The sequence below is a fragment of the Acanthochromis polyacanthus genome, chromosome 3 (genome assembly GCF_021347895.1).
Source record: "Acanthochromis polyacanthus isolate Apoly-LR-REF ecotype Palm Island chromosome 3, KAUST_Apoly_ChrSc, whole genome shotgun sequence".
NCBI lineage: Eukaryota > Metazoa > Chordata > Actinopteri > Pomacentridae > Acanthochromis > Acanthochromis polyacanthus.
This window is the reverse complement of record NC_067115.1, coordinates 41,651,714-41,712,661: the sequence shown is the minus strand read 5'-3', so window position 1 is coordinate 41,712,661 and position 60,948 is coordinate 41,651,714. Positions and strand designations below refer to the sequence as shown.

General features: G+C 40.2%; 2 protein-coding genes across 12 annotated transcripts in view; one reads left to right on the top strand and one right to left on the bottom strand.

Moving 5' to 3' along the window:
* The first annotated feature begins 706 nt into the window (after positions 1-706).
* dctd (dCMP deaminase) lies at positions 707-33,780 on the top strand. 2 transcript variants are annotated; one of them, XM_051945695.1, is made up of 6 exons: positions 707-866; positions 10,487-10,586; positions 15,521-15,656; positions 17,749-17,865; positions 22,081-22,177; positions 32,430-33,780. In XM_051945695.1, the coding sequence occupies exons 1-6, from the start codon at positions 832-834 to the stop codon at positions 32,512-32,514; spliced, it is 570 nt and encodes a 189-aa protein (XP_051801655.1). In that variant the 5' UTR covers positions 707-831; the 3' UTR covers positions 32,515-33,780. The 2 variants fall into 2 exon arrangements, with proteins under 2 accessions (XP_051801655.1, XP_051801656.1); XM_051945696.1 differs by having other exon boundaries at positions 715-866; positions 10,490-10,586.
* A 24,143-nt stretch (positions 33,781-57,923) lies between these two features.
* The window catches only part of LOC110955016 (teneurin-3), a 753,086-nt gene continuing 750,061 nt past the window's right edge, over positions 57,924-60,948 (bottom strand). For all 10 annotated transcript variants that reach the window (XM_051945606.1, XM_051945604.1, XM_051945607.1 and 7 more), the window contains one exon: positions 57,924-60,471. In XM_051945606.1, the coding sequence (XP_051801566.1) occupies positions 59,716-60,471 (756 nt within the window). In that variant the 3' untranslated portion in view covers positions 57,924-59,715. The remainder of the gene's footprint in view (positions 60,472-60,948) is intronic.

Sequence of the window (60,948 nt, the reverse complement as noted above, 5' to 3'; positions counted from 1 at the left end):
AAAATGCTCCAAAGCCGTTTCTCAACATGCGTTCTTGTCCGTCCTTGCGATCATCAGTCAGAGACCGAGTACTGTTCCAATTCTGGAGTCTTGCCAGTCTTTTCTTCAGGAGGAAATGACATCATATGGAGCAGGTCATGTGATCTGGAATTAAAACACCTCCTTGAGAGGTGTTTTTGTAATGGGGAAGTTGGTTAAAAGTGACTTGTTGGACACAGATACAATTTGTTATTCTCCATATGAATTTGATATACTGACAAAAAAGAAATATATGTCATGATTTTCTCCACTTAATAAAAAGAACACAGTCAAAACAATCAGCTCATTTTATTATTGTTTAGCTAATTAAAAGTTACATTTGGACGGTTATTTATTTATTGTTGACATTTTAATGATTTCATGATGACATTTTTTAATAATAAGTGATTGTTTCCATCAAAATAATTATGGAATTTGTAAAGACATGATCATAATGAACATAAAAAAAACTTTTTTTTTTTTTTTAACTTTCAGTGAATATATATATGCAAGCTATTTTCATGGACTTCAAAAGTCCCTCAATTACATATTGACCCCTCTGTAATTTTACCACTTTGCAAAGTCGGACTGGACCCTCTGGAGGCCCGGTTTTGGCCCGTGGGCCGTATGTTTGCACCCCTGGGGGCGGGACGGTGGTTGTGGTAAACAGCGCCATAGACAGCGCAGACTGAGCTGGTCCTGTCAGGCGGAGACCAGGGATTACTGGCACAGCGGACTTTAGCGCGGGAGATCTCTTCCTGCTTCCTGTGTGCGGCGTTCAGGCTGAGAGCACCACGGACTGGTGGTGAAACCATGGAGGAGGTTCAGCAGCCTCGTCTTCCCAACAGGTAAGTGGTTCTTTACATTCTACCTGACAGACAAACAGACAGACAGACAGACAGACAGGCAGCAACATGACCGGACTGAGGCACATGTCGAGCAGCTGCCGCGTCAACACTCGCTTTTCAGTTTTTAGTCTGAAAGACAAGCTGAGCGAATATCTGCCATTTACCAGTCGCTGCCTGTAAACCGGTTAGTTCACTGACTGCTATTTCTGTGTCTTCGCCTTATGTCTTTACGTACGACATTTTACAAAGAATCCTTCATTATAAACGAGTACAACTGGAAACATATCAGCACAACACAAGTGACCTTATCACAGAAATGGATCCAGGTGACCTTCTATCTTCAGCTATGAATGATTGTAATTATTTTACACATGAACAGTTTGAAAGCCTGATTAAATCTGATGGTAAACTGTCTCTAATACATTTAAACAGTCGAAGTATGTATAAACATTTTGATTCAGTCAAAGATTACTTGCAATCCTTTAATCATCCCTTCAGTGTTATTGCCATCTCAGAAACATGGTTTGATATTGGGAGAGGTATAAATTTTTGTTTGGATGGATATGAGCTAATATATAATAATAGAATCAACAAAACTCTGGTGGAGTTGCTTTATATATTTACAAATCACTCAAATTTAATGTTGTTCCAAACATGACTACTGGAATTGATGGGATAATGGAATGTCTAACAGTTGAAATCTTTTTTGAACAAATGAGTAATGTTATTGTGAGCTGTGTTTATTGGACACATGGGTCAAATGTAGAAATGTTTAACAAATGTATGGAAAAATTGTTTTCTACTTTAAACCAAAAGCCATCATTTATTTGTGGTGACTTTAACATTGATCTGTTGAATCCTGATAAACTTAAATCATTTTACGACTTTGCTGATCCTATGTATAGTTTATCCCTGTATCCAATGATAACTAGACCAAGCAGAATAACATCTCATAGTGCTACAATTGTTGACAACATGTATACTGTTTTGGGAAATCTAACTATCAATGGACTGCTTATATCTGATATTTCTGACCATCTACCTGTTTTTACTTTATTTGACTGTGAACTTAAAAAGATAGGAAATTCCACAAAAATGTTTTACAAAAAAAATGAGGACTCAATTAACACCCTGAATATTAGTCTGTCTCTCCAGGATTGGAGTCCTGTGTACAATGAAGTGGACGTCGATAAATCATATAATATATTTTTAGACATATTCATGTCATTGTATGACAAACTTTGCCCTGTAAAAGAACACCTTATGAAGAGCAAGTGCTATGGCTCACAAAAGGAATAATTAATGCTTGCAAGAAAAAAAAAATCTTTACAAGTTGTTTATCAAGTCAAAAACTGTAGAAGCAGAATTAAGGTATAAAATATATAAAAATAAACTAACCGATATTATAAGAACTAGCAAAAAGTTATATTATAGAAAATTGTTATATGAAAACAAAAACAATATTAAAAGAACTTGGGATACATTAAATAGCTTGATTAAAAATGGATGCTCAAAATCAATGTATCCAGAATATTTTATTGACAAAAATAATGAACATCATAATATAAATGAGATGGTGAATAGTTTCAACAATTATTTTGTGAACATTGGTCCACAGTTAGCTGCTGAAATTCCAAATCAAATAGCTGATACAAGCATAAATCGCAATCGATCATCACATTTCCTCTCAGCCATAACTGAGCAGGAAGTGGTAAATGTTGTTCTCAAATTCAAAAGTAAGTCATCCAATGACTGTCATGATATTGATATGACATTGGTCAAAAAAGTTATTTTGTATATTGCTAAACCACTAACTCACATCTGCAGTCTCTCATTCCAGTCCGGTTGCTTTCCTGATAAAATGAAAGTAGCAAAGGTATTACCTCTGTTCAAAAATGGTAACAAACATTATTTTACAAATTACAGGCCAATCTCTCTTTTGTCTCAATTTTCAAAAATTATAGAAAAACTTTTTAACTCCCGTCTTGAAAGATTTCTTGATAAATATCACATAATAAATGAAGGACAATATGGTTTTCGTAAACAACGAACTACCTCAGTGGCAATACTTGATGCAATTGAAGGAATTACTACGAATCTAAATGAGAAACAATTTGTAGCCGGTGTCTTTATTGATCTTAAAAAAGCATTTGATACAATTAATCATTCAATTTTGCTTGATAAACTTGACCGTTATGGAATCCGTGGAGTTTCTGGTGACTGGTTAAAAAGTTATTTAACGAATAGAAAGCAGTATGTGGAAATGGGGCAGTATACATCTGAACAACTTGATATTGCTTGTGGTGTACCCCAGGGGTCTGTTTTGGGGCCAACATTGTTTAATATTTATATAAATGATATTTTTGATGTGTCTGAGTCCTTGAAACTCATTCTCTTTGCAGATGATCCAATATTCTATAGTAGAGACAACTATGATGACCTTGTAAAGACACTAAATGAGAAAATGAACAGAGAAAAAAATTGGTTGGATGTAAATAAACTATCTTTAAATTTAAATAAAACCAAAATAATGATGTTTGGCAGTTCTAACAGTCATTTAGAATTAGATCTAATTATTTATGGTGTCCAAATCGATACTGTAAATGAGAATGCATTTCTAGGAGTTATGATTGATAGCAATATATCAAGGAAAGCTCACATCAGACACATAAAAACAAAAATTTCCAAAAGTATTTCAATTATAAATAGGGTGAAGTTTTACCTTGATGAGAATGCTCTCCGCTCTTTGTACTGCATGATGGTACTCCCATACTTCATGTATTGTGTTGAAATATGGGGAAACACTTACCAGTGCACAATTGATCCACTAGTTAAATTACAGAAACGAGCCGTGCGGATCATTCATAAGGTGAGATTTCGTGAACACACTCATAATCTGTTTATCAATTCAAGGTTGCTTAAATTTACTGATCTAGTTAAATATAGTACCGTCATAGTTTTCTATAAAGCATTTAATAAATCGTTGCCATCTAACTTACAACAATTGTTTATTCAAAGAGTAAATGCTCATAATTTGAGAGGTTATGGAAAATTTAAACAGCCTCGTGCCAAAAATAATCGTAAACGTTTTTGTGTGTCTGTATGTGGAGTGCAACTTTGGAACAATTTGAAAACCCAGCACAAGCAATGCCATAATATTCACAGATTCAAATTATTATATAAAAACATGGTGTGGTCACAGTATAAAGAAAGTGGTTCTTAAATTGATATCAGTATTTTGTTGTACTTGTGTTATTGTGTGCTTGTTTCCTTACCTTTGTTGGTATATTGTTCATTACAATTGCTGGTATTTTGTCCATCACCCTTACTGAGACAGTTCTTCTTTACCATTGTTGGTATTACATTTCTTACCATTGTTGGTTTGTAATAGTTGTTGCAATGTATCTGTTGCCTATGGTAACAAAAAAATATTCTAATACTTCTGTCACACACTTTCCTAATATTTATCTGTACTTGTATTCATGTTGTTTTGAGTTTGTTATGTTACAGAAATGAACAAGAAGCGACATTGATATTATGTCTATAATTTATGTAAAAGGGGGTGGGATTAAATAAGTTCGCTTCTTTCCACTCCCTTTCAGGCTTTCTATATGGGCTATGTGAGCACATGTATTACCTGTCCAGTTACTGTTGTGTAAATGATACCTGCATTGAAATCATGTTGTCTGAAAGTCATTGCCTGAAATAAACTATTAACTAACTAACTAACTAACTACTTTTTGCAGAAGCTGAAGAAGATTACTGAGTAAGATACTAATTCTACTTTTCTAAGTATTTTAATTTAGGAGATAAGTCACCTCAGTCTGACCAGCAAGTGTCCTACATGTACTCATCTTAAGTTACTTAAATAGTAAATGTCTTATCAGCTTTATCAGCAGTTGGATCAATATATAATTGAAGGACTTTTGAAGTCCATGGGATATATCTTGCTGCATGCGTTTTTATTATCCATATATATATATATACTAGGGATGGGAATTTCGACTAATTTCCGAACCGACTAGTCGCTAATTTTATTGGCGACTAGTCGGTTCGGAAAACTTGCAATTTAACCCTTTAAGCGCCAAAGTCGCAATATTGCGACAAGCAACATTGCTGAACATAACAAGCCATAGCTTCAAATATACTGCTCCGTGTGCCTCATGTACTGTACACCAGGAGATGGCAGACATCTGGAACTTCAATCTGAGCATCAGTTGTGGGCGTGTTTTCATTCAAAGTTTTGGAGTTTACAGAGTTTGAAAACCGAGGAGACGAGACTCGCCGTCGGAGTGTATCAGAGCGCAAGACGGCACATTTTAGAGTGAGAAAACTCACAGTACCGAGAGGTCTGGTCAACACTGACAAAGTACTTTGTCAAGTAATGGCTTACTCATATTCTGAAGAGGAATATTTACCCTCTGATAAAGATGTTCAGTCGTCCACTGAGACAGAAAGTGCCGCTGCGTCTGTGCGTAACGGCAGCGGGTCGGTGCGCCATGACAGTCCACGAGCAGCACATACTGGAGCCGATGCTTTTCTTCGGGGTGGCAGGAAGGGACGTGGTGGGTGTAGCTGGAGTGGTCAAAACACCGCTAATGATGAGGGGGATAGCGGGGGTTGATAAAAGAGACAAGCATATGCTACTGGCAGGATCAACCAGGTAGCCCAGACGGGACGAGCGTGCGGCGCACGGCCGAGCGTAGAGCTGCATGGCGGCGCCCGGTCGGGGACAAGGTGAATGATGCTTAATGCAGCGTTTAACCGACTAGTAAAATACTAAACATTTAATAAATGAGTAGGCGGTTAAACGATTAAACGACTAGTCGCGCACATCCCTAATATATACACACACAATGATATTCTTTCATGTCTTGAAAATTCCATAATTATTGTAGTTATTACCTCCGCCAAGGAGGTTATGTGACACCCGGCGTCTGTCTGTCTGTCTGTTTGTCTGTTTGTCTGTTAGCAAGATAACTCAAAAACGGCTGGGCAGATTCACATGAAATTTTGAGGGGATGTAGACTATGGTGAGAGGAAGAGCTGATTTAATTTTGGTGGCAATCCGGAAAGGATCCTGGATTCTGGATCACTTTGAATTTTTTAGTATTGTAGCGGCCGGGGGGGGGGGGGCTGAGTGCTGTGACTGTGTTCTGGGTAGGGGGGCCGCTAGGCATCATGGGGGGAATTATGTGTTCTTTGGGAATTGTTTTACGGGGTTGTTTGTTTGTTCAAGATGTGCTTTAATTACTGGTTGCATTTAGTTAGTTCAGTTCTGCGTTCTGAGTTCGTTTGTGTCTTCGTTGTTTTCATGTGTACCGTAGCTCAGGGGGGTTACGGGAGGAGTGACCTCGGCCTGCGAGCCGGTTGGTTGTGAGTTCTGGAGTGCTTATTGTGGTAGAGACAATAAAGCCTGGTGTCCTGACTGTAAGATCCTTCGTCATTGCTGCCTTAAGTCGCCGCTCAGTGCTACAGTATGTTTTAGTATGTGATCTAAAATATGACAAAAACATCATAGGTTAGTATGTCGTCCAACAAATTGGAGCAAGGTGTCCAGATAGCTCAGCTGGTTAAGAAGGTGATTCGTAAACAGAACTGTGTCAGAGACGCAGGTTCGATTCTAGCTCATGATCCTTTACTGCATGGGTTTCCTGTTTTCCTCTCTATCCTTGGTGGAGGTCTGCACTCTCTTGAGTGCTTTTCTAGTTTATAATGGAAACAATCACTTTTTAATAAAAAAATGACTGGATGTCACTAAAGTATCAACTAAATAACCGTCCGCATTAAATAACTACCTTCTAATTGGCTAAACAATAATAAAATGAGCTTATTCAAAAATTGTTTTGATTGTGTTCTTTTTATTAAGTTGAGATAGTCATGACAGATATTTCTGTTTTGCCAATATATCAAAATTTCACTATGAACTAAGTTACCCTCTCAAAACACCTCTCAAAGAAGTGTGTTCATTCCAGATCACATGACCTGCTCCACATGATGTCATTTCCTCCTGAAAAAAAGACTGGCAAGACTCCAAAGCTTTCTGAATTATTTAATATAAAGTAGTGTGTATTTATGGCTTTTTCTTATTCTGACGTCTTAGCAATGACTTTCTTGCTTCAACTCCACCTGTCAAACCTGCACCTCCAAGTCTTCCCTTCCCATTTGAAAGTGAGACTTCTTAATACGACCACTATATTAAGCTGTGCTTGAAGCTGTTGTCCTGTGAGCCGCCTATCACCAAGCTGTTGGCTCTCAGAAACTTGTCTTCTGAATCTGTAGTGGCTTTGGGTCTTCCAGACCTTGTCCTGTCAGAGTTTCCCCCACTTTGAGTGTATTTTGATGGTGAAGAAGACTGTATTTACTGACACCTTGGCTTTCTTCTCAATTTCTCTAGGAAAGACCTACATTTTTAAATGTTATGATGGTCTGTCTCTCTTCTATTGTTAATTGCCCTTTCCTTGCCATTTTTATAGCAACACACTACTTTCTGCAGTACGGCACTGTTCTAATAATGCTCTGGAGGGTCTGGTGCCACGGTGTGTTTCAACTAGGGCTGGGCGATATGGCAAAAAATAAAATCTCTCTCTCTTTTTTTTAAAGTCACCTTGGACGATTACGATTTTAATCGATTTTTGTTGTTTCTTTGCGGTCTGTTTGCTATGGCTAGTGCTAGCCATGCCGCACTCCCGTAGCTGCGAGCACTCTTCCCATTCTTTAGGATGCCTCTGCCGGAGGTTCTGAAAGAGGTTAGTTGTGCTGCTACTCTTCCTTTTCGCAGTACTTTTGCAAACCTTGCCCATGACTGTAGTTTGCTCTGTGTCAGTCTTGTTAAAGCCCAACCACTTCCATAATCGATGTAACATGAGGCCCTTTTCTCACGACCAACTCTTCGTCTGCTGTTCTGTCCGCCATGACGGGGGGTGTGAGTGTTTTGGCGGAAGGAGATGAGAGGTGGAAGCAAACCCCAGTGCACAAGTCATGAAAGGCAGAAGAAGAATCTGTATTGCTATATATTTAAGCTCGCCTCGATTTTACGATTTGGCAAATTTTCACATTGTCAGGTTTTTAAAAAGGCGAATTAATTCGATTTATCGCCCAGCCTTAGTTCCAACACTACTTTTATGTAGACAGAGGGGGTTGGAAGTAATCAAGAAAAGTGGGGACACCTGTAGGATTTGGTAGCACCAACTTTGAAGGCTTGATCAACCTCCACTGCTGTAGAACAACTTTAAGTTGTTCACTTATTTCTTGTACTCTGATAAAGGCCTTTTTTGTCTAATTCTGAATTGTACATTATTTTTTAGTTTTGTGTAACCTTACTGTTTTTTAACCTCTGTCAGTTCACTGCATAACTTATGTAACATTTCAGATTATTCATTGGACTTGAACCACTTGAATTTCACTGAAAAAACAGGAAAAACTGGGGCGTTCTAAAACTTTGATCGGTAGTGTATTGGTCTCAGCCCTGTGAAAATGGTGTTGCTCTCTGCCACTGAGTAGAACTACAGAAGCATAGAAGTGAGATGCACTTAATGTCTTCAATACCAACAGTACTATAGCTGTATTTTTTCTACACTTTGTTTAGTGTGGTTCTAAATGAATATGTGCTTTATCTTAAGCTGTCACTACTGCCCAAATTTTGCATCATTGCATATGTAGGACTGCACAGTACATAATTTCAGCATTGAAATGTGCACATGTGCAGTAGTCACACTGCACGAAGTGAGATGTCTAATTTTCCACAACCAATCTACAACATGAATCTGTCTGATTTAACATAATTTACTCTGATTTGTTTGTTTGGTTGGTTGTTTTTTGTTTTGTTTTGCTTTTGTTTTTTTGCTTTTGTTTTTTTTGCACAACAACATGACAACAGGAGAGAAACACATAAAAAATGACTTGATTGTAAAAACAAAGAAAAGAAAGAGAAAATCACTTGTGGGACTGCTCAATTAATTCAATATTATTCACAATTCTGATTTTTGACTTTTCACAAATAATTAAACATGATTGGACTGTGATATTGATGTTTGAAAGATTTTGCCCAAGGAAAACTTCCCATATAGAAAATAGCACATAAATATTTATTTATTTGAACTTGGGTTAATCTGACATTAGAGATCCTTTTTGGTTTGAACTGCTACTCTGCAGTAACAGACTAGAGGCTTCTATATGTGCTTGTGATCACAGGCCCTCTGCTGTAGCCTGCCTGTGAGGCATTTCAGGAACATTAATAAAATGTATTGTCTATTGATTAAACAGTGTTCAGCAGGTGAGGCATTTCGCATGCAATTTATACTTTGCCTCTCATTTGGATGCAAATCATTAAAATATCAGAACACAAAAGTGAAAGCAGTGCTCTATTTATTTTAATGTGAAAGTGCAATCAAATGAAATGAAATCAGCATATTTTATCTAAAATCATTGAATAATTGTGATTTCAACATTAATCAAAATAATCCTGAATATCATTTTGCCCAGAATCATGCAGTCCTGTTCAATCAGAGGGAGTTATTTTTGCTGCAGTTTTTTTAAAGCAACATCTGCATTGTCAGTTGTTGAAGATGTTCCTTTAATTTGTATGTTTTCTCAAGCTGCAGTGCATCGATCTCTCGGGGCCAGTGCACAAGTACAGTACAGCTGTTATGTTAAGTGCAGTATTTGAGTTAACATGCTTTATTTCCATCATTGCTTTTTGTTAGGGTTTATTTGTGACAAATGACAGTCTTACACTAAGTACAAGCACTGAAATGTCATTTAAGTAATTAGGTGGTTAAGAACTCTCATCAATGGCTGTTTTGGTCATCAGGTAGGTCAGTGAATACATAAAAATACTAATCTTTGTAGACAGAATTAGCAAATGAAATGCATTACCTTGGGTTCAACATAGACTTACATATTGGTAAGTCTAGTAATTAGCAGCCTGACCCTGGGCCTACTGCTGAAAAGCCATTCAGGATTCCATTTGTTTTATATTGTATAATTATTACACCAGTACATGTAGTCTTTATTTCTTTGTCCATATATCTCAGCATACAAGAGGCCAGCATTCTTAAACACTTATTTTTTCTTTCGGACTTTTTGGATGACCCTGTGTTGTTGCAGTAGCAGGGTTTTTATTTCCAGATCAAGTCAGAAGTTAAAGAGCAGCTGGGCAGGCTGCCAAAACCATGCTGAGCTGAAATTGAGCCAAAACATATTTCTGAGTGAAGCTTGTGCTCATACCCAAAGAAAAGAAAGGAGATTTCCATAAATGAAACTACAGTCTGTTCCCCTGGTGCCAGTAAGGGAGGTGGACTGTCAGCTATTATGTTAAAGCTTTTACTGAAGATTGTGCACATTATGCTGCTTCTCAGAAGATTCTGTTTTGGTATTTTAAAGTGGCTGTGCTCATGGTAGTGTTGTAGATCATCAATTTACTGTGTGTGCGCACATCATGTAATACAAGCTGAAGTCAAACATAGAAATCTGTTCTGGTGTTTACAAGGAGGAGTTACTGCTCAGAGAGCTGTAATTTGAGTAGATGAAATACCTCTTTGGTCAAAAATAGTTTAAATGATTTTTTTTTTTGCCTTTCACAAAACTTTAATGTCTCTCTGTCTTTGGATTTCTTGTAGCAGCATCACCCAGAAAAGAGAAGACTACTTGGAATGGCCAGAGTACTTCATGGCTGTAGCCTTTCTGTCAGCCCAAAGGAGCAAAGATCCAAGCTCACAGGTGTGTGTTTGCATAGTACAACTGAAATGATTGAATACTTCACAACTATGTGAAGTATATAATTGATTGTCCACAAAATGGTTTTGCTAATGAACCACAGAAAGCGTCCTAAAAAACAAGTGGGCAAACAACAACCCATTTGTAAGCAACATCAACCATCTGGTTATAATGCTACACTACCAGTCAAAAGGTGTTTGGGCAAACCTTGTCATTGAATGGCTTTTCTTGATGTTCATGACTATTTACATTGTAGATTCTCACTGAAGACATCAAAACTATGAATGAACACATCGGGAATTATGTAGTGAACAAAGTGTGAAATAAAACGTGTCATATTTTAGAATCTTCAAAATAGCCACCCTTTGCTTTGATTACTGCTTTGTAAAGTCTTGGCATTCTCTAGATGAGCTTCATGAGATGGAACCTGAAATGATTTTCTAGTAATCTTGATTGAGTTCCCGAGAGAAGCTGAGCACTTTTGGCCCTTTTTTTACCTTCACTCTGTGGTCCATCTTATCCTAAACCATGTGGATTGGGTTTAGGTCAGGTGACCGTGTAGGCCAGGTAATCCATCACTCTCCTTCTTGGTCAGATAGCCCTTCCACAGCCTGGAGGTGTGTTTGGGGTCATTGGCCTGTTGAAAAATAAACGATGGTCCAACTAAACACAAACTAGATGGGATGTCATGTCGCTGCAGGATGCTGTGGTAGCCATGCTGGATCAGTGTGCCTTCAATTTTGAATAAATCCCCCACAGTGTCATCTGCAAAGCACCTCCACACCATCACACCTCCTCCGCCATGCTTCACAGTGGGAACCATGCATGTAGAGACCATACATTCACCTTTTCTGGTCTCAGAAAGACACGGCAGGTGGAACCAAAGATCTCAAATTTGGACTCATCAGCACAGATTTCCACTGGTCTAATGTCCATTCCTTGTGTTTCTTGACCCAAACATCTCTTCTGCTTGTTGCTTTTCCTTAGCAGTGGTTTCTTAACAGCTATTTGACCATAAAGGCCTGATTGGTCAGTCTTCTCTGAACAGCTGATGTAGAGATGTGTCTGCTACTAGAACTCTGTGTGGCATTTATCTGTGCTCTGATCTGATCTGCTGTTAACTTTCCATTTCTGAGGATGGTGACTCGGATGAACTTGTCCTCAGCAGCAGAGGTGACTCTTGGTCTTCCTTTCCTAGGGCGGTCTTCATCTGAGACAGTTTTGTCGTAGCGCTTGATGGTTTTTGCGACTGCACTTGGGGATACATTAAAAAAATTTTTGCAGTCTTCCAGACTGACTGACCTTCAGTTGTTAAAGTAATGATGGACTGTCGTTTCTGTTTACTTAGCTGATTGGTCTTTGCCATAATATGGATTCTAACAGCTGTCAAATAGGGCTGTCAACTGTCAATCAACTTGATTTTTGCATAACAAAACTGATGGTCCCAACCCCATTAAAGTAGGGAGATTAAGCCCAAAAAATAGGCTTTTGACTTCAAGTCATGATGCAAAGGTCCCCTTTGGTATGGAAGTACCTTAGGGTCATACAAATAAATTTATCCTAAGACACAAGTGAGATCACCTTTTGTATTGGAAATAAACACATTAATAAACACACTCATTTGACAGAGTCTGCTTTGACCCTTCTTCCAAAGTGCTGTGGTATGGTCTGACCAGTCCAGTTTATGGTTCAGGTGAACACATAGGTACTTGTGTGAGTTAACTCTCTCTATGTCCATGCCCTGGATGTTCACTAATGGTGGGCAGGGGTGTAGTCTACGTGATACGCAGGTAAACGCCGTATACCCACTAGAAAATTTTCCAAAATGTCCGAAGATACGTATACCCAGGGGTGTAAACACGCAGGTATACACCGTATACCCACTAGAAAAGGTCCCGAATTTCCATATAACCACTTAAAAATGCGCAAACATATGTATCAGTAAGTTTTTTGACATAACGTTCACTTTCCCGTTCATAAATTCGTCTTCTGTGTGTCAGGAAGAGGTGAAGTTGTATGGGGCGGGGGAAGGTGTCTGGCTGAGAACAGGACTCACTAAAAGGCGGTCCGGATCCGGACCCAGACGCCGTCTCTACGGGTGTAAATTTGACAGGTCGCTTCTATTTTACCGGTGCAGCTTTCCAGTGTTTGTCATTGGTCTGTCAGCTCAGAAACGCACAGACCAATTATGTACGAGTTCAGGCATCCCACGTGACACTACTCAGCCAATGACGTCACTGCATTGCATCGCAGCTCTGCCTTCAAAAACCAGTTGAGAGATGAGCGACAAAGAGGACAGTAGTGATGGCAGTTTGGTTCTTTTCAGAGAGATTTTGGCACGGCTTCCAAAGAAAAGCCGGTTCTTTCTTCTCCCAAATGGCTCCTAATTTATTATTGTTTGTAGCCTCATATTTTAGCCTAACCTGGCAAATATGAATCATTTGTGTTTTGACAAACACTTTTGCATTCAGTGTTATTATGAGAAGCCTTGTAATTGACTCACATTGTACATTTGTTCTGTTACAAAAACAGGCATTCTTACTTTTGTTTAATATTTCAATCAAACTTTTTTGCACAAAAAACAAATGAACAAAACTCTGCACATGAACCCACAGAACCAGAACAGAAACAGAACCAGACTCGGTATTCAAACAGTATAAATGTCCACAGTGCAAGGAAAGGCAATTTTATTTGTATTGCACATTTCATGTAACAGTGACAGCCCAATGTCCATTACAGTAAAGGCATATATACATTCAAAAACAAAATAAAAACAAGTCGATAAAAGTTGCATTAAAACAGATTAAAATACATAAATAATTCAATTTCCATAAACTTTAATAAACTCTGTCCGTGTGTGTGTGTGTGTGTGTGTGTGTGTGTGTGTGTGTGTGTGTGTGTGTGTGTGTGTGTGTGTGTGTGTCTGTGTGTGTGTGTCTGTGTGTGTGTGTGTCTGTTAACAGCATAACTCAAAAAGTCATGGACGGATTTTCACCAAATTTTTGCAGGATGTCTGGAAGAGCAAAAGTAACAATCGATTAGATTTTGGAGGTGATCCGGATCACCGTCTGGATCCAGGATTTTTTTGAAGGTCGAAGGACAATTGAGAGATGGCCACCAGGATCCAGACGGTGATCCGGATCACCTCCAAAATCTAATCGATTGTTACTTTTGCTCTTCCGATAATTATTTAATACTGAAGGGTCGAGCCCGTTTTTCTTCAAAAGAGGCTTTATCACAGCGGCTTTTAAAACGTCTGGAAATACTCCTGTCTGCAATGAGGTGTTGACTAGATGAGTGAGCTGTGGTAACAAACTGCCCAACACAGACTTTAAAAAGCTTGTGGGCAGCTCATCAAGAGAACAACTGCTGGAGCGCAAACTGAAAACAACATCTTCAATTCTTTTTTCATTTTCCATTGAAAAATGTGTAAGTTGTAAGAGTCCAACTGGTTGGAAAGTTAACATTTGGGGCGTAAGGGTTATTGAATTTTTTATGGATTGGACTTTATTTTTAAAAAATAATGCAAAATCATTACATTTTTCTGTGGTCATTAGGTCATGGGTTGATGTGGTTTGGGGGTTTATTAATTTGGCCACAGTTGCAAATAAAACTCGAGAATTGTTGTTACAATTTGAAATTAATTTAGAAAAATAGCTCTCTCTTGCTTGCCACACAGCTTGATTGAACATAACTTGCTTTGATTTGTATATCTCGTAGTCACCCTGAAGCCTTGACTTGCGCCATTTACGTTCAACACACCGGCACTCTCTCCTTTGCGTTCTGACTTAACCTCATTATGCCATGGAGCGTTTTGTTTCTTTTTAACAACTTTGGTCTTCACAGGAGCAATAGAGTTCAAAGTATTGAGAACACTAGTTGAATAGGAAGTGAGCAGCAAATTGACATCTAAACACTGAGCATCCTCAAAGTGAACCTTCTCCACAAATTGTGCCCTCGTATTATCCTTTATAAATCTTTTCTGGATCACAGTGGAACAGACACAAAAATGATCAGAGACAGCAGGATTAACAATATTTACATTTGTAACGTCAACACCTTTAGTAATGATTATATCTAGAGTGTGTCCTTCATTATGTGTAGGACCAGTCACATGTTGAGTCAAACCAAATGTTTCAAGGGCATCACAAAGTTGTTTGGCATGCCTGTCATGAGCTATGTCAACGTGCACATTCATATCACCACTAATAACTACATATTCAAATTTTGTGCATACGGATAAAAGAAACTCAGTAAAATCTGAAATAAAAGGAATTTTTGGAGGTTTATAAATAATAATGTACAGTAGAGAAACATGTTGAATCTTAATTTTAAATTAAGTGCAGGGTGAGATTCAGAAAAATCAGAAGCCCGAGCTTGGATGGGTTGATACCATTTCTTCTTTCAGTGAATATCTGCCATGTTTTTGAGAAGATTCTCTCAGATGGAAGAAGTTGTCTCTTCTCCATCACCTTCACCAGGTGGGGCAGACTGAGACCTTGGCCTGCCTCCAGCTCAGTGGGTCGTCTGCTGGTTGGATGAGGGCTTGATGAGCGTGATCTCACTTGTGTCTTAGGATAAATTTCCCTTGCTAGATGACACCACAAATACTTGTCGGTTAAACTAGTAATTTCTATTTTATTAATGTACAGTGCAAGTTGAGTCGACCATTGCCAGGTAGTCAACTATTGCATCCATTTAGTTGAGACTACTCAACTAGTCCAAATTTAAAATATCTGTCTAATCGGGAGGGAAATTTCTTGCTAGGAACATTTTGTAGTAGATGTCAGTGTGATAGACCTGCAACCTTAATTGCATCTGGATTTCAAATTGGGTGCATTGTGCTTTAACCAGTAACTTTAAAATTAATCAAATTATGTATTATGTTTACAGAAGGGACTTTTAATGCCTGCGTGTGTTTTTTCTCTGTGTTACAGGTGGGAGCATGTATAGTGAACCAGGAGAATAAGATAGTTGGCATCGGTTACAATGGGATGCCCAATGGCTGTGATGATGACTTGCTCCCGTGGTCTCGGTCTGCTGATGACCGCCTTGACACCAAATACCCTTACGGTGAGAATGCATGTGGACCGATGCTCTGTACCTTTTACAAGATGTAATTTTGACTAATTACTTTGGTTTTCTGGTGGTTTGGATTAGGACCATGTACAGCGAAGCAGCAAGGTGCTTCTGCTTTCTGCCACCAATTCCTTCATATTTTTGTGTGAAAGAATGTCTGACGTGTCTCTCTGAGCTAAAATCATCTTATTTTTATGTTATGTTGCATTTCTTCTCATGTGTCAAGTAGAGGGAGTGTCCTGTAGAGGGTGGTAGAGGACAAATAATGAATTCTCCTCAATCTTTCTTCTTTTTTCTTCCCCTGCTAGTGCTCAATTTACAATATGATGGATAGTCGAAAAAAAATAAATAAGTGATGCACAACACTCTTAAGGCACTTTTTTCTGCATTTGTATTTCTTGTTGTTCAGATTTTTTGACTTTACCTGTCATTAAGTGCACTGAAAATTCTGACAAAATATTCTTGCATATGAACTCTTGCTAAAGTAAGACATAAACTTTCAAATCCTTCATAATGGCCTGTAAGAAGCTACAGTGTTTTTAGAACCCCAATGTTAAAGAAAAACAAATAAGCAGATTGCTGAGGATTTTGTCTTTTCCTGAGTCATACCACCTTGTTTCATTCTTTATTCTTACAGAAGAATTCTACCAATTTTGCAACGTCTTTTCACTGGTCTTCATTATTGCATATCTGAAAATGATAAAGTTGTCACTCCACAGGGAGCTGAGTGAAATCTAGTGAGTGCCTCAGTGTCACTGTTTGGGCTCAAGACTACAATTTAAGAATATAATAAAATAAATTATGTGAATTAGAAAGAAGTGATCTCACCATACTGCTGTATTTTGCTCTTCATCTCTGTTCAATGCTGCTTAATCCACTACTAATAGAATCACCATAATGTAAGGAAAAATATCCAACTAAACTGTCAGTGTTCAGGTTGAATTGTGGGTGCGATTAACTCCAGGTTTTGTCAACAACACCGAATAAATAGAATAATAAAGATAATGAAGATGAAATGCTGTTTTAAGTGAGCAGCATTCATCATGTGGATACCATGAATCCACTGAGTACATGTTGTGTGTTTGTGGTTTGTTGTTCTTTGGGAACTTCAAGACAGTCGCACAGATTTTCATGAGGATGGCACTAGAAGAAAGATTAACATGGAATGAATTTTTTGCTAAAAAGTCTGTCATGATAATATGTTTATTTCAGTCGATATTAAAATTATTACTCATTTTTTAATTACCTATTTTAAGCAAAGCCTGGGGTTTTATTTTGTATTTGCCTGCCTCAGGCTACTTTGAATTTAACTACTTCAGCCTGTTTACCAAGGCACACACTTGTTCATTTTAATATTAATGCAACAATTAAAAAGATAGATTTGGATAAAGGGCGACCAGGGCGAAGCCGCAGGACCTCACATGGAGCACAATTTTTTTGTTCATGTAGCTTTGCATTTTCATGAAGTGCTAATGGGTTTAGGTGAGGCTATGGAGCATTGATGAAGTGTCTATCACCCGTACATATTGCGATCATTTCATCACCCAGGCCTACATTAACACATTAGTATTCATCTGAATGATTCTTCTTCTGAAGATAAATACAATCAACCAAATCCATGGAAACCTGGATATGAGGTTTTATAAGTAAAAGGTATAGAAAAGGGGAATGGACAGACCAAACTGATCAAGTGGTTGTGCCTTCAAACATCTCCATCAACATCTCTTTCTGCAGATGGCGTCTTAGTTACTCTGAATAGTCCACAGGCTGTGTTTTCATTGGGACTATTTCCCACCAAATGTAAAGTACAATAAAACATTCTGTTTGTGATGGCTTTAGGAGAGACGTAAGTGTGTATTGGTGTATTTCTCCAGCGTCCTATAAATCATCCAGTGAGCCAGGATGCTGCGTGTCCAGACGGTCTTGGATTGAATTCCTGCCTTTTTATGGCTGTTACAGTTCTTCGCTTTCACTGATTTTTTTTTTCTTGGATTTGTTTTGAATTGCAACCCTAATTACATTTTAAACAAGAATATTTGCAATGTCTTGTTCTGACTGGGGATCGTCTCCATACTTTGTCCCACAGTGTGCCATGCAGAGCTGAATGCCATTATGAACAAGAACAGTGCAGATGTGAAAGGCTGCACCATGTACGTAGCTTTGTTCCCCTGCAACGAATGTGCCAAGCTCATCATCCAGGCAGGTGGGTGTTGACCACGCACACACGCACACACTTACACACACGCACTTAGACTGTTGGCACACCACTGATATTGATGCTTAAAGGCCAATAATGCTATTTTATATTACTGATATTTAAGCTGGTGCCAACTGTATGCCCATATTTTGTGCCAACATTGAGTTTCCAAAGCTTTTCTTGGCAAACTCACTTCAGTTCAAAATATATCGTATCACCATCCTTTCAGAATATAGACTTAAATAGATTTTTAGAGGAGATTTCCTTATACGAGAAACTGTTGACCCATAATGAGCTAGCTGCCTTTACTATCAGTCAAAACTGGAGGGAGAAAAACAGTTGTATGCATGGGAAGGAGCTGGGGAATGTCTAAAAGGCTTGCTTTTAGGCGTTTTTTCATTTGCGTTTCTCTGCTTGGGTACCTCACACCAGGCTAGATTTTCGATTAAATAGAATTTGTTTTTAAAATATGTTATGAAAATTTTTACTGATAATGATCAGTTTGCTGCTAGCTGCTAATGTTCAGTCATCCAACAAACTCCCTCAGCAGTAACAGCCTGCAGAGTCTGCTTCAGGCAGGCAGGATCTGTTTAACGTCTTTTCACATCAGGCTCAAATATCCGTATGAATTATTTGGTCATATATTTCATGAAATTGACTTTGTGGGGGGTGATGAAAGTTGGTGCTGTAGAAGATTTGTGTATGAAAGAGAGAACGGGTTACTGTGCATGTCTGCATCAGGAAGGAGGTGTTATCTAAAAAAAACCCCAAAAAACAGGTTTAATAGCAGCTTTGATTTCAATGAAAATAGTGTGAATGTGCAAACAGCGTCGATATAACCGCTGTCAGTTGCAGTTTATTCAGTTAAATCTTTACATATTTAACGAATATGTGTCTGTGTCACCAGCCTCCACTTTTCACCATGCATCAAGACTATCAGTTCCACTAGTCTCACACACAATCTCATCATCCCACCATCACCGGGTCACAGCCAATAATCCAAGTGTTGTAGTCGTCACCTTGTCAGATTCAGGTTTCAAAATTCCAAGTGTTTTCAGCTGTGCACCTTGCCCTCTAGTTAAATATTGGCTGTTCATACTCCAGAAGCCCATTGTAGCCAATTATTCCACTCTTGCCTTGTACTTTTCACACAGGTCTTGCATAGCAAAACAAGGTTGTAACATTATGTATTTGAATCAGTTTGCCTTACTTCACAAACACTTCCTGCAGTGTGACTGCTGTGCTTGCACACATCACAGTGCTGATGCTGAATTATGTATGGTGCAGCCCCAGTTATTTACAGTGAATTTTTGACCTTATTGTATATAATATAATAATAATTTATGCTTTCATACAAGGCTTTATAAGTGTCCATCACTGTCCCTTTAATAGCAGTATGACTGACCCAGTACTAGAAGGTAGAGACTTTTAATGTCTTTCCCTACTGGATGAGCATGGTATGCATTTCAAATAAAACTATTTATTTTAAACATTAAGAATATTTTGAAATTGACTCCTGACTGGTAGCGTGGAATCCCAGGCACAGATACCTACTGCAGTTCTTTTTGTGGCTGAAAGTAGTACTTTGTCTCCCTCACTGTCTCAGTCAGTCTGGCCCTGCTTGATGACTTAAATAAACTCTTCTGCTGCGACATGTTCATAATGGGACTGCACAGGGGTGGCTCCCTTTCCCACCTTCCCGGAATCTTTCTGCATGGAGTTTGCATGTTCTTCCTGTGCATGTGTGGCTTTTCTAAGGGCACTCTGGCTTCCTCCTACAGTCCAAAAATATGCTGAGGTTAATTAGTGATTCTAAATTGTCTGTAGGTGTGAATTTGAGTGTGATTGTCGGCCACTGTATGTAGCCCTGTGATAGACAGTTACTCAAGGTCTGTGCCTTATATCAAGATGGGATAGACTCCAGCCCCCTGTGACTCTTATGAGGATTAAGCAGTGTATAGATAATGGATGTATGGATGTTCATAAGGGGGCTGCACAGTGGATTGGTGGTTAGCACTTTCACCTTGCAGGTAGAGGATCCTCAGTTCACGTTCCCTGGATCTTTCTGCATGGAGTTTGCATGTTCTCCCTGTGCATGCGTGGGTTTTCTCCGGGTACTCCGGCTTCCTCCCACAGTCCAGAAATTGAAATATCTCTTTATTGAAATATTAACTATTTAAAATACACATACAAATGACACAAACAAGGAACAGCAGGAAGATAAATCTTGTAAACGCTGTCCCCTGTGTTTCATAAAAAAACAAACAAACAAAAACAAATTACAATAAGCAACCTTTCGAACCCCACTCCTCACCAGGTCAACACAAGTTAGGCAAACATAATCACAAACAAAATATATATATTTATGTGTCTTACTTATTGGGAATTTCACATTCCAAAATTATCTTTTTCTCTATATTCTGACATTATTTTATCTTTAAACATTTTTTTGAATTTGTAGACACTTGCACAGCTTTTAAGTTCATTTCTCAAAGAGTTCTAAACTTCAACTCCATAAATGGACACACACATTTTGCCGGCCAGAACTTCAGGCACCCCATCTGAGCGGATTCTTCCTCTTTGGGTCTCGGTGTGTTCATTGCTCATAAATGAGGTTAACTGGTTACTCTAAATTGTCCGTAGATGTGACTGTGAGTGTGATTGTTTCTCTTTGTGTAGCCGTGCGATAGACTGGTGACCTGTCCAGGGTGTCCCCTGCCTTCACCCCCTCTGACCCTAATGAGGATTAAGCGGTGTATAGATGATGGATGGATGTTCATAAGGTCACATCTTTATGACATGAGTGCATCTGCAGACGGGGAGATACTGATTGAGCTGATGAAGACAAGTAGTCCTACATTCAATCATGGTGTCTATTGCAGTGCTAGGGCCGCAAAATGAAATCATATTAATCATGATTTTGGCTTCCCACAATTAAAATAACCATGACTGATTGTGATAATGATGTTCAAAATTTTCAACTCAGAGAAAATCCCCTTTTAGAGAACAGGTTCTGTAGATAAAATCACTTGGTATTAAATTAGGTAAATCTGACATGAGCTCACCTTATTGCACTTTGTAAAGTAATTATTGGTCACGTATCTGATTGAGCTGTTGCGTTGTCGTAACTAAGTAGAGACTGGAGATTTCTCTGCTCACAGCCAACGAGTTAGCCTCTACTATAGCCTATATGTGAGGTGTTTAGGGAACATCAGTAAATTATAGTGTCTTATGGACAAGTAGGTGTTTAGCAAGTGAAGTGTTTAGCTTGTACCCAGTCTATAACAGTGATATAAGACAACCTCAGACAAAAGACTGGTGACAAAATGTATAATGCGTTATTTTCAGTAAGATATTCTGCAAATATCAAGTCTTGAGTCACGTCAGTCTTTACATCTGTGCAGAATAAGGGTATACAAAGATAAGTGTTCATCAGTAAGTATGCAAGGTGGAAAAATGGGTTCAGCGGTAGGATTGACCAGATATATGCTGATGTGACCAGCTGAGAAAATCAGTAGAACCAGTGCTACCAATGGAAAAGTTAGGCTGCGGTCCTGACAAAAAATCAAAAAGAAATCTGGCAGAAAGTGGCTAATTGTTGCAGGTCATTAATGGAATGTCAGTGTTAAAAGGAAATTATTAGTTTAATCTGTGTTGCATTAAAGGATGCCTTTATTTTGAAACAACAAAGAAGTAACTAGAAGTATGTGCCCTACTTTTGATCTCCATTCTTTAAAATACACAAACAAAAAATGTAGGTTTAAATTATTCAAATCTGATCTGCCCTGATCTGAGAACAGATTTATAGCTTAAAACATTTCTTTTAGTAGTCTTAATCTTTATTTGTAATACAGCCAATGTGCAAATGATTAGGTTAGGTTATGTGATAATTCTGCATAATCACTTCTGAATATATTTAAGCCTGTTTTTCCCCACATTGGTCACAGCAGAAGAACAAAACCAGAGACAGCCTCTGCTCTGTGAAGGCAGAAGCTTTCATTTAGTTTATTTGTATCTCACTGTACAGTGGCATCTCACAGCACAACTGTGCTCAACATGATGTTTGGGGACTTTACACACTGTTAATACTGTTAATGTTTTCTCTGTTCGTGCAAGTCCCCATGCACAAAGGACAATTCTTTCAAATAGACTAACACGCCTTTAATGTTGCACTGTTGCCTTCTGTATCCCTTCATCATTTTTTTTCCTTCTTCTGTCTAGGTCTTAAGGAAGTGGTGTATCTTTCTGACAAGTACCATGACACACCTGAGATGACTGCATCCAGAAGGCTGCTCAACTTGGCAGGGATACAGTACAGGTGAGAAACGCATATCTTTTTCTGGCACACAACAAAAAAGGTTTTGCTTTCTCACCTTTAACTCTTGGCAAGTGGATATTTTTGAGGATAGCCAAGGTGCATTTCAAAGGTTTTCTGGGTGATTGAATTAAAGGCCAGATCTGTTAAGGTCAGTTAAACTGTGTAATAGTTCCTGGTATAGCCATGTGACAAACTGTTTTCCTAGTCGTATTCTTGATTGATTTCTGACCAATCAGGAGTGGCCCGCTGCCCACTTCTACAGTTTGCATATCCCCTCCCGCTGCACTTGCAAAATATGTAGCAGGATTGCTGTTATACTCACAAGAATCTATTCTGAAATGATAAGTAACACATTTTATACATTTCTCAGCAGTATCTTATGTAACATGTGCAGGAAGAAGTGCCTTATCTTTGAAGGAGAACTTCCTTTGAGCAGGGAGGTTGGAGCAGGTGTCACCTAGTCTGGCTTAGTCAGCCCGTTCTGTAGAACATAATAGTCTGGCTGCACCATGCCATCATTCTGCATAGGGGGGATACCCTATATATCAACCTACACCTGGTGAGTCAGACTAAGTGTCACCAAAACCTAGAGGGTGGCAGTTTTACTCCCATTGTGTATTGACACAGTTTGTCAAAACAAAGTCCACTTTTTCCATCTTTGTCAGTAACAACTTGGAGAGTGACCCACATCAGAGTAGTCTCTCTATGCTTTTGTATTATAAAATCCCACTTTAGATTTCTTCTCAACCCCATCCTTGACTCCAGTCTTCTGGTTGCAGTAAATCAAGGGTTCTGTTGTTTGTTTTCTGGCTACCTGCTGCTGCATGCAGAAAAGGTAAAAATGTGTGTTCCTGTCAGATTTGCATGGGGTCCTGCATGTCCCAGTCCTACTGCAGTCCTGCCGGTTCTGGTGCCTCTGCTGCCATTGTTTGTCTCAGTGATAGTGTCATGATAGGAAAGTCAAAAAACACACACACTGGAAAACACAAAGGCGTGGTTGAGACGGACTGAAGCAAAGAAAGAGAATGTACTGTAAAGAGCCTGTAGAAGCAGGCTGATTTTAAAATGTATCTGCAGCACACTTCTTACTGAGTGTAGTAAAACTAATGGGTAGTGCTTGTCTGACTGATTTTTTTTTCAGGGTAGGACCATGGACATGCTGAGAGTTTTTGTTTTACTTCATGAGAAAAAACTGTAGATGTGTAGATGTGTGTAGATGTGGATGTGAAGATTCTGCTCATCCATAATAATAAAGGCCCCGCTTTTAAAAAGAGGTTTCTGTTGAATGTTCTATCAGTGCTGTACCGTCAACAACTAAACTTTATTCACATCCACTTTAGAGTTTCTACAGAGGCAGATATCTGAAATTGAATCCAGCTGTCTACCATGATACCACTAGGGAGAACCTAAAAAAATCCATTTTTTTATTCGATTTTATTTCTGTATTCTTCAGTATTTACAGCAATCTTTGGACTGAGTGCAATCAGTTGTACACTGCACACACAATTATTAGGGAAGTTGTATTACTGAGGATTATTTTTATTTTTGAAGTACACAGTGCTCTCAGTCAATCCAAAATGTGAATAAACCTCAAATTTAGCAAAGAAAAAGGAGAGTTTTGGCTTTGTTAGGAGAATTTGTATTTGTGCACATTTAATATGCAGCTATTTGTATGCAGAATTATTATGCAACTAAATGAAGAACAAAAATATTTCCATCTCACTTTTCTCATTCATTTTTTTTTTCATTTTAGAGTAAGAAGAACAAATACACTTGAAATTTACAAATAAATACTTCTGACATTTGATCAAATATTCAGTGACCAATGTAGCCATCTTTATTTTCAATGACTGTCATGAACCTTCCATCCATGACGTCTGTTAGTTTCTTGATCTGTTGATGATCAACTTCTCCTGCAGCAGGAACCACAAAACTCCCAAATGCTGTTCAGAGAGGTGTATTGTCTTCCCTAACTGTAAATCTCATATTTAAGAAGGACCCAGAGTTCTCCGCAGGGTTTAGATCGTTGAGGATGTCTTTATTCTGTCTGGAAGACTTGGATACATGTTGATGGAGCGTTGTCCTGTATGGACATCATGGCCTTCATCAATGATGTAGACTTTTTCCTGTACCACTGCTTCAAGAAAGTATCTTCTAAAAAACAGCAGCAGGCTTGGGAGTTGATTTTAAGTCTATCTTCAACCTGAACAAGACTAACTCCTCCTTAATAATAACAGCAGATACCAGAACCCTACCTCCACCTGTGGAGCTCTGCGCCTATTAGTGATCCATCCATCCATCTGGTCTGTCAAGAGTCACTCTTATTTCATCTGTCCATAAAATCTTCTGAAATCTCTTGACCCAGTGTTGACATTTCAATTTTACTTCTGGACTATCCAGGTAGGTTGCATTTCAGAAAAATGGCAACACTGAAGGTTTATGAGTTCGTGGTAGCTTCTTGTTTAATTCTCCTCAAGCCTTCAGCAGTTAATTTGCATCTTTTTATTCTCCACGTTTCTTGTGACCCTGTTGACTATTTGCAACAAAACGTTAGATTGTTCGGTGATCACACCTCAATAGCTTGGCTATGTCAAGAGTGCTGCGTCCCTCTGAAAGGCAGTTTACAGTCTTTGACTTTTCAGAGTTCGTTTAATTTCTTTTTGGGCCCATTTTGTATTAGGAAACGAGTTGCCAAATAATTATGCACAGGTATCAGGTGTTGATCACTTTAGGCCACACCCTGCCTCATTACAAAAATACACATCACCTGAAAATGCTTAAAACCAATTGGAATCCCAGTTTATATAGCATTCAGTTAGAGAATATGGATGAAAGTGATGGTAAGGTCAAAATACTCACTTGCCTAATAATTGTGCACGCAATGTATTTGCACTAGTAGGCCAACTCCCTGCTGCCTTGCAAAGTGGCACATCTGAAAATATTGCATTTAATCAGCAAAACTGAAAACTCCCTGTAATGAAGCAGTTGACAGAAAAAACGTAGATTTCTTATTTTGTCCTGTATCACATTCTAAATGGACTGCAAAGAGAATAAGAAAAAATGAAAGAAAAAGTAAATTATGAGAGCATCTTATCACTGGAAAAAGACTGAAGCTGCTTCATTATTAATCCGTCACCACCCTCTAAGCCAGGGGTTGGCAACCCGTGGGTCCGGAGCCGCATGCGGCTCTTTCAGTCCTCTATTGCGGCTCCCTGTAGCTTTGGAAAATAAATAATCAGCAGACTATTTAATTAAAATTTCTTTTATTTTAGATTGTTAATTTTTAAAATTTAATTCTAAATTTGAAGATTATGGTGATCTTGTAACATCAAAAAAAAAGGTCTTAATTTTTTGTCTGTCAAAATATGCGTCCCAGCCGTTGTATAATCTCCGACACTCACCGGCCTGCGTGTATTCATTTAGAGTCCTGTTGATCTTCGGATCCCAGTGTTTGCTCTACATTCATTCAGCAGTGGCGAGCCACCATTCCTAAATCCTAGCCGTCGCTCCTTCAAATTTCTTTCTTTTTTATTGTCGCAAATACACCACCACCGCACGTCTCCGCCTTCACAGCAGAGTCCTGCATTGTGTCGGGTACTCGTGAGTACTAAGGTAAACTACGGATAATTATCTTGCTCAGTATCTACTCTTTGATATGTCAGGTTAATACAACGTTACTCGCGAGAGCACGGCTCGATGTCACGTCCAGCATCCAGGGAGCAGGTCAGAGAGTCAGAGGAGTGTCGTCTTGGAAAATAGAGCAGCGACTTACCGGAGAGAAGTTATGATTTTATGATAACTCATAATAGATTTTACAAGTTAAATAGACATTTGCAAAATATTGATTTCCAGCTAACATTATGTAACATGAGGTCCAGGAGCAAAAATGACATTAACCAAGTAAGATAAATATTAGTGGTAGGACACAATTTAAAAAATGAATCTATCTAATTAGAGGCTTTGTATTTAATTAATCATGACTGATGGCATCATGAAGCAATATCTGACATAATCAGCAAAGTTTTTCAATTTAAATAATTTTTGGTTGATGACTAAATTGGTGAACAGACATATACGTTAACTTAAACAAGTATATTTCATTTATATTTATCTGCATTTTTTATCTGTCTGCTACATTTACAGATTACTGCAAACATAAAGTTCATTTATCGCGGTTGTATTCAGTATTCAGGGATGAGAATTTGCCGCGGATCCGCGGAATTCCGCGGATTTTATCATTGCCAGGGTCATTCTTGTGAATCGTCTAAATTCGAGGAGAAAATGTTTTGGGGGGGTGAGGTATGTTTATGGTCGGCGAGTCGTAATATCGAACGGCTGCTAATATCCACCGCGCTGAATGCTAGCTGCCACTCAGTGAGAGCAGTCATGTACAGTCCTGTAATCGAATCACCATGAAGTGCAGAGTCCAGGGATGGGAATTTTCCATGGATCCGCTGATTTCCGCCGATTTCATTTCAAGTCTGAACACTTTATTGTCGCTGATACTCCCGCGAGATGGTAACGACGTTAACGATAGCTTGTTAACGACGATTGTAAACGGCCCAGCGATTGGAAGTCGCTGCGCCGCCGCACACATATCACATACCCCCCCCCCCCCCCCCCCCCCCCGTCAACAACTTTCCGCTGGAATCAGAACTTGCTGATCCCATCCCTGAGTATTTTAAAGCTTTTTGTAAACTCAAGCACCTTTAGCATCTCGAAAAGTGGTCTATTATGGGATGGATACACTGGCTTGAAGTGCTGCGGTGATCAGAAAACTATTTGTTGCACAATTTCCAAATAACCATGCTTTTATCCAAGCTGCCATCAGGAAGAGTTTTAAAGGAAACTTTCTACCCAACACACTCAGAGTGTTCTCGTCTTCAATCACTGTTCACCAAACTTTGTTGTGGGCTGACAGTGCATCCTGGGAATCTTCTTCAGGGGCTGGAAAACAGACTTTTGGTTCATTTGCGCTTTAACAGTAGCACAGACAGAATCTAAATGTCAGTGTCGAGAATTTATTTGTCTTCAGCAGTCCTCCTCCTTATTGGCTAGATTCATTGCAACCAAAGCCAGATCACGTATTATTTGCATCCTGTCACTGCTCTCAAAAATGCTAAACTTTGCAGTATTTGATGATAAATGTTGATTTATCATCAAAGAGTTATCGGTGTGCCAGAAATTTGGGAACTGAAAAAGGTGCGGTTAAATACATTATTTTTTAATGCATTATTTTTTAGTTAATTAATTAGTCAAAATTAACAAGGGCATAGAGGTAAAAAGCGATATATGCAGTGTTGTCTTCATTTTAAATGCCAAAAGGATTTTGCGGCTCCTGGTGTTTTCTTTTCTGTGGGAAACACGTCGAAATGGCTCTTTGAGTGTTAAAGGTTGCCGACCCCTGCTCTAAGCGGTCCAGCAGAATGTGGATGCCGCTCCTGTGTGGTGCTGTGTTTTACAAAGTCAAAGGAAAGGAGTTGACATTCTGTTCTGGTCAACATGAGACAGAGCCTGAAAACACATAAAAACTCTACACTTGCTATACAGCGCCATAAAACACACCTTTGTGACACGTCAACTGCTGTCAGCCAATCAACCTCATGAGAACTGTTAGCCAGCTCAGGAGCACTGCTCACAATAGAAATATTCTAAAATCCACATTTACCATCAAATAATGCAAAGTTTAGCATTTTTGAAAGCAGTGACAGGATGCCAATAATACGTGATCTGGTTTTGGTTGCAATGAATCTAGTCAATAAGGAGGAGGACTGCTGAAGACAAATAATTTCTCTACACTGACATTTAGATTCTGTCTGTGCTACTGTTAAACAGTATACTGATATGAGAAATGTATTGCAATACCCTACAGGTAAAAGGGTCATTCCAGAATTGGAGGACATTTGGGCTTCAAAATGTTTGAAAAATAGATTCTCTTTTACAATATTTTCTACATATATATCAATATCTGGTTGTTTATTTTATTGAATGAGTGGTATGTGTTATCTGTGCAGCAGACCCCTCTGTCTAAGACCAATAAAAACACCTTGACCTTGAATAACAAACAGGCAATAAGCTATTAAAAATTTGATCAGCTTGGCTTGCACATTAATTGTACCATTTTTTTACGTGTTGTTTGCTAACCCTACTCTAATCACAGTAACAGGGTTGCTAATCCAGGGTTGCTGTGTTTTGGGACACAGTGTGTATGCAGTGCTCCGATTCGATGCTGTCTGCGGGCAAAGTGAGCACAATCTCTACTTTTTTTCTTCTTATATAAGCACACTGCAAGTTTCATGCCGTCAGAACAAGTTCTTCTGAGTAGACAAAGAGAAACGGGGCATTTTTTTCACCTGTAGCCGACTATCAGGGTGAGCCCACAAACACCACAAAGCTCATCAGTGAAAGATGGTGACCCTGCGTACACCACCAATATGTGCAACTTGACAAGACATCTCTCTAACATACATGTCGACTTGTTTACAGGAGGGGGCTGTATGTCAGGGTGACAGGTTAGCAAAAGTGAAAAATACATATTAGGTCCTGCACTCAAATGTAATTCAACTGAATGATTTGGTTTGTGATAAGCAAAGGTTTTTCACTAATTACTCCTTCTACTTACTACTTCACTGGGACTATTTTTGACATAAGTAAGCTCAGTGATAAGGCCGTAAATGGCATCAAAAATTATTATATCTATTCTCAGTGGCATTCAAAATTCTTTCTACCATTTTCAAGAAAAACATTTGATAATAATAATGTCATAATATATAATTATAGACTGTGATTCGTCAGATATGTGCATCTGCATAAACATGCCAAAGCATTGCGATAATTGCTCTGGCCGAAAACTGCATGGGGAAATGGGGAAATGCAAATTCCAGCAAAAATAGCTAGAAAATATAGAATTCAGAGAACGATTGCAGCCCGTGGGTTGTCTGGTGTTTTACGGATTCAGAAATAGTGAAATGAAGGGACAGTTTTCATATAAAAATCATCTTTTAGAAAAAACAAACTCATGTAATTTGTTGGTTCACAGTCATGGCATTAAAATTTTTACAGTATAGCATTAAAAGGGCAGTGAAAAGTATTAAATTTGACTGGCTGATTTCTGCAGAAACCCTGAGTTAGCTTTATCTTCTTAGTAAACTTAGCAGTGTAGCAAACATCTCTATATGCAAACACGCTGGTATCATTATCTGACTTTACTGAAAGCTGTAGAAAATCGAAATTTCACAAGTTTGCTCTTTAGCCTCGCTAGTTATAAATGATAAACTGAATTCCTGCACAAAGAGTGAGTAAGTGATTGAATTGTGCACTAAGTACTGCTGCACTTAACCTGCAGTGTGACATTTGAAAGTGGAGGAGAACGAGTAAAGAGCTGATCTGAAGAGTTCCTCCAGTTCTGATTGAATAAGAAAATGTGTGAAATATTGAACAATGTGTCCTTCTGTCATTTTATGGCTTCCTCTTTTCAATGCCTTGCATTGGTATTGTCAAAAATACTGTCTTTGTCTTCAGGTTGTGTGGTCTGTCATCTATTAGTCCATTACTTTTCCTGAGGTTTGAGCTTGTTGCTGTGGTATTGCTTCAGTACTGGTGTTATTATGTTTAGGCATAGATAGATAGATAGATAAGAAATTTTCGGTGTTACAGCAGCAAATACAAAAAACAGTACAAGGAAAAGAGCAGTGCACAGATATAAATAGGCATTTTCTCCTTTTAGAAAAAATATAAATGCAGCAGAATTCCTGTGAAATTGCACATTGTGTCCCTATTTACACTCAACAAAAATAAAAACGCAACACTTTATTTTTGCTCCCATTTTTTATGAGATGAACTCAAAGGTGTAAAACTTTTTCCACATACACAATGTCACTATTTCTCTCAAATATTGTTCACAAATCTGTCTAAATAGTGAGCACTTCTCCTTTGCTGAGAGAATCCATCCCACCTCTCAGGTGTGCCATATCAAGATACTGATTAGACACCATGATTAGTGCACAGGTGTGCCTTAGACTGCCCACAATAAAAGGACACTCTGAAAGGTGCAGTTTTATCACACAGCGCAATGCAACAGATGTGGCAAGATTTGAGGGAGCGTGCAATTGGCATGCTGACAGCAGGAATGTCAACCAGAGCTGTTGCTCGTGTATTGAATGTTCATTTCTCTACCATAAGCCGTCTCCAAAGGCGTTTCAGAGAATTTGGCAGTACATCCAACCAGCCTCACAACCACAGACCACGTGTAACCGCACCAGCCCAGGACCTCCACATCCAGCATGTTCACCTCCAAGATCGTCTGAGACCAGCCACTCGGACAGCTGCTGAAACAATGGGTTAGCATAACCAAAGAATCTCTGCACAAACTGTCAGAAACTGTCTCAGGGAAGCTCATCTGCAAGCTCGTCGTCCTCATCGGGGTCTCGACCTGACTCCAGTTCGTGGTCATAACCGACTTGAGTAGACAAATGCTCACATTGGATGGCGTCTGGCACGTTGGAGACATGTTCTCTTCACGGATGAATCCCGGTTTACACTGTTCAGGGCAGATGGCAGACAGCGTGTGTGGTGTCGTGTGGGTGAGCGGTTTTCTGATGTCAATGTTGTGGATGGAGTGACCCATGGTGGCGGTGGGGTTATGATATGGGCGGGATGGGAATGTCGACTAATTTCCGAATCGACTAGTCGCTAATTTTATTTATCAGGTAGCCCAGACGGGGGGGGGGTAAACGGACAGGTGGTGAAGGTTTGGAGAAATGAACGTGTCATCCGGAGGTCAACCGCCCCCTGCTACGTGTGCGGGGGAGAGGAGGAGGAGCAATTCTCTCCCTGGCTGCTCAGCCTGTTTACAAAGAAGCTGATGTAGACGGTGCATGATGCTTAATGCAGCATTTAACCGACTAGTAAAATACTAAACGTTTAATAAATGAGTAGGCGGTTAAACGATTAAACGACTTGTCGCGCACATCCCTAGTATGGGCAGGTGTCTGTTATGGACCAAGAACACAGGTGCATTTTATGATGGCATTTTGAATGCACAGAGATACTGTGACGAGATCCTGAGGCCCATTGTTGTGCCATACATCCAAGAACATCACCTCATGTTGCACCAGGATAATGCTGCAACATGTTGCAAGGATCTGTACACAATTCTTGGAAGCTGAAAACGTCCCAGTTCTTGCATGGCCAGCATACTCACCGGACGTGTCACCCATTGAGCATGTTTTGGATGCTCTGAATCGGCGTATACGACAGCGTGTACCAGTTCCCGCCAATATCCAGCAACTTCACACAGCCATTGAAGAGGAGTGGTGTGACATTATACTCTGTGCGGCGACTGCTTCCAAACTGCAGGGGGCAGTGTATCACAAACACACGTCTACCTAGTCTACTCTGATACTTAACTAGAGTAGAAGAAGTTTGGCATTGCTTACACCACTTGTATAAGTGTCCATATTTCTAGACTTCAGCTACGGGTAGGTCCTGGTCCTCTGCCATGTTTTTCTAACTGCTCCGTCCACGCAGTTAGAAAAATGTGGAGGTGCACAACGCGGAAATTTTCTGCATGAGAAGTGCTGCTGGAGGGGACACGGCTGCTAAAATGATGTAATTTGTCTACATGGAGCCGCATGGATCTCGTGGACGCGACAAGCATAGAACAAGCTGAAGGAGGGGTGATGCAGTCAGCAGGGGGTGCAGATAGATGCAGTGGTGGCTGCTGCAGGGTGGCCAGGGCCAGGGGAGGGGTAGCTGGCTGTTGAAACCTGTTTGGTTAAGTGGTTGTTACTGCAGATGAGGGAAAAAGAGCTAAAATTGTGCTGTGCATATTTTTAAAAGGAAGGTTAACAACCGTGATGTGTTATGTAGCAGATTTCATGTTTATGTTTTCTTTATGATTAGCATGGTGGAACAGTTAGACCAGAGGGATCTGTGGCCTGAAACATTTTGAGAACAGCTGCTGTGAAAGACGGTGCCGTGATGCTTCTCTTTCATACGAGATTTAGTGTGGATTAAAGAACATGTGTGCAACATATTGCAGGACTTGCTGTGCAGTGAACTGGGTGTGGCTTTTGTGGGTAAATGTTTGCATGTGAACCATGATCATTATCAGGGTGCGAAGCAGAAAAGGTGACTTTCATCATCATCTGTGTTTTTCTTTGGCCTTTTCCTTGTGTGTTCTCATACCTGTGCATCTTTGGCTAATGCGTGTGCTGTTGTTTTTCTCTTTTTCCTCTGTGTGTTTTGGCAGGCAGTTCAAGCCCAAGAGGACTGAGATTGTCATTGATTTTAATTCCATTAACCACCCTGGAATGCTGAACCGCGCGACCAAGTGAAAATGCAAAAGACTCACCTTGGGGAGCCACTGGATGAGGCGGGGAGGCAGAGGAGGAATGACGAGATTGAAAGGGACTTTGATGCCTCTTTTCTGTAGGTCTTCTTGCCCCCTGCTTTGTCCAAAGGAAAACTCAAGGATACCTCGACTTTGCCGTCTTTTGATATTTTGATTAACCGGATATTCAAGATAGTTTCATTTGACGCTTCGCCCTTTGTGGCTGACTATAGCAGAAGGTCTTTCTTTGCTGCTTCCACTTTTTTTCTTTTAAAACTCCCTTTGGGTTTAGGAATACACAAGGCCTCTGAACAAACTGTCTTGAGTGTTTGATTTAAAATCTTTTGTGTTGTGAATCTGATTTTTTTCATGGCTGTCTGCACAGGGGAAAACCAGAAATCTTTTTTCCACCTCTTTCAAACAAGGTTCCAGACTGATATAAGGGAACCTTGATATTCCGATCACTTGGCCATTCTTCACATTCACAGTGGAAGCTGTCCACGAAGTCAGTCAGTGGTATACTGGGAGCTGCTGTCATTAGTGTCAGCCTCCGGCAACTGTGTTAACACTAAGGGTTTCAGGGGCTAGCGGCTCTGTGTACATGAATGTTTTATGGGAGCACTGTAAAGAATGGCCAGGCTTCTAAATCCTCCAGCCTGATGCTAATTTTACTTGTACTTTACCTAACTGTTTTTAATGCAGATTTGTTGTATGCTGCTAAAACTAGTCGGGGCTCCTCTGTATATCATTTACTGCAGCTTAATGCTAATTTGCATGAAGCTAACACAAGCTTTTCACCAACTTGTTTGCAAAAAGTGGCCTTGTCAAATTCAGCCAGTTTTACTCTCCTTTTATGTTACATTTTACTTTACTATTTGAAATCTACTCTGTATTCTATTGCTTTCAGGAAGGTATGACTGCAATATGTGAGGCATCAAAAGCAAAAATGTTTAAATGCACAGTTTTTTTATTAGTGTCATGATACCAAAGTTCTTTTAAAACATGTTTATGCATGTGTGGACGATTCAGCTACATTATCTTTGAACAATAGTTGCTGTTGAAAACAGTAGACCCTTGTGCTGCTCCATTGTGTGACACACTGTTCCAAGAAAACTAGTCATTGGTCATTAAGTTTCCGTGGACTGACCACATGTATGTACGTGTGTGTTTTCCCCAAGTAACCACCTCTCAATTCTGTCTTCATATCACCATTCCTTTAACTGTGTCCACTGTTAGTGCCCTTAAAGTCAATAAAACTGGGAACACGTGCTTTTAATGTCCATGCTCTCATTAATTTTTGAACTTTTTCAGAAGTCCCAAATAATGGGCCAGAGTCAAAGACTTGACCGTATTCAAATGTTGCAAAAAGCTCCTTTAAAGATCTTCAAAAATTTAATCAGGAGAAGTCGGCATTGAAGAGCAGCAGAATTTATTGTCGACAGAAAATCCAGGAGCAGTTCTGAGCATGGTCCAGCGCTACAAGAGGCCATGAAAACAGTGAGCTGTGCAGCGTCTGTTATGCAGTGAGAGTTGGTCATTTTTTCCACACCTATAGACTGTATTTTGGCAGGACCCTTTTTTCCTTCCTCCACATCCGACATCAGTCATTACTAGAATATTCATCATGTTGTAGCTCTCCTCTTCAGTTTAGTAGTATTTGCCGTGATTATATCATCTTTTACCTTTCGCATATTGTACTCTAAAGTATTCCACTACAAAAGTCACCAAATTTGCTTTAGTTGGAATGACAAATGCATACAGATTATGACTGCACAATATATTAATTCATTGTTATGTTCACAGGTGCAATAGTCACATCACAGGAAGTGATGTAAAGTAGTAAATTAGCTCAAACACATCAGGCTACAACCTCTTATTTCTAGATGGGAAAAGAAAATGTGCACTCCTCTTATTTTAGAGTAGTGTGTGTGGTGTAACATCATTCACTCCAATTTAGGGTTCTTGGATACAGTTTTTTTTTTTTAAAGGTTTATTCAGAAGGAATAGAGTTTGTTGACTTGCAGGCTCCATATATGTACAGCAAAATGAGGGGGAACAAGAGAAACACAAAAAAGGAGAACTGGTTCCAAAAAGAAACAGTGTTTGTAGTGTGACAATATTTCAGGATGTTGACAAAAAGCACTAAGTGTCTTGGGCCCGGTTTCACAGACAAGGCTTAAGCCTAATCCCAGACTAAAATGCTGTTTGAGCTTGCTTAACTTTAAGTCACTTGCACAAACCTATCTTAAAATAGTCATAGATTTAGTCTGTTCTGGATTAAACAAAGCCAATTGCAAGAGGGTAGATTAGAGCTACTCTAGGACTAAATTGTAGTTTATATTAATCCTGCAAAGAGGCAGGTTTAACTTCAGCTTAGTACTGTTTGTGAAAGGGAGCACAGATGGTTTGGGAGCATGGAGTATTTGGAATATCTAAATGAAGACCAGTATTCACTACAGAGGCCAGCCAGACAAATACTTGTGGACAGGAGCAATCCATTGAATCAGTACGATGAAATAACTTTCCGAGACCGCTTCCGTATGTACAAAGAAGATGCATTGGAGATCATTACATTGCTTGAGCCTAGACTTTCCTCCATGTCTCAAAGAGGAAGGCCTGTACCAAGTTCTCTTCAAGTTCTGATCACTTTGAGATTCTTGGCATCTGGAACCTTTCATCGTGAGACTGGTGATTTGTGTGGTGTCAGTGAAGCAACAGTCATTGTGTGCTCAGTTTGAGAGAGGGCAACATAGTGGACTACTACTTGGTGACAGTGGTGTCAGAGTTCCTATTTATTCACACCATGGCCACATCCCACAACAACTGAGCAGCAAAGATACAACAGAGCTCATATTCGCACTAGAGGGATGGTTGAGCGCATGTTTGGAGTGTGGAAGAATCGATTCCAGTCTTTGCGCAATACACTTCGCTTTGAGCCAAGAAGATGCTGCAAGGTGATCATTGCTACAGCTGTGCTGCACAACTACCTGAAGCAGCATAACTGTCCTGACCCTCCAATGGAAGACCAGAATGATCCAGATGTGCCCATGCCCATGGCAGGAAATAACCAAGGAGGACTTGCGCTCAGAGCTGCTTTCACATTGCAGCACTTTAGTTAGAAAAAAAAATACATTTCACCATTGAATGCATTGATTATGGCTTGTTTTTGCCTTAATAGTGTTTTTTGTGTACAACATATATAAATAGTGTGCAGAAAAATTAAATGGGAAACTTAACCAAGGCTGTTCTAAAATGTAGGTAGTGGTGTTTACATTACTCACACTCTCACAATTTCACAATCACTCACAATTTATTTTCACAAGATATTTCATTACCTTACATAGCTGTCTCATGCATCTTTCTTTGAATAGCTCTCTCTTCTAATTTCATATCTAATTCAACCTGTAGAATTCTCATTTTCATCTCATGCTCTTCTTTGAGATATTTCATTTTCAGCTCATGAAATTCTAAGGCTAACTTTTCATGCATGGACATCTTTTTTGGTTTCTGCTGGAAGGTGGTGGCAGTATCTTTTCTCTGGGATGCCGTACCAGATGTGGAGGGTGCACAGTCACTGTGCACTGGCTCTTCCACCAGGGTTAAAATGATTTCCTCTGGGAAAAGAACACTGTTAGATACAAAAACTCACATGGTCCTTAGAATAAAATAAAAATAAACACGGACAGTTGAATAATCTGTATGTACAGAATGATGTAACTAACCTGCTTTCTATCGTATATTTACCATTTGTGCTCAGTTCTTCATGTCCACTGTCCAAATGGTCATCATCTGGTATACCATCCAGAGGTTGCTGGTCCTCTATTATCCCAGTCAAAAAGTCAGCCAATCCATCAGTCTTGTCTTTAGTAGGTGGGGGTCCACCACCAGTAGTAAATCTCTCTCTTCTGGCCACTGCAGTTTTTTTTTTTCAAATCTAATTTGATGTTCTTCGACAGTCTATGAAGGCAGATATCATTCAATATAAACAATGTCACAAAACTATATGAGATCTGTGATATACAGGTCATAATCAACATGTCTCACCTGCAGTTGCTGTACCGCTCTTGTGGTTACATTTTCATTTGCATTGAATTCACTACAAATGGCAGCCCAAGCACTCCTCTTCCTTTGTTCAATAGCAGCACTATGGCCTTTACTTTCAATAACAGCATGAGTTCCCACAATCTGTTTAAGTAGAGTTTTTTCATATTCAGTATAGTTCTTTGAGCGTTTTCTTTTACCTTCAGCCATGTTTGGTGTCAGAATTCCCTCCAGCAAAGCTGTCCTCAATTCCATTCCAGGTTTTTATGAGCACCAATAGGCTAACAGGCTGTGCTCCCACTTAGGCTAATGAGGCTTGACGCAGGTGTTCTCGCTTAAGCTTACTCCAGGACTCCACAGTCTGGGACAAACTAAGACAAATGTAAGCCACGTTCATGCAAGCCACTTAAATGACCTAGCTTTACTAGTCTGACTTAGGCCTACTTCTGACTTGATATAAGCCTTGTCTGTGAAACCGGGCCTTGGAATTGTTGCTGCCACAAAGGGCAACACAACTAATTTGTTTGACCACTTCAATCAATAGCAGAAAGATCTATGATGAGAGAAAAAGCAAGGTCTGAATATAGTCTAAAGAAAATAAACAACAAAACTACTTTAGATGCCTTTTGCAGTGTTATACTATGAGAAAGGTTCCAAATAACTTTTTGAAAATAATTCCTTAATTTATTTTCAGACGTAATCCCCTACAAAGTCACAACTGTCATTCTAGAATGATATATTCTTTCCAAATAGAGTTGTTTAATTTATTTGTTGAAAATTCCTGGATTTTTCATGTCACATAGTATATATTGCAGAAAAAAACAAACTATTGCATTCAGATTTTTTTAATGCACATATATACTTGTAAATATACTAGTGCTGTCAATTGATTAAAATTTGTAATCTGATTAATCACAGGGTCGCTATTGATTCATTTTAATTAATCACGATTAAATATCATTCATTTTTAATCCAAATTGCATTTGATTTTGCATGCGCTAGTAGACTCAAGAAAGAAGAGAATATACTTAACACCTGAGATTTTTATTAAACACTTTTAAAGGTTCATGTTAGAATCCCAGACTAACGCATGCTTCACGTTAATGTGAGACTTTAAGCTGGAAGTGCTTTGGTGAAAAGAAAACTTCTCCCTGCAGACTGTGCACATTACTTTGTCAGTCAAATTTTTTTTTTTTTTTTGTGTTCAAATTTCCCACTGAGAGGGTCAATGTGTTGTTCAGTAGGGCCCGAACAATTTGGATTTTTTGATTTTACTCCAATATGTGTTAGCAAAAGATATTCTGATAACTGATTAATCAGTTGATATATATATATATATATATATATATATATATATATATAATATCTTCTTCTTTGATCCCTTAACACTTAGAACAACAAAGTTATTCATAACTATCTGTATCATTTTACTGTTTTACAATACTTTGCCCTTTGAAGAATTTTCAAGTACAAAAACATGCAACAGAGCATTAAACCTCTGAGAAATTGCATAACCTTAAGAAAGAGTCAATCTATAAATGAGTTATGAAATACATCTGGTCTTGTACTTCTTGTTGCTGCAAATTAGAGGCAGGTTATATACAGCATGTATGCTGTATAAGCACCATAATGAGTGAAGTTAGTGGCAAAACATGTCTTCTGCCCTCTGATGCCCTTTAATGTTGAATCCCATTTTCTTAACTCCATTATTGTCTTTGCTATGAAGTCAGGACTCATATAAACCAAAATAAAAAACAGAGATGCCTTTCTCAGATGTAAAACATGTCATCTTTGACAGAGTTTCAGTTTGAATATCTAATGGTCACAAATAGTCCGACACTAATGTTTGAGTTGCCTTTACAGTCCGGATCACATTATAGTGTTTTCTGACAAAGTTAAACTAAGAGTGGCATCATGATGGTTGCTGAACACAGACAGTAATGTTAATCATTTAAGCTTTAACTTTTTCTGTTCACTGAAACAGGACACATGTTGAGTCATTGCTAATTTCACAACGTTGTTTCAGACTTCTGTCGGTTCAGCCCCCTCCTGTAATGTTGCCTGGCTGTAGCTTAAATGGTGCAAGGACATCATTCTGCATGACTCTGACGCTTAACAGCATTTACTGTTTTATGAGGAGTAAAGAATGTATGGACGTTTATTAGGTAAAACTCCGACCGACGATTATAGTTTTGAAAAGGGCTATTTTCGACCGATTTAATCGGCCAGCCGATAAATCAGCAGGGCCCTACTGTTCTCCGTCTTCCATGTGAAGTTGCTTGGTTGTGCTGCTACCGGATCAACTGCCCATTTGCGCATGCACGACGCAAGTCTACTTGGACAAAATGCACGAAATGCGTTGCCTGAGAAGTTTCAGCCGTTTTGAGTCATTCTGCACTGAAGATGCGTTAATTGCATTAACATTTTTAAACAAATTACCGGTAATCATTATGATGGATTAATCCGTGTTAACAGTTAATTTTTACAGCCCGAAAATATACACAGACACACAGACACACAGACACACACACACACACACACACACACACACATATATATCTGTATGAATATATGTACGTACAAGCAGATAACTCTCTTGACTTAATGTCAGAATACATTTCGATGTTGAAAATGGTACAGTCTTGCCTGGTGTTTGTGAAATTTTATGCTAAATTCTGTGACGTCGACCATCATCTCTTTATGTAGAGGTTAGCATCTTATGTGTAACTGTAGTTCATGTCTTGTAGGAGCTTGTTCTGACAGTGCTGTGTTTAAAGGGTGGGTTCTATTAAGATGGAGCGTATATTGTACCGTGTCCTCAGTGTGATCTGTATACGCGGCTACATTTGAAATTAGGTAATACGGTGTGTGTCTGTTGCAGCACAGATGACAAACACGTGCAGTCATGATCTCTGTACTAAAGCATTACAACAGGCTGCCTGTACATTACACAGCTGAATTTATTTGTAGGTCAGGCACTTAAAGGCCTTTCTCCAGACAATAAAGAACTTTATGCACTGTAAATCTGCTATGTGTTCCCAGCAGATCTCTGTGTTCTGCTAACCCTCTCACACTAACTGTTTATGGCTTCAGGATTTAAGCTTTCAGTGTTGTTCCCCTCAGACTCTGCAGTCTGGGGGGAGCAACACTATTCTAATCAACAGTATAATCATCAATAAAACTGCTGATTTGATCATTATCTTCTTCACTTTAGAATCATGTAAATCTTATCTACATGTGCAGGTTGGTGGATCTTACAAAGTCACACTGACTTACATTGTTACTAAAATACCCCCATATACAGCTACCCTTTGACTGTGTCCTGTAAGTGTGGTGGTAGGCGGTGCTGATGATCAACACAACCCACAGCTGATGAGTCAGAGACGCAGATTGAGACTGAACCATTTATAGGTTTACACATAACAGGAGAGTTACAGTAACAATCTCTGAGTCATATCCACTGTTACTTTAGAGCCAGTTTGGTTTCTGTGATGGTAGAATAAATCTATCACGCCTCTTCATGTGTATGAGAAAGGTTAGGAAACAGGAGTTTTGACAAGAGTAGAAGCTCTCTAAAAACCACTGCTGGTTTCACTGATTCATTGACAACAAAACAAGTTCAACTCTCAATGGCTTGCCATTGAAAAATAGTGGAGTGTACCATAGAGGTGCAGTATGCCTATTTACATGTTCATAAAATGAAGCTGAGGCTACAGGTATCCTCTGTAACAGTTCCATCCATTCATTATCTCAGCACCACTTAATCCTCATCGGGTCACGGGGGGCTGGAGTCTTTCCTCTAGTGTAATATTTGCTAAAATATGCTAAAAGTAAAAGATTATATAATTATGGCAAATGCTATTAGACTGAAGATCAGAGTTATAGCATATGTATAAAATATATAAAGAGGAATATTCTAGTAATGACTGATGTTTTGATGGCATGGTGTGTGTCAAGTCTTAGACTGTGGCCCTTTATTTGTGATTTAGTTTCCTAGCTGACTGAGGGTGAAGGCAGAGGACATCCTGGACACCCTGTGATAAAGAGACAAACAATCAGACAAACAATCAAAGAGAGAAACAATCAGACTCACATTCACTCCTACGGACAATTTAGAGCTTCTAATTAATCTCAGCATGTTTTTGGACTGTGGGTAGAAGCCGGAGTACCTGGAGAAACCCCCCACATGCACAAGGAGAACATGCAAACTCCATGCAGAAAGATCCCAGAAAAGCTGGGGTGGGACCCGGGCACTGGGATAACTACAGTTGTTGAAGAAATTATGGGGTCAGGAGTTCAGCAATGTAAAAACAAGAAAACACTCAAAGAGCGCAGTACTCCTCCAAGGCTGCTCAGTCATATCGTTTCCAACGGCTGAAATCTTGAAATAAATTTGTGGCAGAAATCACTGCAACATAGAATGCGGTAATTTAATGTAGATGTACCCACAAGCAAAATGACCTTGTGCTGAGTACAGGCGTGTGTTATGCATGTGTACAATATATACAGATACACGTGACCTAGATATGTAGAAGGCAGCGGGAATTGATGGGACTCGGAAACACCCCCACAATTTAATCAATTGTTCCTTGTATCGTTTCTGATGGATAAGTTCGCAGCGGTGGATTTGTAGTAGGATCACAATCAGCTGATGTAATGTTCACTTGTTGTCATACTTACAGTGTCGCCGTGCTGCTATCTGGCAATGATACAGAAATCTTTAACAAATCCGAGGACTATAAGCCACATCACTGCCAAAGTCCAATCAATTGGTCCTTGAGTCAGTTCTGACCTTCGCTAAAAACTTCATCGAAATCCGTTCATTTTTGAAAAATGTTGCTAACCGACAGACAAGCAGAATGATAAACAAACAGATAGGAAAACATGCGCCTATCGTCCCAAAACTCTGCCATTCCTTAGTGGAATAATACTATCAGAAGTTCAGTAATTTGTTTTGCATGCTAAAGGGGAAAAGCGTGTCTGCGTGTGGGACTCTTCTCATTATGCAGCCCTCTAGGAGATGTTCAGTCACTAACGGGGGGCAGAAGAAGCACTTCAAGGAGTCAGTGGATTTTCTGCTGTGATGTCACTTGACTCTGGTCTGCTCTGGAGTGGATTAAAACACCTCAGAGCAAAATCCTGAATACATCTTGTCAAATGTGATGGTATACACAGTGAGTGACAAGTTTCTTTTGACTTACAAGTAAGAAGTGTAGGTTTAATCTTTAACATTGTGTGCTCAGCTGCAGCTCGTGTTTTTGTGCTGTTGTACGATTCACATGATGTTTTTCATAGCTGTTCATGTTTTGGTTACCTCACAAAGAGGATTAAAACATTTTTAGAAAGAATAATGGTGATTTGTGATGCTGTTACTGGCTGAACTCCATGTTATCAAACCTATCCAACAATCATGATCACAGCAGTGTTAAGATGTATGTGTCTCTGTCTTTTCAGAGCTGAGATTCCGCTGTATCACAGGTTTGGTTTCTGTCTTTCGTTCATGCAGTCATTCTGTGCTGCCGGCTGCGATGCCTGATCTTCCCCAACTCTCTGCTCACCTGCAGCCACTTCTCTATCAGTCCCTGCAGTAAACTCTGGGCCAATCCCAATCTCCCCTGAGGCCTAAAGAGTAGCTGTAGTGCTTTAGTGAGTGTGTGTTATGGGTTGTAATGGTATAAAAAGGAAAAGTTTGTCACTAAAACAGAAAGTGAGTTTTAATCTTCATTCACAGTTCAATCAGCTGCTCAATTAATCACTCATTGTTTGTATCATTATGGTGTTTGTACATTTTTGCCAGCTACCAACAGCCAGAAAATTCATGAAGCAAATCCTTACACCATCCATACATGTATAAGGACATGTTAGCTCCAGATCCTGCAATAGCTGCAGAGAGAAGACACAAACTACAGGAGAGACACAAAGTTAGTGAAATGCAAGAGTGATGTATAACTGTATGGAGAGAGAAAGATGAGAGTCATAGAGAGATGCTGGGTGCATTATGGGAAGTCCCCCAGCAGTCTAAACCAAGTATCAAAGCATTTCATCCACAGAGGATCATGCACAACCCCTGTTCTGATCCTGTGCCTCTAAACAATTGGTCAGGACCTCTAAGCTTGAGATTTCACAACTATGCAGTCTTCATTAAGGGTCTCTATGCACTCTCAGTTTTTAATTTGCAACAGTAATGTCCTCACAACAACTGGAAAGTCTAGTGTTGACATGTTATACAGCCAATGTGGCTAACATTACCCTTCAAAACCAATTAACAAAGACTGGCTGTGGGATACTGTGTTTTCATGTTGCCTGTTTTGCTATAGTGCATCCTGAGCTCAGTAGACAAGTCTTAAAATGCTTAATATGATTGCTATTATTGCATTTTGAGTTTGGAGTAATCAGTGAATATAGTAGACAGATGAAAAATGCAGATAAATATAAATGAAGTAAACATTTTTGTTTAAGTTCACGCATATGTCTGTTCAATTGTCACCCAAAATTTATTTGAATTGAAAAACTTTGTGTCAAAAACTGCTATTTGACAAAAAATGCAATTAATCATGATTACTGAATTACAAAGCCTCAAATTAATTAGATTAACTTTTTAATTGTGTCCTACCACTAGTTTAAACACTACAACTGAAGAACAAAAGTCAGTGATTCTAATGGTCTGCAAGTTCTGAGTGTGTACTGGAGTCTATCCCAGCTGACTTGGGGCAAAGGCAGGGAACACCCTGGACAGGTCATCGGTCCATCATAGGGCCACATATAGAGACAAACAATCAGACTCACATTCACTCCTACAGGCAATTTAGAATCATCAATTTTTATTTTTGGACTGTGGGAGGAAGCCGGAGTGCCCGGAGAAAACCCACGCATGCACAGGGAGAACATGCAAACTCCATGCAGAAAAATCCAGGGAACGCTGGGACTTGAACCAGGGATCTTCTCTCTGCAAGGCGAAAGTGCTAACCACTACGTCACTGTGCAGCCCAAGATAAATGTATGCGAAATAAATTCAAGATCCAATACAATTTCTATATGCTGCTTTATCCTGTAACTCCTGTAACTTGTAACACTGTAACAGAGCAGCCCACAGAGACAGAAAACCAAGCACAGTCACATTCACACCTACGGACAATTTCAAAATCACCAATTAACTCAACCATGTCTTTGAACCTTGGGAAGATGCTGAAGCACCTGGTGAGAAGTAACACTCAGCTAACAGGCAGAATATGCAAACTGTACAAAGAAATGCTCTAGCTGAGATTCAAACCACTGGATCACTAGCCACTGGACCACTGTTCCACCCCAATATTCAACATATATTGAAAACATTTGCATCATCTCAACAAAGAATTACCACAAAAAAATGCAATAGGAATCTATTCAATTAGCATCTTCAGTCACTCCTGACATGGCAGATTCCAATCCTTTGTTGTGTGAAGTGACAGCTCCACCACCACAATTGCTGACATAGTTGGTGGACCACCTGATTTCACAAGAATTCACACCTCGATACATGTGGTCGTGGTTGTTAATGGGCCATGACCTATGTGAGCTGGAGGGACAATAAATTCTTTACCTCCCCAGTAGTCAGTTAGAACTGAAGAAGCCTCTTGGATGAAGGGGAAATGTCTTCAGGAACCCAAAAGAGAAACACAGTTGTTTTCCACTGAAGCTTCTACAATTCAATCAGCAAATTCAATTCAATTACAAATAGTAATTTAACTCTACTTTAACTAGTGTAAAAGGAAATCAAAATGAAAGGCCTCAATTTAAATGCATTTCAGCACACACACATATCAATGCATGATTTCCAAGCACCTCCCTGCTCCCTTGTTTGGTACAGTATAGTATTAATGAACATGACATGCTGATGAATAGTTGTCTTCATTAATAATTAATACCACAGTTTTGCACTGGTGCACAGATACAAAAAGACTTAATATCTATCAGGTTCTCGCCAGCGCATTTCAGCGTAACGGGCCGTTACGCTGTCATAACGGCCCGTTACGCTCAGTTTAAAAGATTACGCTGTGATTAGGGCCGCTACGCCAGCGCATTTTAAAGATTACGCTGTTTTTATGAGAGTGTGTGGCTCGGTCATGAGAGAGGGAGAGAGAGCAGCGTGTGTGTGTGTGGGAGAGAGGGGGAGAGCGAGATGTCCAAGCTACCTTGAATGCAGCCCGAGAAGGCAGTCGGTAGAGGTGGAGAGGTGTGTAGTTCTGGGTTGGCGGTACTGTGCGGTTCAGCCACTGTTGATAGACAAAACGTCATCGAAACGTCATCATCGAACGTCACCGCCGGTCACCGCCCCTAGCAACGCGATACCGCCATTTTAAGAGGGGTATGCTATTGCCTTGACGACCAGTACTTTCCCACCTTTCCCACCCGATTTTAACGACCAAAAGCAGATATGCCCAAAACCTGCGCTGTTTTTGGCTGTAGTTCTCACTCATGGAGCAACAAGAACATTTCCTTTTACAGAATTCCGTCTGGAAAGGGTCAGAAAAGGACTTTATGGCTCAAAGCATTGAGGCGGATTAACAATGATGGAACCACATGGAGCCCACAGTCAAAATGGTCCTATGTTTGCAGTCAGCATTTCGTCAATGGTATGTTGTGTTTCATGAAATTATTACCCCTTAACTGATTTTCTGAAATTATTAATTAATAAGCTTAACCCGTTGTGCTTCAGTTGCACTTCAGTGTCCCGCCTGCGGTACACTTTCAGATCTGCATAAGCAATTTGCTAAATGTCTGAAACTGCAAACGCTTTTATACAAACACTATACGCCGATGGAAAGCTTAGATTCTCATGAATCTTCCGGTATAAACCACTTTCAGATGTGATTACCACAGCGGGTAATATAAACACATTTGTCCGACAAACAACGAATATCCATCCATTCGTTCTCTATACACGGCTTCAACGTACACAGCGCGACTCACATTTCCGGGTTCATTATTACACACAGATGAAAATATTCCACAAAAAACGGCCATAATCCAACCTTGGACATCCAGACGAAACAAGCCAGAAATGCACCTTGCGATGCGCTTCCAATATTCCCTGTATTTCTCGTCATATTTTTATTTACAAATAGAATATTAGCGATTTTTTGTACTGAAAATGGCTGGAATTGACTGCAGCTTATGATGTCTATAATTATCTGAAATGTTGAGGGCTAGCTACTTAGCTTAGACTAGTGCTAGCTGTGCTTCCCACAAAAAGTCAGGGGTCTTTCTACTCACACTGCTATTTTTAAACAGTCCTAAACTCAATACTGAACAAACAAGTCTCCCTTCTCTCCTCCCTTTCGTTCTGCTAACTACTATGCTATAATCAGCAGCATTGTCCTCATTATTGTTAGCACCTCATACCCTTGGGCCTAGGGTGGGTAGAGCTCATTTACAGGTATCTGACTCTTAGTTTTGATAATGCACATCTAACTAATATACATACACTACTTCCACTTGAAATTAAAAGGTGTAATGGCTCACCTCGTTAGCTTAACATTAGCTTAGCATAGCGGAGCTGGTGTAGCCGTATCTTACAAGGCATTTATCATTCTGACATTGACCTGTATGCACAAAAACGTATAAATATAAGCATACCTCAAAGAAACCGTATGAGTCCAGGCTTTTATAAGTCTTCATCTTCTCCATTGTGTGGATGCGATAAGGTACTCGTAAATGGAGTGCCAATGAAGATCTGGCCACGTAGTAGGGTCGTTTTCCCATGATCCCAGTGCAATTTGGTACAGACATGACTGCAAACCAACCAGTTCTATTTTTTCTTTATACCGTAGCTTGGCTTTTGGCTCAAGATTTCCGAAATAATCACCAGACATTTTTCTCCGGGTCAAAACCGCGTGGTTTCGGCGGTCAAATCACGGTTGCTAAGGACTTTGTGTCCCCCTCTTTTAATGGCAGCGTGCGTTGCTAAGGAAGGTGTGGTCACGTGTCCCAGATTCTGATGTCATTACGAAAAGGTCTACAAAGGCTGCAGTGTTCTTCGATATGGCTGGGCTCCTGTGTCTTTGCCTCTACAGCTGCTGAGGAAGTGAAGGGGGTTAACCCCGGGCTTTCTGACCACGGGCCGAACACCATTTGCGACTAAAAATGCCGTGGGTGGCGGCCCAGCGGTCGTCTGGGTCTGGCGCCCGGTTGGGCTGGGCCGCCTGTCGTGTTTTCTTTGTGGGGTGGCCGCTTTGTGTGGTGTCGTTGGCCTCCCGTGGTTCCTGGCGCTCGCGGCGGCCTGGAGGCCATCTGGATCGGGCGCTGCCCCCCGGGTCTCTGCTGGGTCGCGCTGCGTCTCGGCCGTCTCCCGGTGCCCGCGGCGGGTGCTGTGCGGGGGTGTTGAAAGGTACTATTCCTACTCCACCATTCCCCTCCAATTTTAATGCACCACACTACCTGGGGAGTGGGTGGTCATGGGGTGGGACATCATTAGACGGGATAAGCCCCAGTGCAGTGTTGTACTGTGGCCCCCATCTATGCCCCCACCCTGACACTTCTTCCCCCAATTTTAACGCACCACATACACATTCACATTTTGGGTTTGCGGGGAGACTGGGGGGGGTTCATTACCCTCTGCTCTGCCTCACCGACCCCCAATCTTAAGGCACCACACACACTTGTATATACACTTGGGTGGGTCACATTCACGGTGCAGGGCTAGTGTTCACCAGTCGGGGAACTGGTGAACTCAGTAACAGAGTAAATCACAATAGGTTTACTGGCGTGATCTCCGGGGCTCGTGGGGGAAGTGGGGCTGTGGGCCGGTGGGGCGCCGTGGGGGTCTGCTATGGCCCATTCTGCTGCGCGGGCCTTGGGGCTCTGGCTGTGTCGGCGGGGGTCGCTCCGGGCTCCTGGGCTGGGTCTCCGCTTGGTGGCTCCTGCGGGGGGGCTGTGTGGACCTCCTTGGGCTGGAGGAGACAGCTCCCTCCTTTTGGTGGAGGTTTTCACGCATGCCAGACTCACCACACCGGCACCTACCAAAACTCAATAGAGTTTGTTCCTCCGGTCGCTGAGTCAGTGGAGGTTGCTGGGTTAGTGTCTGTGGATCTCACTCTGCTTTATCTATCCTTCTTGTGGTCTCCTGACATCTTCATGATTGATCCAGTTGGGATTTTGTCGTATTTGGTGTTTGTGAAGGATTTTGGATTTGTAACTGGTTTTAAGGTGTGAATTAAAGAGCACAAACAAATAAAATGCACCTTTTCTCTTAGAACACTGTCTATGCCTCACCTTTCTGTCTGTCCTGTGTTTGTTTTATGTTTCACTTGGGTGTGCACAGCCCTCAATTGCGTAATGCAGGAAACAGCTTGAAATAAACATGATAGATTAATTTACCATGAGGACAGGTGATGGCCACAGTCACAAAGAAGAAAAAAAATTGCACGTGAAGCTTAAGCAATGACACCATGGTTGGTTGGTGTCATTTTTGAGCGGACTTGCAGACAAAAAAAAAAAAAAATGTTTTTACTTTTGTTCCCTGCAGTTCACTCAGATGGGAATGTGACCAAAAATGACTTAAAAAAGAATGAAATACAGAGCTCTATTGTCAGATTTTACCCAAGGTGAACCAGGTGATTCTATCTACACCGACAGTTTCCATAGATTTGTACGAGCAGATTGCTTTTTATATGTCAGTACTGCAGTTGATCATTTTCATACAACTATGGAAAGTCAAAACTATGAATAAGATTCATTTAAATTTGTGGCCCTGCTACTGTGTTGGGTCTTGTTTTTGAATGCAGTGCAGTTCGTTCTTCACTGAGACAGTCAGCTGTACTTTGATCATCAGGTGAGTCGGACTTCTTTTCCACCAGCTTCCTCCTCGCTACTCATTTTGTTTTTTAGAATTATCAGCTGCAGAGCACTTTATCTCTGGAACATCCAGCAGCTGAACGGCTTGTTTCACAGGTAGGGACAGACTGACAGAACCATCCATTCATTGACTACACTCCGTGGTACGCATCCGTCTAGGGGGAAGATGCATAGCATAATATTTGTTCTTTAAAAAAAAAATAGAATATTTTCCCAGTCCCCAAAACACTAGCCTAATCTACCAAAGAACACAAGATATTAGTTCAAAAGTTTGGAGTCTGGGAAAACAAACAACAAAGTGCTGCTGTCAAAATGGCTCCCTCCTCCACTGCAGATTTAAAAAGGTGAACAGCCAACCAGCATCGTCCGCTTTGTCGCCAAACAAACCTCCTGGACAGAACAAAGATCTCCACACAGACAGACCACACACTGCAAACTAACAGGACGAACAGACTACTCACACAGAAAACAAGGATGGGACAAAGATCCACAAGAACAGAGAACACCCACTCCCAGACAACACAACAACTCCAAAATGCAAACACAATAATACCATATTACAGCCGTAACACACCGCTAAATCCTCATTAGGTTTAAGGAGGGGCGGTGGGGTCTATCCCAGCTGACTTAAAGTGAAGGCAGGGGACATCCTGGACAGGCCACCAATCTATCGCAGATCTACATGTACTGACAAACAGTCACACTCACATTCACATCACTCACAGATTATTTAGTCACTAGTTCACTTCATCATGTTTTTGGACTGTGGGACGAAGCCGGAGTACCTGGAGAAAGCCCACACATGCACAGGAAGAACACACAAATTCCATGCATGAAGGTCCCGGGAAGGCCTGGATGTGAGCCAGAGATCTTCTAGCTGTAAGGCGAAACCACCCAGCCACCTGACAGGACCAGTCAATTAGAAAAAGCCCCACTTTATACCACAATGACTAATGCAGCTGCCGTGCTGAGGGGATCCAAAACAGCTTAACGATCCTAACACACTGACACAAATGTGGCCAGTTACATTTTAATGCTGCCATAAGATGGTTGCACATGTGACCATTTTAGTTGCAGACTGTAGCCCTGCCAAATTGTTTTAAAAAGTGTATCCTTTAAGTATCATGATAATTTAAATGAAAAGGTCCGAAAAATGTTCACAGAACCCCAACGGCAAGCCACAGACTGCCATTTGAGAATCACTAGTGCTTATTTAATGCAACATTACGGGAAATGAAGACATTCTACTGCTCAAAGGAAAGATGCTGAGTGTACTGCAGCATGTTTTCAGAGATGGAGAGCCCTGGTTGACCTTTTTCATGTGTTACATGAACACATCTGCATGGCAGCACAGGAGGTAAGAGTCCTTCCAGCATTCTCAGGCTTGGTTTGTTAGCCAGCCGCTCCTGTGCTGAAGTGTCTTTGGGTAAGACAGTGGTTGCTCTCAGTGGTCAGACTAGCACCTTCCACGGTAGCTTGCTGCCATCATTATGTAAGTGTTTAAACAGATGAAAGGCAAATTGTAAAACAACTTTGAAAAAAAAAATACAAATACCACTATTTACAAAATTACTGGTGACTTGTCCTCATCCTATATACCTCCTAAATGTCCTCTCAGTGTCTCCTGATGTTCAGTATATGAACCAGATTTCACACAATGCGAGTCCCACTTCTGCCTCCGTAAAATGTTCTGGATCTTGACCTTTGTTGTTGGTCATCCCCCTCACTCTTTATGATGAACTTTTTAAGAAAACACAAATACCAGGGTTGTGTTTTTTTCAGTTCTGTCATTCAAATATGTCATCTGCAAGCTATTGTTTTACATTCTGTGATAGTAAGATATTCACAGTGTGAAAACTGAGGTCGCAGATATTTCATTGTTTTTCTTGTTGACTGCTATGCTTGGAGGAAACATGCGGTCTCTCTCAGTCTCTGTCCCTCTTTATCCTTCCCTCTCTCTCTCATGCACACAAACAGTCATTCATTACATCAAGCTGATGCACATGCGCATGCACCGAACACAAACACACACTGTACTCCGTTTGCTATTTGACATTTTTGCAGACATGCCTACACACCGAGGCAGTAAATGCATCCCACAGCCCATTTCACTGTCAGATTGATTTGCTGCTCATTTCCGTAGCTAGTCTGCACCAATATATTGGAATCATTACTCTGCACCCTGGCATACAGGCCCTGACATCACTTCTTATGGTGTGTGTGTGTGTGTGTGTGTGTGTGCGTGCGTGCGTGCGTGCGTGCGTGCGTGCGTGCGTGCGTGCGTGCGTGCGTGCGTGCGTGCGTGCGTGTGCGTGTGCGTGTGTGTGTGCGTGTGTGAGCGGGTAATTATAGGGGTTGTGGAGACCTAATGTCCCCACAACCATAGGAAAACCAAAAGAAATGTCATTTGTGGGGACCTCATTTGGGTCCCCACAAGTTTAAACAGTGTTTTCTTGGCCATTTTGTTGTTACTGAAAAAAGTAAAAGTGCAAAAACGTTTCATTAGGGTTAGCCATTGTTTTGGTCTGGGTTAGGGTTAGGGGTTAGATATGAATGGGAGTCAATGGTAAGTCCCCACAAGGATAGGAATACACAGTGTGTGTGTGTGTGTTTAGGTGAAGTCTGTACTTGGACGTCTTCTATTTTATGTTAAACAATTAGCTTTTTGTACAAATGTGGACAGTTCAACCTTAAATTATACATTTATAGGCAAACATTGACTGCTGTGCATCACACATATTTCCATATATTCACATCTGACCACAATAAAATAATGAGAAGTCTACAAACATGCTGAGGTTTATGGATGATTCTTAAATGTCCATCAGTGTGAATGTGAGTGTGTGTCTCTGTGTGTCCAGGGTGTCCCCTGCCTTCACCCAAGTCAGCTGGGACAGATTCCAGCTGCTGATGACCCTACAGAGCATTGAGCGCTATATAGAAAAATGGATGGACAATAAAAACTAAACAGTACATTTTACAGCAGGCTTGTAATCGACTTTGGAACCAGGCTTTGAGAGTGTTTTTTCCTTTTTTTATCCAGAAGAATAAACAACTTTATTTGCATTCTGAATTTGTAAAACTGGTTGAAGCTGGTGGTTTGAGATAATAACACTGCCAACACAGTAATCTCTGTGAGCTATAAAGGGTCAGGGGTGTTTGGGATTTTTGAATAGAGTTTTTTTTTAAACAAGGTAATTTAGCAAACAAAATAGTTTTAACTTTTGACAGTTATTCCCTGGTAGTTTCGGTAAGAACATTCCAGGGACTCACTGTGTTATTTTTTCAAAGGCAGAAACATTGTGACCCAACACCTGGTTTGGTGCCTGTGTGCTCCTTCATGCTTGCACAGATTATTGAACAAAAGTCGACAGTGGGGTTAGTTGAGAGTTTGGGCATGTACTGAAATGCCTTGGGGCAGCCAAAAAATCTGGCAGTGACACTTGCAAACCCCCCACTGATATAATTCTGTGCAACGAGGCAGTAAAATATTACTAATGAACTAAGCTGCCACCAGCTTCAGTCTGCAACCTCCTGTTGAACATTGCAGTCTGCTGAGGCCTATTCAGCACTTTCTGCATGGCTGGCCCAGGCAACACTTTGATTCTGGCCACTAAACAAAGAGCGAGAAGCAGATAGTACACAAACACAGGAAGTGGGAACAATCGAATCACATGCCGTATTAGCCAAGGCACTGCTGAGGGAAGAAGAGAGCAGGAGTGACAAAGAACTCTTGTGGGGGTGGGATAGTGGGAGAGGGAGCAAGGGCAGACTGAGGAAAAGATGGAGGACGAAAAAGAGAATAGACATAGACTAAATTCACAAGTGCACCGAGTCACGACCTTGCTCTCACTTACATAACATGAAGAATCCTCAGCCCTATCCCAACAAGCCTAATCAACCATATACAGTCCACATCAGGAATGAAGTACACCTCATTTAAATATCAAATCAATCTTTATTTTTATCACCGCTCAGTAATTAAATTAATTCTCAGTTGAAAAGTAGGATGTTTGATCTTTAACAGTTGAGACTTAATACAGAACAGATACAGGAACTCAATGGAACGCTGGTCAGAACAGCTTCACACATTCATTTTGAAGACAGACTCATTCCTCTTTGCAATGCAGAGTACTACTGTTGCACACAGTTCTGGAGAAATGTTCTGTTATTCTTCAGAGAGAACATTTTTCAGCTGACTCTTTGCTGGAGGGATTGTGATTGTTCACCTTAAAACACCCCAAAGGTGTTTAAATGGATTCAGGTCATTCAACATATTTGGCTAAATCATCGTTTTTTTCTTCTTTCTTCTTTAAAAACTCTGATTTCTCGTGTCATTGCACTTCCACTTCCATGCTCTGTTGTCAGGACTATGCATTCATTGTGGTGATTCTGGGCAGGTTCATGTGAAATATGCAGTACAACTGAAGTATCTGTTTTAGGTGTACTCAGCTTACGCTCTGATTTTGCATGCAGGCATGCTCAAGTCTGTTGTACTGTAAGAGCATTTGGCACGAGAGGATGCAGACTTAATGCAGTCATTGTTGCGTAGTAGTCACATATCAGGATATATACCGAGGAAGTAGTCTATTAAAAAAAGAGAGAAACAAAGAAATGTAGTTCATTAGATAATGTTGTGGAATTTTTGCTTAGTGATTTGTGAACAATACAAAAAAAACATGTTTCATTTTCAATGATTCCATTGTAGAAAGTTGGAAACTCAAGACTGCCATAATATACTGTATTTGGTCTTAGAAGTATATATAAACTTTTGTTCACAACTGTGTTCTTAGAGGAGAGAAGCTGAGACCTTTTAGCCCAAGAACACGAAACCTACTGCCAAGCATGGTTGTGGTAGTACAGTATTATGCTCTGGGGCTGTGTTGCTGCCAGTGAAATTGTTGCTTGACACAAAGTAAATGGAATAATGAAGAGGAAGAATTACCTCCACATTCTTCAGTGAAACCTAAAATTATCAGCCATGAAGTTGGATCTTGGATGCAGCTGACAACAAGACAATGACCCCAAACATATCAAAAAATACCAAATCAGACTAGAAGCAAGATTTTACTGGCCTAGAGGAAAATGGCCAAATATAGTTTGACCAAATATTAGCATTGCTGTATGTATATTTTCCACCCAGCAGACTTTATCATATTTCCAGAGGCTCTAAATACATGAATGAAAGAACCAAAATACATGTTATTTATTTTTTGTTGGCAAATGTGTTTCAGTGAAGAGAAAAATCCTGAGTTTTAGGAGTCAAAACCTCTGAACGAAGTTGGTTGTTCTGATTCCTTTCCACACAAATGAACAGTGACTCTCCTCCAGCTCCCTCTGGATGTCTGAGCTCATCATTCTATCTCTAAGGCTGGGCCCTGCCACCCTGCAGAGGAGACTTATTTCAGGTGCTTGTGTCTGCAATCTCATTCTACCCAGAGCTAGTGACCATAGGTGAGGGTTGGGTTTTGGATCAACTGGTAAATCAACAGCTGTGCTTTCGGGCTTAGCTCCTTCCCTACAAGACTGTCTGGTACAGTTCCAGTTGACCAGTCCATCTCATGCTCATTTTACTGCCACTTATAAACAAAATCCAAAGATACCTATACTTCTCTCCTTGGGCCAACAACTCACCTCCAACCCAGAGGGAGTGGCTGCAAACCGCCTCGGTGGCACTGAAGGCCACGGGGTTATTAAGGCAACAACAGAACCATATTGCCTGCAAAAAGCAGGGACATGACCCAGATATTAGCATTTATTAATCATTTTTATTTGGAAAAGCATAGAGCAATGATCCATGACAGTCTGAGTCAATCAAGACTGTAGCTGCTGGGCTACATGAATTTAAAGGATTGTATCGTCACATCTGAGCTGTGCAGGAGGCAGGACCTCATTACCACACCTCCATCCATCAGTCACTATTTCAACCATTTTGGATTCATTTTTGTACAGTGTGAGAAAGTGGTTTTACATCATACATCTTCATATAAAGTCTATGGTCTGTGCCACAAGTGCTCTTATGTATGTTGGTCTGTACCTCGTCTGTTCTTTTGTTTGATTCTTTCTGAGATTCAGACCAGCAACCATCATGTGACCAGCTCCCTGTTCTCCCTCCAGGCTACTGCTGTTCTCAGCGCAACTGGAGAAACCATGAAAGAGAGAGAGAGAGAGAGCAAAGTTCTGCATAAGTGAACTAATGTGATTCAGAGCTTGAATGAAAGAAAATCCATTTTGACATAACCTAAATGACTAGTGAGTGTGATGCAGCTGAGATAAGGCTACTACTTTGAGAGAAAAAAGTGAAGAAGAGAGAGACAGAAAGCGAGAGAGAACAACGGTCTTACCCCACCTCTTTAGTCTCATCGGGAATAATTGTAGTATAACAAGGTTGGAGCACAGTGAGATGAGGACAGATATCTGAGAGAGGAAAGAAAAGAAAGACCAGAGTTGAAAAGTCTGTACGTCCTCGTCTTTTGTGCTGCAGAGGAACTCAACTCACTTTCTGAAATTACTTCTGCTTCAACTACATGTGATAAACGCTCAGTCAGACACATTCAAAATGCAAATGTATGTGGGGATGGAGGCTTCAGAGCAGCTTGTGTATTTGTCCTTCCTGTGATGATATTCATCATATACTTACTGTGATGATAACTGCTGCCTGCTGGCCAGTCATTGGCAGAATCAGTTGTTGATCTGATTGACTTCCAGTTCTTGCCCGAGCTTAATTATTTGAACAAACCCTAAAAAAAAAGGTCAAACTGGGATTGTAAATGGAGACCATCTTCACTGATGCATGTGGATTAGTATCATCTTCACACTGTGACTGTGCTTTTATATCAGCATCACAAGTCAATGACTAAATTGAGTTTTAAATTGAAGTTGATGAATCACGCTTCTAGTCTTGTATGTGTCTCCAGTCATTACAGGCAACATGAGGGGAGACGCCGGTTAGAGTCAAAACAATTAAGAAGGGTCTTTCATTTTATTTAGCACTAACCTTTCATGTAAACAATGTGAAAATCAAACTGTTTGATTAAAGTAGCAGACTGAATGTGTCACTACAACTGATTGATCAGCAGACTCTTTTGTGCAAACCTGTGTCCTACCACAGTCATAAGACATGCAGGCTAGGTGAAATAGAAACTTGGAAAATTTCCCACAGTTGCCCAGTGCACGCAAATGATTACTCAGCGGAGTTATGTGATAATCGGTGTACGTTTGTCTGTTTGTTTGCAACATTACTTAAACTTATTAAAACAGACGAACAGATTTGGATGAAATTTTCAGGGAAGGTCAGAAGTGACACAAGGACCAAGTGATTACATTTTGGCAGTGATGCAGCTTATAGTGTGGCTCTACGGATTTTTTTAAAGATTTCTGCATCACTGCAAGATAGCGCCATGGCGTCACTGTAACCATGACAACAAGTGAACACTACATCAGCTGCCTGCTGATGATCACATGATTGCGATCCTACTACAAATTGACCATTGTCTACTTTTTTGACTTTTATGTCAGAAATGATAAAAGGAGCAATTGATTAAATTGTGGGAGTGTCCCATCAGTTCTCGCCGCCCACTACATATTTAGGTCACATGATTCGGTGTCTGTACATACACATCCATAACACATGCCTGTAGTCAGCACAAGGTCATTTTGTTTGTGGGTACATCTATATTAAATGGCCACATTCTGTGTTGCTGTGATGTCTACCATGAAATTTTTCAAGATTTCTGCCACTGGAAGTGATGGATTACTGAGCTCTGGGAGTGCTTTTCTTGTTCATAAACTGAATGAATATATGCATGTGTGTTATCCTTTATATTTTCATGTAAACCAGGAGATAATCAGGTTTGGGAAATTAGAAGCATTTAAGTGCTCTAATTCTCAATATGCTCTGTCATGTAACATAAAAAGAAAATGCTTCAGATTCTGCTCTATTTCCAGGTCAGCAATCAACTGAAGCAGAATAGTGGCAGTGGCCATTAAGTCCTGTCAATAAAGATCAGATTGTCTTGAGTTGTATCCCTCCATTTAAGCCGATTTCAGAAGACCCTCATTTGGATTTGATCTACTCGAGACTTCTTCAACTAATTTAACCTGCAGGCATGGTTCACCTGTAATGAATGTGGATTAGGATTCAAGCAGAACATTGCTCACTTAGTGACACTGTCATCTTGGGAAACATGGCATCAGAAGCATAAGAAGTGGAAGTCAGGGTGGAAGAAGTCAAATTATCACTCAGTGAGAGTCTCAGTGTCAAATTGTGGCTCCATTGAAGGTTTCCAAGGGGCAATGCATGGATCCCTGAAACATTTTGTGGACGCTGGATCAGTTGTATCCAAAGCAGGATTAGGCAGACCAAAAATGGAAACACCATCCGAAGATCAATACATCAAGCTTTGCTCACAGAGATAGAAAAGTGCCTTCATCACTGATACAGAATTCAGTCAATAAAAAACACCCACACTTGTATTGAATGCACACCCTGACCAAGGAGAAGTAGCATTCCATTCTTCAGAAGGATCCATACTGTAACAGGATAGCTCAATTTAGTTAGATTTTTTTATATAGCTTCAATTCATAACATCTCCTCTCATAGCTCTTCACATATTTTAAACAAAGAACAGAGAACACAATGATCCAAAGTTGCCTTTAGATTCCTTATGAGCAAACAGTCGGCCACGACTGGAAAGGACAAAAAAAACTCAAAATCATCTGCCTCGACCGGTTGTGGTGACAGTGAGGATAATGATCCCAAACACACCTCAAAGAACACCAAGGAGTCTTACATGGACTTTCCTTCACAGTCATCAGACTTCAACCTCTCTTAATATTTATGTGGCGTTTGAAGACTGAGAAAACCAAACACTCCTCTATTATCAGGTTTGAACAAATCGGTGCGCTGAAGAAGACAGAAATCCGTGGAAATATATAGTAGAAGTCAAATTTTATGACACCATAATACTGTTGTTAAGTTTAGGTAAACCGACTTTTACATTTTCAGTCCATTCATGTACAATTATGTGAACTGCTTATAAATCTGTTGTGGTTTTGCTCAACCTGGTGTGCTATGAAAAAGTATACTGTAATGTACTGTACGGTATTTAAGTAGTGCTTTGAGGTATCTGTACTTAACTATTTATGGTGCCTTATACATCCAATCCACATACTTCATTCCACTGCATGTCTTTTTTTTTGGAAATGAATGCCTCAAGTTTCATTTCTCTATAAAAATGAGAAATGTTTGTCACTGTTGAATGAACATGTCAACCAAATTCCTGTGTGAGGCAGCCTGTGTCTAAGGCAACTTTTTCATAAATCCACTGGTGTAACCTGTGTAGTTCTTCTTTACCAATGCATAGTAATTTCAAGAAAATTGTTCACCTGCAATGTGATGAACAACATTGTATTTCAGTATTTACTAAATATATTGTTTATTACATTACAACACATTATTAATTGCTTCTAGCAGCCTGACATACTGTCTGTTTGTCTTTGAGAGTGGAGAGAAAAAAGCCACACAGTAAAATACCAACACTAGTTTCAAGGATTTTTATTCTTTACCGTAGAAACACTGTACATAAATTACTTTCTCTGAGACTAATATTGATGTACGGATAAGTGGAATTTCTCAACGTTCAAAATAAAAAAGATAAACCCATAAAACATTGTCAACTTTTCTTAATAGTCTCTGAAAAAAAGATTGGTAGCATATGATGTTAACCCTCTGCGTAAAGTTCCTGCACTTTCCTTCAAAATGATTAAAGTTGCCTTCCAACCCTTGTAAACACACATACACACAAAAAACTCTAAGAGAGTACATACTCCCACAATCAATGAGAAAACATCCACATCGATTTTTGATCTATTACTGTTATTCATTAATGTCACTGATGGCGATGCACTGTCTCTTTAAGGAGAAACAAGCAAAAACGAAGAGAGAAGCAACAATTAGTTACTACTCACAGCAACCCTGCCCCCCCAAAGCCATGACAACATGTTTCTATTGCAAGCAATACTACTACCTTTGACCGATAAAAGCACAAGGTCTATGCATTATGAGTCACATTTTGCAGAAGTGAAGGACTCCTGGGCTGCTGGGGGACCAGCGTTTTACAGGACCAGTGAGCCCACTCGGTCCACAAAGAGTACATCCACAAAGAGTCAGGCACAGCTGTGGCACTGCGCTCACACTGCTTCTTCACACACTGCTGTTAGACTGTGGTCTGTATGAGTTTGTGGACCTTGGAAAAGCACAGGGGATGAGGAGAAGTGGTTTTAGAACTGGCCAAACAGATCATAGATATCAGTAAGAATGAAACAAAAACACAACTCAAAGTTTGGTTTCATTTAGTTCCGATCATGGTCCGTTCTGGTGGTGGTGGTAGTGGTGGTGGTGTAGTTATAGTAGTAATAGTGGTAATAGTATGTAATAGTATGTAAACACTTTTTTGCTCATTTTATATCCCCTTTTTGTTTGAAGCAAATGCAAGTTTATATATAAAAACAAAACAAACAAAAAAATCCAAACAGGAAATCAGTCTTTTTTTTCCCTTCATACAAATTGTTGTCCTTTTTGTGCCTGTCTCTCTTAGAGAGAGTCCACAACAGTTCCATTCAATGGCTTCGGCCATGGAAACAAAACATCCTATAGACATGGCTCACAGAGGTCTAGAACCCAGAGCGGCAGGTCACATCTGGACCCGCAGAGATATGATATTTGCAACATCTGTTAGAGATGCACAGACATTTGTTATGTTGACTGCACGGACAGTTTACAGCTTTTTAAATGCTTGAGGGCTCATCTAGTTGTGATGGCTGCTGAAATGCTCAGTTGGCTATTTGAACAAGTCTCTACATCCCACTGTTTTACAGCTAGGTAGCACACAAATATAGCAGTCAGGTTAGCCCCGCCTACCAGAGAGAGGGGGAGGGGCATGCAGGCTGTTTGAAGGCAGACAAACAGGGTGAGAGAGAGAGAGAGAGAGATGAGAGAGAGAGAGAGAGAGAGAGAGAGAAAAGGTAGAAAAAGAAAGAGAAAAGGCATTGGTCAAAAGAACCTTTTTGACAGGCTCATGAAGACCTCACAACTGTAGTTTGATCATGTTTCAGCTCAGTTGTGTTGCAGTGATTGTTACATCATCAATCAGTCTAGGATTCCTACTTAACAACCTCATCAAAATTAATTTTAGACATGGGGTCTCTTCAGTGGATAGTTTTTCAGTCTTCAGACAGCTCAGCCTGTGACATCCATTTTGTGTTAAAACCGAACTATTAGTTAGTCTTTGACAGTCAGAGTGTGCAGTCATTTGATACTGTTGATGCCCTGTTACCTCCTCCCTATCTCACTCTGGCGCAGGAACTGGATGTTGTTGGCGCTGTCAGCTAGCTCAGGGTACTGCTCTATGGACAGCACATAGTAACCATCATAACCCAGGACCTTCCCGCTGCTCAGCAGTTGCCTTTTCTCTCCCTCCGTCCACAGACGTACTCCTTCTTCTCCATCTCTCACCCGCTGCTGTTCGCGGGCCCAGGCGCTCGACAGCGCCCTCTGCCTCGCATGTTCCAGGATTCGTGCTTTCTCTTCGTCCAACGTTGTCCCATAGCGCACATGGAGCGCCAGAGCGCCGTACTGCAGCTCCACGTCAGCGAAACGCCGCGTTCTCCCGTTCATCACCGTAGTAGACTGGGACACCGTGACGTTCACCCCGTTCTCCAGTGACTTCCTGCCTGAGGTGAGCCGGAGCGCACTCAGGTCGTTCTCAGGCAAGCTGGTCTTGATGAAGTAGTGAGTGTCTCGTCCCTCGACTGTGAAATGTAGGTCTTCAAGGTAGAAGGCATTATTTAAGACTGCAGCCACTTTGATGCAGTCCTCATTGGCAATGTTTAGAGCGTTGGTCACCACGCGACCTTGGATCACAGCGAGCATTACTCCCTTCCCAATCAGAGACCGGACAGTGGCGAACCACAGCCAAGGCTTGGTGTGGTCCGAATGCCGCCGACTGAGCTGAATTTCTGGCATACGCTCAAAGGACAGGAAGGCCTGGGACTGACGAGTCACCTCCTGCTGCACACCTGAGATAGACTGTGGACAGAAAAAACAAGCACGGTTTGACTTTGAATTGAAGGTGATGTCTGTTGTTGCCTATTACTTCATAACAGATACTGAGAACATTGCATTCAAGGACAACTGCAAAGTAGCACAGACAATATGGGAACAATGAATAGATTGCTTATTTTGTTCATTTCATATCCAGAGTCTCACACAGAATTTTTGCCAATATTTCTGACTGAGTTTGCAACCTGTTTTTCTGTTATTGTTATTTAAATTGCAGAACAGTGACAGAAAACACCCAACAGTCTGTGAAGTGCAGAGCTGCAGCTCGTATTGTATAAAACTTGTGTCCTTGTGTTTGTATGTTTAAAACCAACCCTCTACCAAAACAGTAGCTCAGAACACTAACTAGAGTAAATACACACGGAGAAGAGCAGTTACTATATACCAACATGTCAAAATGTTCTATATTCTTGCTTCTGGTCGCTATATAATGAACATTCCCTA

Coding starts and splice junctions, on each gene's coding strand:
- dctd (XM_051945695.1), top strand. CDS start 832: ATGGAGGAGGTTCAGCAGCCTCGTCTTCCCAACAG. Junction 10,587..15,520: donor GCAAAGATCCAAGCTCACAG/GTGTGTGTTTGC, acceptor TCTGTGTTACAG/GTGGGAGCATGTATAGTGAA. Junction 15,657..17,748: donor TGACACCAAATACCCTTACG/GTGAGAATGCAT, acceptor TTTGTCCCACAG/TGTGCCATGCAGAGCTGAAT.